The sequence below is a fragment of the Centruroides vittatus genome, unplaced genomic scaffold (genome assembly GCF_030686945.1).
Source record: "Centruroides vittatus isolate TY-2023 unplaced genomic scaffold, ASM3068694v2 scaffold_386, whole genome shotgun sequence".
In the NCBI taxonomy this organism is placed as follows: domain Eukaryota; kingdom Metazoa; phylum Arthropoda; class Arachnida; order Scorpiones; family Buthidae; genus Centruroides; species Centruroides vittatus.
In genome coordinates, this window is record NW_027122706.1 from 3,874,146 (window position 1) to 3,946,234 (window position 72,089).

At 30.4% G+C, this 72,089-nt stretch overlaps 2 protein-coding genes across 2 annotated transcripts; one reads left to right on the top strand and one right to left on the bottom strand.

The window, feature by feature from the left end:
- Positions 1 to 28,522: 28,522 nt before the first annotated feature.
- Positions 28,523 to 31,523, top strand: LOC136988765 (uncharacterized). Its single transcript, XM_067286729.1, has 4 exons — positions 28,523 to 28,579; positions 28,654 to 28,739; positions 29,708 to 29,783; positions 31,386 to 31,523. The coding sequence occupies exons 1-4, from the start codon at positions 28,574 to 28,576 to the stop codon at positions 31,521 to 31,523; spliced, it is 306 nt and encodes a 101-aa protein (XP_067142830.1). The 5' UTR covers positions 28,523 to 28,573.
- Positions 31,524 to 33,533: 2,010 nt separating this feature from the next.
- On the bottom strand, positions 33,534 to 47,047 carry LOC136988913 (cysteine dioxygenase type 1). The gene is made up of 5 exons (XM_067286925.1): positions 46,842 to 47,047; positions 40,482 to 40,599; positions 34,906 to 35,023; positions 34,658 to 34,827; positions 33,534 to 33,689 (listed from the first exon to the last, which is right to left on the bottom strand). Exons 1-5 carry the CDS (start codon positions 47,006 to 47,008, stop codon positions 33,630 to 33,632), a joined length of 633 nt encoding a protein of 210 aa, XP_067143026.1. The 5' UTR covers positions 47,009 to 47,047; the 3' UTR covers positions 33,534 to 33,629.
- Between the last annotated feature and the right edge of the window lie 25,042 nt (positions 47,048 to 72,089).

The window sequence follows — 72,089 nt, forward strand, 5'->3', positions numbered from 1 at the left end:
CCCGAATTGCTGCAATTAAATATTTATACATTTAAGCATCGTTTCCAGCTATTTCATTCCGCCTAACATGATTGACCTGAAGTTCCGTGTTCTAATCTGAAAGCTAAGAAGTCCGTTAATCACGTCTTTATCGTCAATTTTTTGATCAGTCCGGTTCTCTCTTTTGTGTTTCTCTTGACGGTAGTTGTTTTTACAGGAATGGGTTGTCCCCAATCCTTTTCCTTTATCTAGCCTTGGAACCGGCGCCAGGCCGTCATTACACCCCGGTGACAGAGTTGAGCTCGGCGTAATAACTTAATATATTTACCGATAATATTTAACATAAACACACATAAACGAATTCTCACCCAATCTGTATAAGTATTACTAGATTTAGAATAGTTTTAGATTTATTATGTTATTTTCAATGTATTGTACAATAAGATCTCAGACTAAATTCGATTTATTACACGAGACGTTATTTTGTAATATAAAACTGATGTTTGTTTTTTCGATCAGACTTTAGCCAACTCAGACGAGAGATGGGAAACAGAACTGAACTCAAATTATTAAGGAAAAGTATGAGAAAAAATATATATAAACCCAAAAAATCGATTTATACGCGGTCATCAGTAGTATTAGATTTAAAATTTCGGATTTATTTGTTCGAATAGTCATAATCAATTATGTAAATATAATAAATTTTGTAAGTGCCGCAGATTTTTACGATAAGTATAAATAATATTTTCGAGATTTAGTTCACAAATAGATTTCATCTACATTTTTTCAATATCGTTATACAGTTATTTATATAAAATAGTACAGTACACCCCCCTATAACACGGTAGATACGTTCTGTGTTATATGAATTCCGTGTTGTACGAGTCACTTAAATACATGAGCTAATCACAGCCCGGCACGTGTGCAGTTTAGGGGCTACGGCTTTCTGAAAGGTTTTCTTCCACAAAATTAACCGATTCTAGACTAATTTGACTCAACATTTCCAAAACACGTATAATTTTTTTGGGAATAATCCATATAAACTATGCTATGAACAAAAACTTATAGGATTACTTACCGAGTGTGCACCGTTCGACGACGCCATTGCTTAAGCTCGTTTTCGTCGCGGAGCGGCTCGTCGAACGGCGGGCGCATGTTTCCTGATAAGTTATTTTTCTGCGAAAAATTCGCTGAACTTTGGAGACATCATTAATAAAAATATAATTTTTATGGCCGTTGAATAATAAATGTTTTTTAGTAGGTCCAGTGCTCGTTTAAACTCAACGGTTTGTACAATATCCGCTATTGGTCCAGATTCGACCAATCCTGTCGCGACACGAGTCGGCGATGACGTTTTACCTTGTTATACGAGTCACTTTTAGCGTGATATAGGAACACGATCGCAATTTTTTCGCCGTGTTATTACGAATCTATGTTATATGAACCCGTGTTATAGGGGGCTCTACTGTAGTTTTAAAACATTAAAAAATATATATCATATCTTATTATCATAATCTAACGTTAAAAGAAAAATATTTTTGAACAGTGTTTGAACGTATGATGAGTATTGTTGTAAATCTGGAACCTGAACAGTATTCTAGGCCAGAAATTCAACCGGGTGTTCAAGTTGCAGTTTCATCTCAAGATGTTCGTTTAGATCCATTTTTAAGAGGTTTTACAGCAAAAGAAGGAATGAGATATATAGTTAGATTACAAGTAGTAAGTTTATATTATAATTTTTAAATTTATGATAGTTATTAAAATATATGCAAGTTTTAAAAATTCTGCTGTATAAATAATAGTTTCTAAAACGTATAGATCTATATAATAGCCAAATATTAATGTTTTAAATTTTGTAATTCACTTTTACCTTTACGCATTATAAAAAATTATAAATTATTCAATACAAATAATGATTTTAATTTTATCTTCATAAACGAAATATAGAAGCGAATTTGAACTTTGAAGTTAAAATACATTTTTAGTGAAACATAAATATGGTATAAAGTTATAAAATCACCAGTAAATTTACATTTTTGTCATATTAATATATAATTTTTAAGATTAGTAATATAATTTATGAGTATTTCTTTCCATTTTTTTTTATTACATTGTTGAAATGTAATCGTTCGTATCTTAGTTCTGTTTTTATTGTACGTTTCCATCTTCTAAATTAATTACATCTCTAAAAACTATAAACCGTAGCAATGAAAATGCAAATATGTTATATAAAAATGTCTTAAGATTACCAAACGATTTTAGACATAATTACGTCTCATAAGAAAAGTATTAATTTATTAAATAATAGCATTTTTAAAACTTTTTCTGAATAAAAGGAGGAGAAAGTTATAGTATTGTAATATGCAAAAATGATCACTTAAAACTAAGGATAACATTGCTTTATTATCAGTTTTTCTAATCAAAATTGAAATAAAAAATAAGTTTGTTTTCTTCGTGAATACAATTATTTTTGTACATAAATATAATTCCAATATACGCTGAAAATTACGTTATAAAATAACAAATAGCAAATAACGATATATTTATTAAATTTTTTGTTCTAGTATTACTGAAATTATTATTATTAATTTTCATTTTTTCTATACTTATTACTATTGCAGCTTTACAATTTACATCTAATGCAATAGAATTATCAGTAAGTCTAAGGATATAAAAGTAAACTTCTAATGTTAATATTTATAGACTTTTCGATAGCCTTCCGAGACCAGTAGCATCTCGAAGCAAGAGATGAAGGCCATATCATATATCAGAAATTGGCAAATGCGGCTCCGAGATCCGCATGAGGCTCTTTTTGAAAGTGTTAATTTCTGTTTTTTATTATTATTTTTACAATTTTATTTTTATAATTTTGTGAAAATATGTTTAATAAAAAAAATTCAATATTTGTTTTATATTATATTTATATTATATAATAAAATCGCGCGCCTTACCATACTATCCGTCACGGACAGTACAGAACTGCGGCTCCCATGCATGTTGCAAAACCTACATTTCGGCTCCCACTGAACTCTTGCTTGCCCACCCCTGGTATATAATATGTAATTCTTTCTTGTCCAGTTTTCAATACTAATTATGTCAAAAAATATTGCTGTTTCTTAGCAGTTTTACGAGGGCTATTTTTTAAATAAGGTCCGTTTGTGAATGAGAGTGAGAATAATGTACAATCACAGCAGTACGCATGTGCTTCTGTTCCAAGCAAGCTGTATGCTGAGCTGTAGAAGTTCAAAATGTTTAAGAAAGTTGAGTCTCCCGCCGACTGTGAGATATCATCTGTTATTCGATTCTTGAGTGCAAAAAACTTGGCAGCAGCGGAAATTCACTATCAGATTTGTGAAGTTTACGGTGATAATGCTATGAGTAACAGTAAAGTTCGAAAATGGATAAGAATGTTCAAGGATGGGCGAGTTAATATGCATGATGAGCCACGCCCTGGCCGACCTTCTCTGATTTCTGAAGAATCGGTTCGTGATGTGGCTAACAAAATCCGAGAGGACCGACGATTCGTAATTTCAACGTTATCAATTGAATTTCCACAGATTTCAAGATCAGTTTTGTATACCATTGTTTCGAAGAAACTGAATTATCGAAAATTGTGTTCTCGGTGGGTTCCAAGACTGCTTTCTGACGATCACAAAACAAAAAGATTGGACAATGCTTTATCATTTTTGACTCGATACGATCAGGAAAGAGATGAATTGTTGGACCACATCGTTACAGGAGATGAGACTTGGGTGTTTTACATCCTTTATTTTGATTGTCATCTCACATTTTATTTCTTGTTAAAATAGTATTTAAATTTAAAAAATGTTTTCATAAATAAAATAAAACGTAAAAACATAAATAATAAAGTAATACAGTATATACTGTATAAATTTATTACAGTTAGATATGATTTAAAAGTGGAATATTTCATTTTCTATAAAAAGATCATTTTTAAAATTATTTTTTTATATATTCGAAAAGGTGATATAGAATTATCAATGACAACGAATTTAAAACTAGTTCACTGCACTATATTGCAGTGCCTCTAGCCAGCAGCAGAATTCATGGCCAACCTTGGGCAAGATGTGGGGCAAGATTGGGTACCCCCATCTTGCCCCCAACATCTTGCCCCACAATCACTTTTCATACTGACTGCAAACACGGGTCAACTTTATTTCAAAACTAAACAATTTCCGTCTTAAAGGTTACTTCGAATACCCATAATATCTTCATCTAAAAGGTAACGTAAAAGTTCACAATAATACTTATTTTGTAGAAACTTTGTAGCGGGCGTAAAATTAGATGAAGTATTGCTGAAACATGGAAAACTGTCTTACTTCCAAACAAAGAGAACGATTCGGACGTTCTCTGGTCCCGTGATCTCTTTTGAGGTTGATATTTAGTTTCCCAAATAACAGCTAGATGAAAGCACGTTAACCACGAATAAACAGACTTCCCCGTCTTATCCCATGGCCCCATCTTGCACCACTTCCCCTGTATGGTAATACAATATGGTAGGATTCACTGTAAAAATATATATCGGGTTTAATATGAATAAATAGTTTCTTATCGATATTATCCAAAGTCAATTAGCATTCGAGTTTGCTCTTTAAAACTTTTATTTATGAATTTAATATAATTTAAAAATAAGATTGCATCTTTGTATTACTTTTTCTCTTATTTATTTCTTGTATTATAATTTACGATAATTTTTTAGTATTTTTATTAATACTATTTCAAAATGAAAATATTATTATTGGGAAGGAAAGAAGCGATCAATCATGGATTTATCCATCACGAAAGCGAATTTTCTTTGCAATCAATCAAATGGAAGATGCATTGTCTATGCATCTTCCATTTTATCTTCGATCGCTTCGTCTTCAGAAAAATTTTTGCCACCAAAAGTTTTCTTCGGTTTAGGGAAAAAGTGAATGGCAATTTGAAATGATTTCCTGAAATTTTGGAATATAATAATTTTAATTAGATACTATTCGATGCTATTGTGATAACATAAGAGATACAGTCTACGAATCTATAACACAAAAAATATTTATTATATTCCATGATATATCAAAAACATTTATGTCTTACATGTTACAAATAAAAAGTAAATTAAAAATGTAACAAATTCATAAGCAATTAAATTCGTGAGAAGGTTTCAAAATTAGTTATGTTCTATATTGTTTTAAGTGCATCTTGCCAATTTGAATAAGTAAATTTATTATTCTGTCAACATCACATTACTGTGGTGGTACAAAAATTCTTCTGAAATTAATTAAATTTGCATTACATTAGAATAATTTTTCACAGATGAACAATCATTTGTATTGCGTTTTATTTTTACGTATGTTTTTTTCTAATTTTATGTATTCACACTATGTTATGCTAGATTTGAAAATTCAAAGATAAATATTTGTCTTTTAAATTTTTTATTTTTATCATTCATGTAATATATTAAAATATGGAACTGTTATACATAAAAGTATTGTATTGTTCATTTAATAAACTTATTTTTACTTTCCTAGCTGTTATATACAACGGAGGAAAGTATGGCGATCGGTCAAAAAATGACCCCTAAAATTTAAAAATTTTTGGATTTGGGGTTTCCTGAAAGGTCGAAAAATGCAAAAAATTGGATTTTGTTCTTGTATGTATGGATATTCGTGTGTTTGAGGAAATCTATTTTTTTTTCACCTGGAGCTAATAACTCCTGTACCTTGTGTCGAAATTTTCCGAAATTTTGCAGGGAGGTCCATATTAGGTGTGATTGATGCTATCAAATTTATTGTGGTTAAAGGTCAAGGGGATAGGGAGATAGAGTAGGATCATGTGTCATATCGTGAGTTGGGAAGGACTTAATGATGATTTTATGCGTTATCAGCATTTACAAGTTTTCATGAACTCTTCTCTACTCTTAAAATTAAGCTTTTCGGTGTCCTGTAATAATTAATAATATAAAAACTGTTAAACTACAATCTCATAACAGGTAGCGTAGCAAATAATTTTTATACTTCATCTGCATATCCCCTTGGTCTCATTATATTCTACGAGTATTACCATAAACTTTATACTTTTACTAACAAAATCAATGACTTTATAATTTAATAAAGATGTTCAACTGGCTTAAATCTGAAGATAACGATTTAAAAATCGTCGAAAACGTTTTTTCTTCATTATTTTTAGTAAGTGTAATTTGTGCTGGATATTTCTGATATATCTAAATGCGTTGGGCTTAATTAATCCAGTTTTACGTAATACGTATTGAGGATCAGGAGGGCGACGGGGAACATCACCTGGTTATTTTTCCCATGAGAATATTATGATGATGAACAACGGTGGTATCGATGATATGCATGGCGATCCGGTCAGCAACCGGCGCCAAACTGACTCCGGGTCATTTGGTGTGAAATTGGCTACCGGGCATGTGGATGTAGGCAACCAGGCACCACAGGCGAAATATGCATCTGGAAGAAATTTAAAATTACATCTAAGGAGAAATTTATCCTTAGGTACTGTACTTGGAATGTAAGAAGACTTTTACAGACTGGAAAGCTCTACAATAGAAAGAGAACTTAATCGAGAGAGAATATATCGATTTGTGGCATCTCGAAACACATTGGAGAGAGAATGGTCATTTTGATACAATTGACCACACAATATATGCTTCAGGTACAACCAAAAATGGACGTAATGGAATGACCTTTGTTATCGATAAATGCCTAACAAAATTTGTGGAAGGCTATGAACCTATCAACGATGCGGATGTCTGGAGGAAGTATTCTGAGAAACCTTATAAAGATACTGGACAAACAAATGGTAATAATCAACTTCAAAATGGATGGACAGGGGAAGTTAAACCATCTATTCTTAAATCAGAAGTAGAAAAAGCCACTCATAAATACATTAAGAAATCACAAAGCTTCGGGACCTGACAATATAACCTCCGAAATTTTAAAAGCAGTGGGAGAACTGGGTGTTGATATATTTCATAAAATCTGCTCTTTAATTTTGAAATCTGAGAGATGGCCAGAGAAATGGTGTAAATCAATATTTATTCCAATTTATAAAAAAGTGCACCAACAGATTGTAGTAACTACAGAACTATCAGCCTAATTAACCATGGCAGTAATGCTCCAAATAATTAATAACCGTTTGAAACACTTCCTATTACCTAAAATAGCTGAAGAACAGTCGGAGTTTATCTCTGGTAAAGAAACTCGTAAACAAATCTTGAACGCTCGACAAATCATTGAAAAAGCCTATGAATTTAATGTCAAAGATTACCTTGGTTTCGTAGACTATACCAAAGCCTCTGATTGTGTAAATGGAACAAATTTTGGCCCGCTCTCCAGAACATGGGAGTCCCGCGCCATCTTATTTCGATGATCAGAAATTTATATGAGAACAACTCAAGAGTTAACAAAACTATGTCTAATACATTTACATCTGAAGCTGATGTAAGACAGGGGTGTCTTTCCAATTTACTCTTTAATGCTTATTAAAATAAATAATCATGAGAAGGGTATTAGATAACTGAGAGAGAGGCATTTCCATCGGAGGGCCGTAAAGTTAACAACCTGAGATACGCTGACGACACACTTATAGCATCCAGTGAATCAGAACTTGAAAATATTATGAAAAGTCTTGAAACTGAGAGCAGGGAATATGGATTGCTGATTAATGTAAGTAAAACGAAAGTTATGATAGTTTATTGTTCCTTGACACAGACTAAGAAAACTGCAGGCTATAAGGTGGTGAACGAATTTGTTTACCTTGGATCACTTTTTACGAATAAAGGAGGATGCGATTAATGAAATTAAACGCAGAATTTGCCTTGCTTGCAATGCAACCTCTAAACATGGTTAAATTAGAAGGATTAAATTGGGTTTTGGTCCAGATCTTTCATAGTAATAGGCTAACACCAATAATAAATGGTGGAAGAAGATGCCAGCCTTCCAATTTAGAGCAACCACTTCGAATTCGAGTCGATATATTGATAAAAATTTTCATGAATAAATTGGTCTGGATACGTTGGGCCTCCTCTCTTACCTCTCTCCACCTGTATCATGGCCTATCAGCAGGGAAAGAGCCACTTAGCATCTAAAAAGCTTACAAAATACTTGTACTGTTTACAAAGAGGTAATTCTATATAATTTTTAAAAGATAACATAAATTTTGCAAATATTTATTTTCAATATAACTCATTCAAAACAATAAATTAGTAATTGATAATGTATTTAAAAATTAACACAAAATTAATATACTTAAGAATTAATTAATAAATTATTTAAAAGTCAATTTTGTTATGGATTAGTCGCCTTTTCTCTGGATTTTCGTACAGGTCTAATTAAGTAAATTTTTCTTGTTTTACGAACAAAATTTCTTCCAGTATTTAAATTCTCGATTGCATCTGGTGCAATTTCTGTATTTTCTGTTCTTAGTTGACGATTCGGTCGATTATCCTTCGACAGCAAATCTTTGTTTCCATTTTGTGAATCCGTTTGCTTCTTTACGAAATCGTCTTCTTCATCGTCCCATTTTTCGCTCACTTTTTCCAAAATTGTGCAGAGATCCACTCTATATTTTTCGAGTTCCTCGCGAGTCGATGCTCTTAAAACAATGTGATTTCCTTTAAAATAATCTTTCGAATTTTTACCACGTTCCATGGACGATCTATTGTATGCATCTCCAGAATGAGTAACTCGGTTTGAGTTCCTGAAGCTTCCTTTATTCATTTGAATAGCTGGTGGTACGTTATGTTCGATGGTATGGACCGTGTAAAGATCGTGCGTTTGATTGCTTAATGAAATTTTGTTAACTGTGCTCTTTATTGACCCACAATCCTTCCTGAAATTATCATTTTCCTGTGTTTTTATGTTTTGCAATGCACCAGCATCATTACTCGTCTTCGAGAAATCACGAGAGATGCTTTCCTCTTCGAATGGCACATCGGAAGATTTTCGAAAGTCGCAAGTATCATCTTCGTTTATACGGTTTCTCTTTTGATATTTGTAGAATCTGGTTTCTTCCTCTTTCTCGGATGAGTCGCAGCCTTCAGGACTTTTAACTTTGATCATCGTCTGTACAGTTTCGATCCCATTCGACGAAGAAGAATGATTCTTGTCCTTTTCGGTTTTCGGTGACGTTGATGCCGAAAATAATAACGGAGTTGTTTCTTCAATATCTTCGTTTTCCAATGTTTCTTCCATTAGCAAAATAGTTTCTTTGCCTGCCTCTTCCGAACTGACGTGAAAAGATGATTCTAATAGATGTTTTTCGTGCTCATCATGCGGAAGCGAACCAATATCGACGGAGAGAAGATGGACTTTGGTTGTTGGGATACTTTGCATTTCTCTGGTTTAGACATTTTCTCGTGAAATATCTTAAAGAAGATGTACATGAGCACAGTAAGTAGAAATATCAAAGATATAAGGCAAGCCACCAATACGTTGGATATGGCACGGCCGAATTTTCTTATTATGATCTTCATTTCTTGTTCTGTGATCTTTCTGTTCACTTTCAAATCAGTTTTAAAACTGTCTGGAATTTTATTTTCATTATCTTCCTGCTTCGTTGGACCAACTAACGTTCTATTAATGCGATTTTTATCGTCGTTCTTCTCCGAAAATTCGACATTGTCATTCAATTTTCTCGTTTGTTCCGTTCCTTCTTTTTGCTCGATCTTTTTATTTGCGTATTTCCGCATAATATTAAACTTTTCGTATTTCTTGTAATTTTCTATAAAAGAAGGAAGCTTCGACACTTCACTTCTTGAATTTTTAATTATTTTTGATCCAGTTACACCTCGCTTTTGTTCAAAGTCATCATAATCTTGATTCTTGTCCATTGGCGATTCTTTAGTTTTTTGAATCAATGGTCCCACGAGCCAGTCCAATTTTCGAATTTTCGACTTTCTTCGTGGAACACGGACACCATTCTTCAAGTTTTCGTTGTAAGTAACGTCCTCCTCGGTTGGAGAACCGAGAGGTAACGAGCTTGAATCAGTCATGAATTTCTTTTTTAGCCATATCTTATATTTGCGCCACAGGAGCATAAATTAAAATAAATAATGGCAAAATAACCGTTAATATAATGCTTATATTCATCTTCTATCTTCGAAAACACTTGCAGAACTATTTAATTCTGTAAATATTGTTAGATAATACTAGCATTGTTTGCATTATTGAAAACGCAATAATGAAATCGTTTACGGAACTTCATGTATATTAATATTTTTGCAGGATTCATGTATACAAATTTTCCATAATCGTAAACACTAATGCCTGTTGGTATAATATTTCACCTAATATTGAAATTTTTATCGAAAAAGTCTTGTGATATAGACAGGTATATAAATTTGCTTGATGATGTAAAACTTGATTGTGTATAAAAAGTTTTTAATATAAGATTTTGTTTCGGACTCTTCGATATTCCTAACAGTAAAAATTCATTTGATAGGAACTTTAAGACACTTTTGCGAGTTTCAAATCAGCATTTGAAACATCCATGCTGATGGATTCCATTTTGGCCAGAATGGGCAAAATGGAAGATGGATTACAGCAGCTCTCATTTGAGAATGGACAGCTGATCACAAAGTCAGCACGACATAGATCATTGACAGGTTTTATTTGCCTAATCAAGGCTGTAAAAGCTATATTTGAAGAGTTAATAGCATCACCTTCATGTTGCAGATACGGTCATACCGCAAATCAGTGTCATAGTGAACGTAACTACTTCAAATGTTGCAGATACGGTCATACAGCAAATCAGTGTCATAGTGAACGTAACTACTTCAAATGTTGCAGATACGGTCATACAGCAAATCAGTGTCATAGTGAACGTAACTACTTCAAATGTTGCAGATACGGTCATACAGCAAATCAGTGTCATAGTGAACGTAACTACTGTACACACTGCGCAGGGAATCATAAATATCAAGAATGTATAAACAAGGAAAAAACCCCAACATGTACAAATTGAATCAAATTTAAACACATACACCACAAACATAAGGCGATTAGCGACGAATGCCCAGAAAGGCAAAGAGTATTAAAATATATAAAAGAAAGAACCGACTATGGAAACTAACCATTGTCGACAGAATGGGAATATAACAGGAAATAAAGGCTTAAAAATACTGCAAATTAATTTAGGAAGAGGAATTCAAGCAGTGTCCCAACTAGTAGGGAACAAACTCCAACATTTTGACATATTATTGATCCAAGAACCTTACTGTAAAGATAAGAGACCGATGGGCTGGCCACTTCCAACAAAAATTCTCTATCACTGTATTGAACAAACCCCTTCGACTATCATTGCCATCAACAACAAGAACATACAATGTATGTTACTCACAGAATACAGTGACAATAACATGACAACAATAGCAATCAACCACAAGAGCAAAAACTGGATAATTTGCACATTTTATATTCCAATGGACTCAAATATAACAGAATACCTAGAAAAACTAGACAGGCTCTGCGATAAATACCAACAAAGTCATGCAATGATCCTTGGAGGGGATAGTAACGCCCACTCGTACGTTTGGTTTGATGATAATTCTGATATTAGAGGTGAAGAGGTAGAGGAATTTGTCAATAGACGAAACCTATTTATATTGAATGAACCAGGTATGGTTAGTACATTTGAAAGTACAAATGGCACATCAAACATAGATCTTTCCATAGTAAACAGCCTAGCCCTAAATGAAATCAGTAACTGGATAGTAAATGACGAAATAAGCTTATCTGAACATCGATATATAGAATATGACATCACCCACGACCTAAGCACAGTAACGACTAAGAAATATAATCTACGAAAAGCACAATGGGAAAATATTATACAGGATATAAAACCAACACTAACACATCTGGGAACAGCAACAAACAAAGTTACAGCTGAGCGCGATATAAAGAAACTTATAGATAACCTAAATAAAGCACTACGTGCACATATCCCGATATGCAATGAAATGAAAAATAACACCGCAAAATGGTGGACATCTGACCTGACAATTCTTAAAAGTAAAGTACGGGCTAAACGAAGAAAATACAACAAATGTAGAGACCCACTTCAAAGGACATACCTTAAGGAAAAGTTTTTAGTAGAACAACGGAACTACAAACAACAAATAAAAGAGTCTAAACAGAGGAGTTGGGATAAATTGTGTCAAAAAAGTGAAAGTGATCCATGGGGGTTAATATATAAAATCGCTGCGGGGAAATTAAGACAACATTTTCAATTAACAGAAATGAAGAGCAAAAATGGTGATCTTATAAGTGATCAGGACGAATGTATAAAATTACTAATCAATGAATTTGTCAAAGAAGACAATCCCATATTGGACACCATAGAACAAAAGAGAATAAGAGAACAACTTAACTATAAAACAAATGGACCAGATATACCAGAATTTACAAAAGAAGAAATCTCATGGACCATATCTAATTTTAAGAAAGGAAAGGCTCCCGGTCACGATTTAATAACAATAGAAATGGTGAATATCATAAATAATAAGATTCCATCGCTATTACACACTCTATATAATAAATGCCTACAATACGCAATATTTCCATCAGAATGGAAACAAGCAAAAATCATACCAATATATAAACAGAAAAACAAAGACAAACGGGATCCGAGAAGTTATCGACCAATTTCCCTTCTACCGGTAATGGGGAAAATTCTAGACAAAATGATAGTCTATCGTCTTACAGCATGGCTAGGTTCAATGAAATGGATAAATAAAAATCAATACGGGTTTCGAGAAGGCTGTTCAGCCGAAGACGCCATATCAAAAGTTATAGACGAAATTGAAACAGACAAACAAAAATACAAATGGGTCATAGCTTTAAGCTTAGATATAGAGGGCGCATTTGATAATGCATGGTGGCCTCTCCTCCATACAAAACTAGAAGAACTAAATTGCCCACGTAATCTCTACGCACTCATATGTGACTACTTAACAAACAGGAAGGCCTTCATAGAATACTCAAATATTATAATAGAAAAAGACATGACTATGGGATGCCCGCAGGGTTCGTGTTCGGGCCCGCTATTCTGGTCTATAATATTAAACGATCTCTTAAATGATAATTCTCTAAAAGATAACAAAATTACAGCCTTCGCAGACGATATAATGGTAGTTTGTTCGGCAGGTAGCAGATTAAGAGTAGAGGAGGAATGCAATAGGACCTTAGAAAAAATAGTTAATTGGGGGAAAAGGAACAAATTAAAATTCAACCCGGACAAAACAAACGCCATTGCCTTTACAAAATGTCAAATTGAACGTAGACAACCAACCATAAAAATGAATGGAAAGGTAATCAGATGCACAACTCAAATAAAATATCTTGGAATAACAATAGATAATAAACTCCTCTGGACACCACAGATAGAACAAATAAAGAATAAAGTAGGTAACTTATTCCAAGAGATTGCCAAGGTAGCGAAAAGAGAATGGGGCAGGAGTGGGAAAGCATTAATACAAATTTATAAAGGTGTCATCATACCAATTGTCACGTATGGTGCACAAGTATGGGGGAAAAGAGTAAATCTAATACACACAAAAAGAAAAATAATTAGTCTCCAAAGAAAAATTTTACTAAGAATTACAGGTGCATATAGCACTACATCTAACGACGCTTTATGTGTAATGGCCGGACTGCTACCGTTGGATCTGGAAGTGAATAAAAGAAGAGACACCAGAAATATAATTAAACAGAATATAAATTCCCATGATATCCTCAGAAACGGAGACATAATAGAACAGAAACTAAAAGTGCATCAACATCTGAAAAGATTCGAATGGAAACATATCAAAATCATACAATACAATGAATCACACCCTCACAGAGTATATACGGACGGTTCAAGAAGTTCAACGGGAGTGGGTGCCGCCTTCATCTATTTTACAAGAACACGTGAGCAATATCACAAAAAATTTAAACTAGATAACAGATGTAATAATTACCAAGCAGAGTTGGTTGCAACCCACCAGGCAATAAAGTGGATCAATACAAACAAGAAGAATCTACAAATACTAGTATGCACGGATAGTGAATCAATACTAAAGGCACTTAATGACCCAAACAATACGCATGAACTTATAAACAGTATTAGACAAAACATCATAATTGGAATAAATAAGATACAACTTAGTTGGGTTAAAGCCCATATGGGAAACATTGGCAACGAGAAGGCGGATAACTTGGCAAAGGAGGCCAGTGATTTAACACTAAAGGAAATATACAGTAAGCTGTCAGAGCAATATATAAAAAGAGAAATAAAAAATAAATATTTAATCATTTGGCAAAGAAGGTGGGAAGAGTCAAGAACAGGCAGAGAACTATTTGAATATCTACCGGATATAAACCAAAGAGTTACGAATAGTTACTTTATTATACACCATAAAAATACAAGATTTCTGACAGGACACGGAGATTTTGCAGACTATCACAGAAGATTTAATCATGGGAGTGAAGGTCTTTGCGAAAACTGCGGAACTGAGGAAAACTCAACACACATACTAATGGACTGTATCAGATATGAATTACCAAGACATAATCTAATGCTGATATGCAATAAATAAGGATATCAATGGCCAGTACGAAAACGAATCTTGATCAATAATGAGCATATCTACTATCATTTTAATGAATTTATTAAAATAAGCTATAAAAATAGAATATAGAAAAAAATATAGAAAAAAAAATATATTCACATAAGTAAATAACAGTTAGCTAATTTATGCTGGGAAACCTCTATAATCGAAATTAGAAACAATCCTCATACCGGTAGATATGATATCCATTATACCTTCTTAAGCCTTTTTTCCGAATTTCCGGTACTAAGTACTAACATTAACGACCACTTAACTAACGTTTTCGATCGCCTCCGCGATCTTCCTCAGGTTTTATTCGACGGTTTTCGAGATAGAATGCAATAGAATTCTTTCAAAGTTCAAACGATCGAACCTCTCATCGCGTGCCATAATTGCGAACGATCCAACTTGTTTTTAATGCCTATAATATAATCATAAAAATGACTGCGTACATCCGTACATGAATAGTACACTACTCTGATATGCTACCATTGCGGGTGTACTTCGGAGACATATCTCCACGCATATGATAAAACGTTTCCATCTTTGAAATTAATGCATTTCCCTGATTTAGACGCCTTGTAAATCTCAAGGGTCTCCAAGGCCCTGATGCGGTCCGTGTCGAATGCTGTTTTAATTAGGCTGGTTTTATCAAAAACTGCCTTTATATCGGGGTCGGTTTCTCGGGGTGTCGGGTGTAACTCGGTTTCTAGCAACTTCGTAGGGGCTCTAGCTTTATCCAAAATAGGTTTGAGCGCAGGCGTTTGGATAAGGCTAGAGCCCCTACGAAGTTGCTAGAAACCGAGTTACACCACATATTAGCCAGTCATCTCCAAGATTACCCCCTAACAGTGAAGAACTTCAGGGAGTTGGTCGACGCGTTGAAGCGCACGCAGGTTACAGAGAACGCTCGCGTCACGGTATTGGACTTTCAAGCCCTATATCCATCCATAAAAATCGAATCTTGCTTTTGCGCCCTTAGAGACGTCCTATTAGCCAAATATAGCCTACCAGCACATCGCAAGCACGTGCTCGAGCTCGCACATCTAGTGTGCTACAATTCGCTGTTTAGATTCGACAACGCCACATATTTACAAAAAAGGGGGGTCCCCATGGGGAGCCCAATTTCGGGCGACCTATGTGAGTTGATTTTACGGCAGTTAGAGAGGGATGTCATTCCCAGGTTTACGCACGATATTATTTTATATCGTAGGTATGTAGATGACGTGATGATCATATGGAAGAACGGGCCGAACGTCCATGATTTTCTGCGCAGTGTTAATGACAACCCGTATGGGCTAACGCTTAAACTGGATCAAATATCGAGCACGGATGTGCACTTTTTAGACGTCACCATACAACTCAGAGGAAACAACTTTGAAACGCGGGTGTATTACAAGCCCGACTACATACCTATGTATGTACATACCTGCTGGGTATCCGAGTGACCCTTATCCGTATAAGATTGCGGCGTTCAGGGCGTTAGTTAGGAGGGCGTACACTCATAACTCTAAAAGGGAGGACACGCTCACAGAGCTGGCACACATAGAAGACATAGCCGCTAGCCATGGATACAGGCGTGGCCTAGTCCGTAAATTAGCGCGTAACTTCCGTAATACAAACGCGGCACATCACGCCGCAAGGGCACGGGATAGGTCCAAGTCGGGGCCGAACCAGCGCACGGTGGTCCAGTACAACAGAGGTATGCATGACATATACAAGGAAATAGCGCGGAAGAAGGGCACCGATTTGACGTTCTCAAGAACCCAATCGATCTATTCGCTACTCAGGAACGCCAAGGACAAGCCGGATTTTCTAAGAGCACCGGGGGTGTACAGTATCCCGATAAGGGATCACAGGTCCCAAACGGATTTAATATACATCGGATCTACTAAGAGATCCGTGAAAAAGAGGATCGCGGAACACAGGTATGACGTCAACAAGAAAAGACACACCACCGCCCTCTCGACCTATGCCACCGACCCCGATATAAAGGCAGATTTTGATAAAACCAGCCTAATTAAAACATCATTCGACACGGACCGCATCAGGGCCTTGGAGACCCTTGAGATTTACAAGGCGTCTAAATCAGGGAAATGCATTAATTTCAAAGATGGAAACGTTTTATCATATGCGTGGAGATATGTCTCCGAAGTACACCCGCAATGGTAGCATATCAGAGTAGTGTACTATTCATGTACGGATGTACGCAGTCATTTTTATGATTATATTATAGGCATTAAAAACAAGTTGGATCGTTCGCAATTATGGCACGCGGTGAGAGGTTCGATCGTTTGAACTTTGAAAGAATTCTATTGCATTCTATCTCGAAAACCGTCGAATAAAACCTGAGGAAGATCGCGGAGGCGATCGAAAACGTTAGTTAAGTGGTCGTTAATGTTAGTACTTAGTACCGGAAATTCGGAAAAAAGGCTTAAGAAGGTATAATGGAAATCGAAATTATCTCGATAAAAACTAGCTCTTCCTAAGGGATGAATACAGTCTGTGAATGTTTCTGTTGTAGCAGTTAGGGTAGTACAAATTGGTAACAGGTCTTTAGTGTTCATATTCAATGCTGAGTTTAAGACATTCCATTTCACCTCCATCCTCTTTATAAGTTAATTCTCATTGCTTTCCTTGGGATTGCTGAACTCTATATATAAAATAGGTCCAAAAGTTCGGTGAAATACATAAAATCTGCAATGGGACTTTCACCTCTCTACCGTAACACATAGGTGATTTCTACACTAATTCAAATTGCCTAGGATACTTTCCGCATATGTATATAACTAAATCATTTGAACGACATAAATGCCAAATTGTTCACCTCTTCAACATCAATAGTATGAGACGGTGCTAATATATTTCATAGCAGACTTTAGACTATAGTGATATACTCTGCACTGCTCACTTAAGTAAATTAAATCAACAAAACAACCTGCACCACATAGGTACCTTATCTAACATATTCCTATCAACTATTGGAATAGTTTGTGAAATAAACTTTCGTAGCCGACCATAGATTATAGTGATACACCCTCCACTGTATTATAAAGCAATTAATATTATTATTGTTTCTATAACCATAATAACCGACAACTAATATATAATGGAATACATGTAAGAACTCAACCAGTGCGTTCTGAGAAAACGCGCTGAAACAAGAAATGGTTTCATATGAAATACTAACTGCAAACACATTTACAAGATTAACAACGAAGGGAAAATACCAATAAAACTCCATGATAGAATACAATGTCAGCAGAAAGATATAACACAACAACTAGTAGGAATAATCACAGAATACTATGATAGCACACAACGATAAAGACGGGAAACCCCTATCCTCACCAAAGTAAGTATCGAGAACGTGCGACAGAATATGTCAATGGGAACGACAGAATAGTACGATGAGAAAGGATGGAATACAACGAAACGGAGGACAGGAAAACAGCGATAAAACACAACGGGGAGGAAGAAGAAATACACACTAATACCATAAAACAACACAATAAGACATAAGGATCCTCTTAATACCGAAGTGAGTATTGTGCAAAATATGTTAGGGGAGTTCATAGGAGCTTAGACAAGGAAAAGACAAACTGTCACTACTCAAAAACCTAACAAACATTCTAACATGAGTGAACTTTCGAACTCATCAACATTATCCGGATACAAATAAATTATAAATTAGATAACAATGTCGGGATAATAATATAGCGGCTACGTCCGCATGTATGTATTTAAACCCTTGCGAAGCAAGGTCGTGAATAAAGTTGGAGTACCAACCTCCTGACGAACTGTCAGGAAGGATGGACTGCTCCATTTAAGTAAGTTAAGTAAGCATCACCTTCATCTCTATTGGGTCCATCAGTGGCCAAGCGGTCTTCGTACCCTTTTTTTTTTTTTTTTTTTTTTTTTTTTTTTTTTTAACTCTTTCCGCCCTGTGGGCACTAAGAGGGCCTTTTTTAGTAGGCCCATTATAGGTTTGGCCAGGCCCACAATGGGGCGACCGGGTGGTGAGGGACGGGGCCCGACATATCCGAACGGACCACCCCCCGAAAAATTCCTGGGGATTATTCGACCCGTTCGGATTCGATCCCGGGTCCCCCAGAGCGGTAGGCTGCCACCTTTACCGCTCGGCCATCCGGCCGTCCGGTCTTCGTACCCTGAACAGTAGAAATTCGGTCGTGGGTTCGCGCCTCGCTCGGGCGGGCTGGTCACTTAGAGTTTTCAGGGTTTTCTCCACGTCTGTAACGCCTAAATAGCGGCCAGTTTCCCTTAAAAGACCTCCCGGAAGGCATCTCCACCTAGGCAGATCGTCCAAGTGTTGCTTTGCCACAACTTAACAAAATTTACCTGTACTGAAGTATGAAGCAGATATTCATTATGTTTCATTTACTATTACATAATTTTTGATCTGCATGTTTATTATTTTTTCAGTTACCTTCTTACATACAAATTGTCACAAGATCATATTAAATTGTTTTTTGATATGATCCGGGCAAAAGATGGATGGAACAACAACCCCACAACAATCCAGTTCACTACAGCATACAAGTATTTGCTTACCAAGGCGCTTAGAAAATGTGACGTAAATAACCAACCGAGTTTAAAATTCACTGTTATGACAGCCATAACAGCAGGGCTTAAAGTGACTCTCTTTTTTAGCTTTTTTAGCTTTTTTTCATAGCTCCTCTCTTTTTTAGCTTTTTCTGAGAAAAATGCACTTTTTTAGCTTTTTTCACTTCCCATGTGAAATTTTTTTTTCGTAAATGCGCTCAGGAGCGAAATAGTGACCAGCACGTTTCCATATGCCTTATGGACCGTGCGTGACATGATAAGGCACTGTCATATACACATGTAGTGTACTACATTTATATAGACTAACAAAACGAGGAGCTTCCCAAAGCTTGATAGTCTGCACATGCTGTAGGAATTTGCACGATACAAGCAAGGAGAACTCCTTGCTTGTATCCTTGTGAAATACCGATCTCCACAGCGCTTCGATATAATCACGCTGCATTAAGACATAAGTACACTTCTAGTTCGGCGTTAAGAGTGATTTTTATACAGCATTATTTTTAGCATTTGTATTTATTTAAGCGCAGTGAACAAAAGAAAGAAATAGATTTTATTTAATACTAACAGTAGAAACTCCTGTTTTAACAACAGAAAATCGTATATAACCCAATACTTTCTGAAATAAGTTGCTAAGCAAACTTCTTCCCAATCGCCTGCTATTCTTTAGCTTAAACGATGACATTACTTGTTTTTGACTACCGTAGAAAAACCGAAAATAATAATTGTTGAGCGATAATAAATTTGATTTTTACTGTTATTATTAAATAAAACGTTGTAGGGCACTCGGTTCAAAGCTTGTATCTTTCTAGCACTCTGTAAAATTAAAGATCGAGCGAATCTCGTGCCAGGAAATACAAGATTTTAAACTAATATCCTAAATATTAATAACTTCTGTAGAGACAATCTTTAGACAAAGACAAAAGTTTGGTTTTAAGTGGGTGCTTATATATTTGGCATGCACCATGGTTTTCTGCATTCTAACGGTGTCCTTCATTTTCCATTTTGACAGAAACTATAAAACTCGTCACGCGCGTGCGCATTCGAACAGCTGCGGTCAATCCGAAACGAAATTTAAAAAATTAATTTGTAAATATTTAGCGTCAAAAAACCGCTATTTTCACTTTAATCTAGCTTTTCGATATGCTTCTAGTCAAACTCAGTCAAAAAATTAATTTAATTATGATTTATTGAAGATTTTGAATTTTTTAATATTAGAAAGTAATTAGCATAAATTACATGGTGTCATGTCTCATCTTCGCTCCCGTTCAAGTTTATTGTCCTATACATGCGCCGATGTTCGTTTTTACTTCTGCTGGGGTTTTATTTTAACCTCAACCGTTTGGTTACGCAAAGTGGGGAGACGGGTGTCACGTGATTGCGTACCTGACTTTTTACAAGTTTTCTTACCTCGAAAGAAACTTATATTTTTTCTCGATTTTAATTATTATTAATTAACTTTTTGGATGGATTCTTATATCTTTGTATTATCTAAAGTTGCAGATATAAATGCGTAAAACTTTATTTAAAAAATTGTTTTTCTTATATTTTAAAATTCAAAAATAAATTAAATATCGGAAATGCTAAACTATAAGTACAGTGTGTTTTACATTATCATTGCAAACAGATACAGCCAATTATTTTATAAATTATTTAATTTGATGCAGCGTGATCAATTAATTACTGTGGCACGTTAACATAGGCATAGCCATGAAGGGCATGGGTGGGCACGCCCCCCAGTTAATCCTGGTGCCCCTCCCCAGAAAATTACAGCCTGGCCCCCACGCAGTTAACTTGGTGCCCCTTCCCCAGAAAATTACAGCCTCTACTAGGCCCCCCATAACAAACTCTGGCTACACCAATGCGCGTTAATTAATATGGAGGCGAGACTCGATTTAATTACTTTTTCATTTCAGACGTTAATTACAGTGTTATTTTAATGTAATTTTATACATAATGTATGTTTATTATGATTAATAAATCTATATAGGAATAATATCTGTGTCTAATAAAACAAAGCGATTATAAAAATAAAAAGCGTGCGTTCCATCTCGATCTTTTGTAAGCGAAATTTTATGATTTTAATTTTTAAAAAATGAGAGTTTTATTTATAATTTCTGTAATTTGATCTATAAGAGCAAAAAACTAAACTTATCAAATATCAACTCTCTGTAAATAATTTCATCATTTACTTATTAACATCAGATTTGTTAAATTTCATGGGATTGTATTATTTTTCAACTTGAGGGTAGTAGAAAGCTTTGTATATTTTCTCCCGTGAAAGTAATAGACTCTGCCGGTTCCCCACTGTAAAGGACAACAAACTGCTAAATGTTTAATTACATTGTTTTCATAAACTCTCTTCTCTGTCAGTTGTGGGTCGAATGACTAACAAATTGTTTTATTGTATTCAGCGGAATAGATTTGGAGACTAGTATTACCAGTAATGAATTCTGTAATTTTATTTTTAAAGTATTGATAAAATTACCAAATAAATGATTGGGTCACAATTACTAGTGGTATTGCTATATAACAGACATGGGCAAATGCGACTCCGAGAGCCGCATGCGGCTCTTTTTGAGTTTTATGTGGCTCTTGCCGAAAGTGTTAATTTCTGCTTTTTATTATTATTTTTACAGTTTTATTTCCACAATTTTGTGAAAACATGTTTATTAAAAAAATTCAATACTTGTTTTATATTATATAATAAAATTGAGGTACAGAACTGCAGTACAGAATAAAAAAGTACAGAACTGCAGCTCCCATGCATTTTGCAAAACCTACATTTCGGCTCCCACTGAACTTTTGCTTGCCCACTCCTGCTATATAATGAACATGCAACCCACTGATTCTGCCAGAAGTTGTTTTTTCTTCTTCTTTAATTACATTTTTTTTAATGAAGAAATCAAAAAATGTACCTTGAAATAAATGGCATTTGAAATTTGGCATGTTATATGGAAACACATTCTGGTAGTTATGTTACTATTCTATTTGCTTTGCTGTGTAACGGTGGGAATTCTGTACGGGGTACATGAAAACTTAATGCGGGCCTGTTCTGGCTTAATGCAGTCTTACTGGTCACTTTTCTGGAGTATAAACTCAGCCTAACTATTTTCATATTTAATCTTATCAGTCCACTTAATCAATCTAATATCATATGCAATGTTATTGATACAAAATATGTGTGCGTTTGTGTGTTTTTTAATAACGCCTATTTTCGTTCATTTTAACACTATTAGCTTTTTTAGCTTTTTTTCAGTGTGAACTCTCTTTTCTCACTTTTTTTTATTGCCATGATTGCTTTAAGCCCTGTAACAGTGAATTTTAAACGCGGTTGGTTATTTACGTCACATTTTCTAAACGCAGTTACCGGTAACACCGGTTACAATTTCCAAACGTGTCCCTTGTGTTTATAAACCTTGACTTTCATGTATATCACATTTTATTTTAAAATTCGTTTAAGTGCTCTTTTATTAATCTAAATTAAAATAATTTCTGTAAATTATTAATTATTAATATTTAATAGAATTATATTTTATTTATCCTATATTTTTAATTTTCTAATTCGGAATATCGAATTGTCTCAGCAGAGGTCCCTGTTTTATTTCAAAAAACGTGTAATTTAGCGGGTTCGAGTGTTAAAACGTGTTTGTTTTTAAGTAAATAAAATGAATTTTAATCGTATACTGAAACTGAAACAATCGGTTTTAAGTTATCTTGTAACTAAACGAACTTTTACGTTTCATCAGTACAATGAATTTACAGGCAAAGGGAAGAAACTATTCAAATTATCTTTAATGGATTCCACGAGTATGTGTAAAAGAAACCTTCAAGTTTGTTCCCTATTGGCAGCCAAATCAAAGATGTTTTTCTTCCAAAGTCCGTTTTGATGGTTGAGTGTTAGATTAGATTTATTTATTTTCAAGACTAAATGGGATCCGTCCTTCTCGCTCTCGGAATTTATTATTGGTGCTAAACAGGTAATAAATGGAAACAACAAAATTGAAATGATGCTTCCAGGGTTTATATTGTGTTTATTGTAAATGTTAATTATATGTGATTAAAAGTTTGATGTTATATGAATATTAAAAGATTAATTAATAAAGGAATAGTGCTTGATTAAGGTTACTTGGACCACACTGAAGCCATTTTTGGTAATTTTAATTAAGTAATTATTGCTGTTTTGGTTAACTTTCAACAGGTCTACATAATTATAAATATTTTAGAACAGATTATCATACATTTCTTTTATGTGTGATTTTGTATTTGATATTTAATAATATAATTCCATGAATCTTAAATATAAGCAGCAATTCAGTTTATAATAATTTGATATGATTTCCTGCATAATGCCATTGAGTGAGACACATGATTCTTTTCTATGAATGAAGAATGAAAATCTTATTAGTCATACAATTAGTTATTAACTAATATACATTGCTTAATATACTTGCTGTTAGAGAGAAAAATCTATGTAGATCGATTTAAGCATTAAATCAATCTGCATAGTTGTACAATCTCAACATTTTGCATAAAAGGTGTTCATCAGCAATCATTCTCAGTGCATAAAATTTGCTTCTGTAGGAATAACGTAATAAAGATTTGAAAGATGGTAACATGAAGTTTCAATGGAATATCTTCTTGTAAAGTTGAAATGGAATTTTTGTTTTTGTTATCCCTTTCCATAGTAAGGAATGTCTGTCATTTCATGTCAATAAAGACATCACAGTGTCTCTACTTATATTGTATATACCAGGCATGGACAAATGCGGCTTTTTTTGAGTTACATGCGGCTCTTCCTGAAAGTGTTAATTTCTGTTTTTTATTATTATTTTTACAATTTTATTTTTATAATTTGTGAAAATATGTTTATTAAAAAATTCAATATTTGTTTTATATTATATTTATATTATATGATAAAATCGCGCGCTTTACCATACTATCCGCCACGACAGTACAGAACTGCGGCTCCCATGCATGTTGCAAAACCTACATTTCGGCTCCCACTGAACTCTTGCTTGCCCACCCCTGTCATTTTTTATGAGAATTACTTAATGTTTGAATTATAATTGATCAATTATTGTTAATCACAAGAATTTAACAAACATCTAATTTAATTATTGACCGATTGGTTAACGAGAAACATTAGAATACAATTGGCCTATTCGGATGATCTCAATTATATATATAACAGGCAGCTAGAAAGAGGAACGACACGAATAAAATTACCGGCTGGATATGTTACGTGTATAAACGTAATGTATTTTTTATAGGATATATTTTATAATGTCTAGCATTGAGAACACGCATGAGAATCTAGCCGAATACACAATAGTCATGTTAAAAAGCTCTCCTTACTGTCTGCATACAAGAGTTAAATAAATAAAAAATATATCTTACATCGAGATTAACTGGCCGATTCTAAATTAAAAATATTTATAAAACATAATCAATCTAAACAAACTTCATCAGGTAACCGAATATACATTAAAGCAATACACCAACCAAAGCCAAATTATCGGGCTAGAAACGGCTATAATAATAATAATATATAAGATAATTTGGTTCTAGAGTTAAGCTTAGTTCACACTGAACGCAATTCGCTGGCGAAAGCGAAAAACAGAGCGAATAACACGTCAGACATGACGTCGTTTCCGGCGAATTTTACCATTTCGTGAATCGCTTCGAAGTTCGGAACCGTCGAGCTATTACGCTAACGAAAAAATTTCGGCACCAATCGTATTCCCGCTAGTTGTCACGTGGTTCTTGTTGTTTTCAAGATGGCTACAGAAACTTCCTACGCAATAGAGTAAATGTTGTAATTACGGATTTTTAATATTCCTCTCATCCAGTATCGTTTTCTTTTTGACATATCATTCACTCGCAATAAATAAACAAACGTGGTTAACAACGGAATATCGGAAGCGGCCATTTTGTTCTTCGAGATGACGTTTTCTCTTGCTTGGAAATGATTGGCTCCTTAAAATTCGCAATCGCTTTTCGCTTTTGGTTGTAGGGTCAACTTCGTTAAGCGAATAAAAATCGCTTTTCGCATTCGCTTTCGCTATTCGCTCAGTGTGAACTAAGCTTTAGGCGTTAGGCACCTTTTCTTGCTAAATTTAATAATTATAATTTTAATTAAATACAGTAGAGAATCGATTATCCGATTCAATTGGGGACTGAGGTTGGTCGGATAACTGAAAAAACGGATAACCGAAAAGTATGAAAAAAATACATTATTAGTATAGTATATTACTATATCCCATGTAATTAGTATATTAGTATATCGCTATTAACCTACTTCACGTTGAATTTTCATCGATGTTAAACCTAAAAAATTTTTTTAAAAATAATAATCGTCGCTGTTGTATCGTTAAAAATTTATTTCTTTATTTTGCACAAAATAAATACAAAAATAAAGAAAAATAGAAAATTAAGCCTGGTTTAAATACTGGCCTCCCTTTCATGGTCGAGTCAATGTTGCCAGCTAAAACATGCAAAAATTTAACAAAAATAATATTATAGTAGCCAAGACATAGCCAAATATTGTAGGGCCACATCACTAGCGAACATCTGAATTTGCCGACTAGAATGCGGTCGGTTAACCGATGTAACAGTTGATCGGGGTCGGATAATCGATGCTCTACTGTAATTTAAATAATTTAGAACTAACTGGAAGAAAATTAAAATGATAATTATTAAATTTAGCAAGAGATGGCGCCTAACGCCTAACTCTAGTACCAAATTATCTTATAAATTATTATTATTATTATTATTACAGCCATTTCTAGCCCGATAATTCGGCTTTGGTTGATGTATTGTCATAATCAATGTAGTTATTTAAAAATCGAATGTCTGCAATTATTGTAACGCAAAGTTGTCATTCAGAGTACAGTTCGACTTTTCTGTTTATCAAAATTAATTTCTAAATAATTATATTTATATAATTTATAAAATTTTATATTTATATGATTACAAAATATTTTGTATAATATATAACAAATATTTTAAATTATTTCTTTTATTACTTAAATTAATTTACAGAAAAAAGAGAAATTTTTGACGAGACAAAATTGTACAGAAACAAAACATTTACATGAAGATTACGATAGAGACGTATGCAATTTTATTTGATATTTTTATTTTATTTAAACTTACTAATAATAAATATTCTGATGGGCTATGTTTATATTATTCCAGTTTTGCGTGAAGTCTTGCATCAATAAGTTATCTCTCGAAATTTGCAACTGTACTTCGTATTATCTTTTTGCCACTACATTTTCACAATTTTGCTCTAAATATGGTAAATTCGTTCTTTCACTTTTGCAGAATGTTTATAGATTTCTGTATTTCAATATTTCCGCTATGATTATTTACTAGCTGATAAGTTATGCTTCCTTTTACTGGACGTTGATGAATGTTATAATATGTGTCCTACACCTTGCGAGTAAGTTGGTTTATGGATATTTATTTGACTACTTCATAATTAATATCAAATCACATCTACTATATATAAAATGGGTTGCAGTGATTACATATTGAAATAATTGTTTTTATAACAGTATAAATTACTGTTATAAAAACAATTATTTCAATATGTTTTATTTTTTTTAATTAATTAAAAAAAACAACTTTTACATTTGTAACTGTAAACTTTGCTTATAACTCTGTTTGTTTCCATAGTTTACAATTTATTCATTAAACAACATGTATAATTTCTGTTACTGTTTGTACTGTAAATAAAAAATGTCTGTAAAAAATCAATAATGAAGACATCCACATTTTGGCACTAAATAGAATGCACCATTTAATTATGTATAAATTGTACTTTTAAACTATTTTAATCATTAATCATTATTTAGTAACATAATACCGCTTGTATATTAGAGTCTTGCAAACTCACTAAATTGTAACAAACACGGTTGATGAGGGACGGATAGACTGTCTGAAATGCGTACCGTAGTTGTAATAAAACTCTGTTCGCCCGTTACTGTTTGATTACTCTGACGAACGTTAAAAGTATGTGATAAGTACTCCATAGAAACTCAATGCTCATATATCCAAAATCGTTAAGTAATAATAATAAGTTATAGATTTTTTATGATGTAGGACTCTTTTCATCTTTAATATGCAATTATTTATAGAGGTATTCCAGTTTGCTAATTCTATTCTGTTTTTTTCCTGTTCTGTCTTTTCTTCTATTTCCTTCTGTAAACATTAAAAATCAATAGTACAGTACAATTTCGTAAACTGACAAATAGTGGACTGGAACAGTATCATATTAAGGAGATTATCTGATTATTGGAAGTAAGGTAAATTTAATGGTTTAATCATTACGAAAGAGAAAATTTGTTCATCTGTACGATATTAGTACATGGTATTAATCAAAGACAGTTATAGATCACACGCTTCCATATTTTAAAGTTCTAAAATTAATCACCAATTCTTTTAAATTACTTTTCAATTGTCTTTTGTCGTTTTGTCATCCGAGCGCTCTGTCGTCGCCAGTAATTATGCTGCCAAGTTGGTGGATTCTTACTAAGTCTACTGGAAATTGAAGCAGCAGTAGAAAATTTATTAAGGAAATACAATGTTTTTTGTAGAAAATATCTGGAAATTAATTTTTATATCCATATTTATACAGTGTTGTGTTATAAAATATTGTATACCTGCTTTTGAGCAGCCTAAAATTTTGAGCCAGCATCTTTAAAATACAGCGCTCAAATGCGAATGTTTAATCTCGGGATCGATATTAGGTTACGTTTAGTGGGAATATCTTCAAATTTAATGGGAACTGGAGTTTAAACTACAGGGAATTGGAAGCTACAACTAGATATTAACCCGAAAGTCTAGTAGTGTCAGATTACTAGACGTATCGAGCTAGCAAACGTACGGATTACCAAGATTGTACTGTAATTCTTTTTCTAATTTATTTATTACATGCATGTTTAATACAGGCAGAAATAAAAAGTTTGTTTGCAAACTATTACTTCAGAAACTAGATAATTAAGGTTAAGTATTTGTTGATTCGTCCGTTTTGCTGAATGAAATATTAGAATTTCTCTTGCCATAAATTTAAAAGCATCACTTTTCTTTTTCTCGTTTCTATTCCCGCCAGTTTTCTCTTATCCTAAACTAGGTCCACATTATATTGAAAAAGTCATTTGCGTTTATGACCTTAATATTTGTTCAGGTAATACTTTATCTTTATTCTTGAAAATTAAAAATTACATTTTAAAAAATTAAATTATTTAGACGTTCAGATTAAACTATATATTATCATTTAATATATTTTATATTAGAAAAAATAAGATATTAAAATTTTTGAAAAAATGAATATAACTTTTTAACAGAAGAATAATATTTGATTATGTCGTGGAGAAAAGACCATTTGAACATACAATGAAGGTAATTAGTGTATTATTTATTATTAGTATCAAATGTCGACTATGTTTAAAAAAAAATAAATTTAAATGTTTTAGATTCTTAGTCCTGGCGAAAATGATAATAATACTGAATATAATGAAGTCCTGATCAAACTGATTAATGCATCATCTCATATAAATATGTAAGTTAAATAAGCATTAAAAAAATCTTATTATTAAAAACTATTTTACATTATAAACACATTGATTTTATTTATTATGCCTTTGTGTCCTTTTTAACTCTATTCAAAATTTATTTTGTATACTAGTACTTTCTATATATTAACAGGACTTATTATATATTATTATACTTAAGTCCTGTTAATATATAGAAAGTACTAGTATACAAAATAAATTTTAAATAAACATTGATTTTAGTTTATTTTTATGTTATGAAATACATACTCGAAAACTATTTAAATCAAATCTAGTTCAACTCATGATTTTTAATATTCTAGAATCTAAGAAATCTAGAACGAAATATATGTTTTAAAAATGTAAACATAAGCAACATTGATGACTTATGCAAAAGAAAAAAAGACTTTTCAAGTCTTCTAAACGTCCTTTCACTATCACAGGAACATAAACAAGATCAAGACTGTCGGAGTTGACCTTCTTGTATAGGCTCTACGTTGCCTATACACTATTTATATATTAACAAATTGTTTGAAAGTTCCATGTCGTCGAACACTTTCTTTTTTGTATAAGTTCTCAATGTTGTGTATTTTTACAATTTTTTTAAGTCTATATTCTAATAAATCTTCCACAATCTATTCTAGAATTTATATTTCGTCTGTGTCCTAACGGTGAAATTATCTTTAGAATATTTAATTAAAATAACAATTATATAACTTCAAAGATGATTTTGAATATTATGTTTAAAAAGAATAAATCTTTGCTTGTAGTTAAGCGATAATTTTTAAAACTTTCAAATATATATATGAGAAATACGGTGTATTGAATGTACTAATGTATTGAGATCGAGAGGATATGTTTTAAATTAAATAAATAAAAAATATGATTAAAAATTGCATTCTGGCATTGTGCAGATATCACAATAATTTTTTCTCCTTTTATGAATTAATTTCCATTTTTTTTTTTTTTCTTTCAGTAGTGGAAAAACAATAATATCTTTTATCTTTGAAGACAATACAATGGTAGAATACAATTATAAAGCAGTGGTTACTGTAAGTAAAATACATTAAAATTTAGTTTTAAACTATCTAATTTCCTTTTAAATTAATTTAATTATATTTAATTTGTAAATTAATTATTTAAAAGCTAAATTAAATTTAGGTTTTTTATATTTTGTTGCAGTATTTAGCAAAAAGATTTCACGAAACAAAATACGTATTTCAAAAATAAGATCTTTACGATTATTCTCACGATTGGCCATTATAACTTCACGAATTCGCAAACGACGTGTAATAACGAAAGAAATGTATTTGCTATTTAGTCAAAACTTTTTATGGAGGATAGAGGCGACAAATGTCACAAATGAAAGAAATCTTTTCCGTAAATCGAAGACAAACTATTATCGCAATTTCAATAAAATCATTTTAAATTTTAGTTTGAATGTTTCGTTTTCTATGACATAAGTTTCCTTTTATATACATTTTAACACTATGATGTATAAAAATGTACAATATAGATTCTTCATAAAGTAATATATGGCAAAAAGCGTATTTCATATACAATTTAAAGAATATGCTACAAATTAGTTGACATTGGATTGTTTGGCAATATATTTTGAATTGGTAGCATCATAACTCCCAATAAACTTAGGCATTTGCAATTTATGGTCTTTCAATTTCTTGTTGTCATACTTTTTACAGCGCAGTAAATTTAATTTTCTATGTTATAAGTTTTTTTTTCAATAAGTAGTTTTAACGAAACTGATCCATTTCACTCCTACTTAGTATATGTCACTTTGCAAGTTAAAATTCTATCATTGGTTTCTTCCATGTAAATTAAAATAAACCAAAAATGGAAACGTTTAATTAAAATACGAAATTAAAATTTTATCTAAAGAATTTCATACTTTTTAAAATTTAGAGATAACAAATTTATTAGTTATTGCATTTAGCAATTCTAGAAAAATCATTTCCTCTGCGCCATCCTTCCGCCTTTAATTTAAACAGAATGTCGTTGAAAATTATCCAAATTTATGTTGTATTATATTATAATATGATTATTTATTTACTTATTATGTTTAAATTTACTAAAATCACAAACAATTATTGTGATTAATATGCTCAAACGAAATCAATGAAAATATATCGTATTCAATACATTTTTGTCGATTTATTTGCATCGAGATAAATACCCAGAAAAAAAAATAAAGTAAAATATATAAACCTCAATTTTAAATTATATATTTTACACAATACAATATTAATTTTTTTAAAATAGATTGAATGATTCGATTGCAAAGAAATGAAAAGGATAAATATAAATGAAAATTATACTATAATATATATATATATATCCGCACACACGTAAATGTAGATGTATATAGGTTGTTATAGTTGTATGTAGATGTTGTTAGTTTAAAAATGTTTTTAAACGAATTAAAAGAAAGAATAAATACGTATGAATTCAAATTTTATAAGTTACGTGAATGCAATATAGATTAAAAATTGTATATTATAATATAGTAAATTACTTTATTACATATATATAAAACAATCATAATGAAAAAAAAAGCTATTTTAATGTATATATGTTAGAAATAAATTTATGAGCTTTTGAAATATTAAATCTAATAATAAATATTTAATATTTTTCAGCCAACAGAAATTAATGGATATATTGGTGGTTATAGCGGGATGTGGCTCGGGTTATCATTGATCGCATTGCTTGATTTCCTGGATCATATATTTGTATTTTTCTATTGCATTTTTTGTAGTAAAGAATTGCGATGCTAATTTCGATGTTCGCGATTTTATGCAATTATGTTAAATAACAATGTATAAAGCGTCTTTACTAATTTAATCTTTATAATATAAACTACGTGTACAGAATTTTAAATCGAATGTACGAGTAATGGCAACGAAATTGTTAAACATTAAACTAGAAAATTATGTTTTCAATCTTTATGTTTTCTAATATTGAAATATACAGAAAAATATGGTTCGAAATAGTTCAAATTATTTACTCTAAAATTAATTTAATGCGACCTATGGAATGATAAAAAGTCATCACTAAATTAAATTATAGAGAATGGAGTATATAAAAGTTTATGAATGATCCAGAAATGTTAAACTTTAAATTCATTTGCTGTTTCTAGCGGCGATTACAATCGAAACAATCACACAAGGCAAATCTGTAACGGTTTGCCACGACATTAAGAAAATTTCCTGTTTGTTAAACATTTGCGTTGTCGCTAAAATTCACCGCTTTCGTTAACTAATAAAGTGGTAGTATGTAACTGACGTCAGAACAATAAAATCTATTTCATGCACGAAAGTGTGACAGTACATCTAATTGGCTGATGTATTAGCGTTTTCAATTTTACGTGTTCGTATAGCTGCAACGAAGTTTTATATTTTTGCCACTGAACGATTGTCGCCATCGCTCCTAGGAAGAAAACTCTCTTGCAGCTGGAAATTTGCAAGTGAAATCGAGGCTTAAGGTGTCAGTTTACCATTCTAAGGCGGAAAACTCTCTCTAACTTTTTATGAGCGGTCGGTCTGTTCCGGATGTGTCAGGTTCCATGCCACTCAACCGCCGCCATTATGGGCCTGGCTGAAACTATGCGTATGAAAAAAAAATTGCTTTTAGTACCCAAAACAGGGATCATTCTGGCTTTTTTATAGCAATCGCCAATCTATTCGCCAGGTTACTTTTTCGCTTACTGTGACTTTTTGTACCAACCAGAGAATGAAAGGGCAACTCACTATTAAAAAAAAAAAAAAAAAACAGAGTTTTTATGACTGAGTTTTTCAAGCAACATTATTTTTATATATTACCAGTAAAACTCGTGTGAATAGCACATCCGATTACAACTGAATCCGTTCCAAATCAGTTTCATCAAGTGAGTTTTGTTTTGCGGACTGCTCTGCTGCTATTCTTCATGTCAATCGCCAGATGATAAAAATAATTTCCCGATGAATACAGTAATAGATCAAATTGTATAACTTGTATGAAAAATTGTATGATAAAAGTATTGTTCGCTATAGATACTGTACAAAACGAAGAAAAACACAAGTGAGACTCTCATACATGCTTCCGATAATATTGTCTCATTGAATCTCATTGAATCAATATAGCGTACAAAAAATGAGAGACTGTGTAACAGAAAACTGCATTATGTATAAAACAGATATTTTGTCATTTTGTCAATTAATTGCAAATTTATTGTATTTTCAATAATGACACTCCCCAAAGAGACCAACTGAAAACAAATTTTTATATTAATATTAGTAAAAAATAATGATAAATAGAAATTTGTCTTAGAAATTTAAAGCTTTGACCTCGAATAAGTTAATGAGATTAAATGTTTATGTTTGGTATAATTCTCAATGTATATTACAATTTAATTTTATTCTAAATAATAAAAAACTTTGTTACTTATTTTTGCACAGATATTTTTATCAAATTTGGCCAAGTCTGCATTAATAAGCATCCACAAAGCATTGTGTCATTTTCACATTGCCAGATCGCGTTTTGGTTGATTATTAAAAGAATCTCGACTCGAATTTTTCTTTGTGGTCGATTTTTTCGCTCAATAAGCATTTTCGGTTTTTGAACCTTACAAATATTTAAAATAAATCAGAATTTTTATTTTAGGACAGAAATTTTTAATCCGTTAAATCAAGGACCTAATATATATGCACGAATACATTAATAAAAGTCTCATATATTTTAATGAAAATAATATTTCTTATATATTAATAAAACGCGTATTATATATATAGACATAGAAAAAACAAAAGTCAGAAAGGAATACTTTATTTCTAAGTAAATCTCTATAAAAAAAGACGTACTGTAAAGTAAAAAATATGAATCAGTGCACAATATATATATTATATTCAGTTGTTTTCACAAACTTCAAGTTGATTATTTATTATGTTGTTTGATTTTGCCAATTCCTGTAATGAACAAAAAGAAAATGTATAAAAAACAATTAAAAAATATATAAATAATTTTACACTAAGTTTTTATATAGAGTAATCAAAGTTTCCTTGCGAGGAATATACTTAGCGAGGCAGATTATCTCTTAAATCTGTAATACGTAAATGTTTGAAATTTAAGGCTTTTCGTAGGGCAGTTCAAAAAAGATTAATTTATGACATCGCCAAGTACACTTTTCTCAAGTAAACTTTTCGCATCATAATCCGGAATGATTTTCTATAGATTAATAGATTTTATAAAAATGTTGTAAATCTTTTTATATTCAAATATACTAAACTCTTTTAAAATGATTAAGAAAAATTAGTTATTAAAAACATATTATCATTAATTAAAATATAAGATAAATTTATATTTCATATTTAAAGATATGATAAAATGTATTTTGAAGGACATTACTTTCAGTTATATAGTTGCTTTATCAAGATTTTTTTTTTTTACATTTATAATATAACTATAATACAGTATTAAACATTACAAAGATATTATCATCTGTGCAATTTTATAAAGTTGTTCACATGTTGAATTAATGATGCTTTTATTAAACTAAACTATGAATATTCTTCCCACACATCAAATCTAATCTTATAATTATTGCTTTTTACACTATACTATATTATCATTGTACTATAAAATTTTATAGCACAATGAATTATGTAACATGTAAAATGAAGCTATTTAAATTTTCTTTCCTAATTTAGCCTAAGTTATTAAATTCTTTAACGCAATAAAATGTTAATTTTATTTAAAATCGTTTCATTTATTTTGTCGACACGAAATTTTTCTTTAAAATTGATTATCTTAAACTTAGGCAGTTAAATAAGATTGAAAGAATGAGAATAGCGAATCTTTAAATATACAAATATTATTCGGCAATTTAATTTGACAATTTTGATGAATGATAAAAATAAAATCGAAGGATTCTTACGAAAGGTGTTCTTTCTCCATATTTAGACCAGAAAGTAACAGTGCATTGTGTTTTATGTCCAGTTCTAGGATCAAACATTTGACACTTATCAAAAGGAGGACAATATAAATGAAGACTAACTGCTACTTCTGAATGACTAGGATTTTCCACACGATGCAAACCGATGCTATCTGAAACATTAAAGGAAACAATGATTAAATGGATAATTATATTTACATTTTGATCAATCATTTCAAATATAAAATTACCATTGATGTAAGCAACCTCGTTTAGATTTAATATAGTTTCTCCCGAGCAAACCATTTCTGAATTCTCTGAATCCTGTGGCCATTGAAATTTACTTTCTAACAATTTTCCATCCAAAATCTATTTAAAATAATTAAAACTTGAAAAGTTAATAAATATTGCATTAAAAATTATAATATAAAAATAACTTTATATGATTGTATGAAATTTCTATTTTTATAAATACAGTAGAGAGTCGTTAATCGGAACCCCGGTAATCGGAATCGCCGGTAATCGGAACGATTTTTCAGTCGGACTGTGTCGTGCTGAATCGAACGTTTTTGATACTAGATTTACTTCTAAAGTATAATTTTAATGTTTTTATATTCTTCAATATATTTATTTTGTTTGTACAAAATGAAAAAATAATTTTTAACGATACGATACGATTATTATTATAAAAACTTTCGTTAGGCTTAAAATCGACGAAAATTTAATACGAAGCGACACACAACGGAGAAAAATTCAACACGAAGCGACACGCAACGGAGAAAAATTTGAACATCGGACAGGTTAATATATTTTTTCGTACATAATCGGTAATCGGAACAAATCACTAATCTGAACAGTTTCAGTCCCTAATTGATTCCGATTTTCGACTCTCTACTGTAGAAGATAAAACGGGTTCATAAAATTAAAGTAGAAAATATTATAAAGATAAAAATGTATAGTAAACCTACATATAATTTTAATTTAAACTTAAATTTAACATATTATGTTACTGAAACGTGCATATAAAGTAGCTACATATTAAACAAAACCAATTGATATCCAAACAAATTCATCTGAGATGTAAAGAAAGCTATGCCGAGTAAAAATGTATGACAATTTGAACAGTCAAAATTTTTTTTTGGTAAAGACAAGCTTGGGTCTTGGAAGTGGTACCCACAAGATTTTTATCTGTTTTATTGTTTTCTACATTTCGCATTTCTTGATTAATGCGATTAATGAATTTCTCTATGTTACCGCATATATCAAAATCGCATTAATTAAATACAGTGGTACCTCGGTACTCGACCGAACAATCACCATCCGCTGGTACTAATTTTCGGTTTATAACAAATATTTTTATTATAACTTTTTCTCATTCATCCGTAAAAAAGTTCTCTAAGATAAAAATGCCTACTTTCGCCAGAAAAAATTATATTCAATTCAGTTCGTTTTTTTCATAAATGAAAAAAAAACTGCGTGCGGAACACAATCATCAGCGCCATTTCAAGTGAATGTAATGTTTCAACAATACGTGTCTGTGACACACTAAGATTTGTTGCAAATTCATTCGTCAATCTTGAACAATTTTTTTTCGCAATTTCTCTTCGACAGTTTTTGGGGATCCGTACGTTTTGTATCCTTAGTTCAAAATTTCCCGAACGAAATTTTCAAAACCACATTTGACACATTCGGAGTTTAGAAGCATTTTCCTCATACAAGAGTATTTTTTACTGTTTGTATAGCGTGATATCCTTTACGAAACTTAATTAAAAAGCGTGCATAATATGCTTAATGTGCATTTTATCTGCAGATATTTTGACTTGATTTTATTGAAACGACATATGATGTAAAAAAAAGTTTAAAATAACCTACAAAAGAAAGAATGCAATCTCACATCAGGAATAATGTGTTAAATTTCATAACTAATAATTACATCACATATTTATGTTAAGTAAAGACAGCTGTTAATAAAAATACGCAAAAACTTTTCATTCAAACCCCAATAAAATTACTGTACTACGGTAGTAGAATTTTGCTATTCTTTATTGGGTATGTGTATTTTTTGACTTTTTTGATTGCTAGGCTTGTAAACTTCTTGTTAAATCGGATAAAGATACCGATTTTTCTGTTATAAGGCCCGATTTTCCCTCCAGTTTCCGTGTTAGACAGGTTCCACTATATACAGGTTAATTCACATTGCTTTTTGAGGAAAATTCAAGGGACCAAAAAAATTTTTCGTTAATGACAGGTTTTCGCTATATACAGATTCCGTTATAGACAGGTTTGACTACATTTTCTGTATAATAGTCTATATTTAACGCGATCAATTCAAATGAATCTGTAAGTTAATATTTTTTTACATAAATTTATGCTTTTACCATTAACTTTAAATTCATCTCCATACCTAATACGCTATTATACTTTTATGAAATTATAATACTGTATATCGATATTGAAAATTAAAAATAACTAGACCAATTCGAAGCAACTGTAGCAGAAATAAAATATTACTGTTGAGTTTATTTAAAAATTGAATAGTTTTTAACGGTTTATTTATTAAATATTTAAGCTATTTTAATGATTATTCTTCAAAAAATTTAAATTTTATTATAAACTTATACGCTGGAAATTAAAAATAATATTTTCCATAGTTCACATTAATTAATCTGATCTTCATAAAGAAGATTAACTTTACGACAATTTCTAATTTGAAATGTAAAAATTTTGAATTGAGTAGAATTATAGATAAATAATTTCAAAATTAAATTTTTTTTCTTTTGTAGTTTAAGCCGTTTAAGGCTTTACACAGAATGTATTTTCTCCCCTTTGTCTTTTATTTGTTCCGGTATAAGTTATGAAGCGTAATGATGTCTAAATCGTTTATAATTATCCATTAAAATTTTCAATACGTTGCATATTAACTCAACTACTTTATTTAATAGTCTCTATTTAAATAATGAAAAATATTTATTATTGTTGTTGTTTAAAATAAACTTATTACTTTAATATGATGTCCTTTTGTTTATATTTAATGTCTGATGGACGGGTGTATGTTGGAGAAACAGAGCATTTGCCCCCACTAGATCAGCTCTTCTAACCGAGGGTGAGGGGGTTTGGAAGTTGGAACGTTATAATTACTTCCCTAAGGAGTGTCGAAAAACTCTATTTTTTGTCTCACTCGGAAGTACAGGAAAATTAACTGATATAAGCTCGATCACCTTGATTTAAGCAATAATTATGATATAGGAAAAATATCTTTTTGCCCCTTTAAAAAGTTTCAGCGGATGTCCATGGTTTGAAGTAACGTAGTAAATTGCTATTGTATCTATAACGGGTGAATTAGTAAGATCATTATTATTTTATGATCAATATTTATATAAAATACTAAATATCCATAAAAAATATCGAAACATCTATAAGCTCTAAAATTATTGGGCTGCAATTTGAAAAAATTGTAGACCTATAAATTCGCACTGTCGCCTGTCTGTCCGCCTGTCTTTACTTAATCTCGAGAAAGACGTTAGATTGATAAAATATGAGACCAGGTATGAAAACCGTAGGGGCAGGAAGCCCCGATTATGTATTTGACCGTCTGATAAAAACCGGAAGTCACATTATTTCAATTCAAAACTTTTCCCATGAAAGGAGTTAGATGATTACCGGCACGACTCCATTGCTAAGAGAAAAGGATGATGTACAGGGGCAAATCACTACAGTACTAATTTGAGGTGGAGAGCAATTTGAGTAATACATTAAAAATATGATTAAAAATTGCAGCCCGGCATTGTGACGATGTCACAATAAACATTATTTCTCGTTAAATATAAATACTATAAATGCTCGTTACTCGTTATTGTGATATTTTTAACTCTTAAACATTTCGTTAAATGCTAAAGTACCTTTTCTTTTCTAATCTGTTTGTAAGAAAGATTTTTATAAATAAATTTTTTGAATTATTATTATTTTGTCAGTTTGAGTACGACTGAATTTTCTGAATTAAACAAAGATAAATATCACATCCGCTGTAATCAATTTTATCACTATTATATTTTGAAATATAATAAAATATTTAGATTAGATTAATAAATCTAATCTAAACATTTTTGATTCATTAATCTAAAAGTTTAGATTAAAGAATCAAAAAACTAGAATACTTTTCACAAATTGAGTATTTTAATGAGATCAAATTTTTATAATACACGATTTTAAATTTAATTTATTAAAGCAATAATGCAAAGTAATTAATTTCATATAAGTGGCCTTTACATGACAATCTTACTTAAGGTGAGAGAATAACATTTCATATTATGTTTATAATATACATTATTACTTATCAAATTTCATTTGCAAAGTCTAATATTTTAATAACTACGAACATTTTTTTCTGTAAAATATTTTAAAAAATATATTGCCTTGGTAACGATTAAAAGACTGATAGAATTTACATAAATAGATAACTTATATTCTATACTCGTTTGATATTTATTAGAATTAATCAAAAAATTAAGATTTTCATCTATAAACCCGATAAAACTGTGTAAATATTTATATTATTAATTTTACTTTTACTTTAACTGCCTATTTTCTTCATAATGTGCAATTCTTTACCTGACTTTATCAGTTAAGCACGGAATGGATAACAAATAAAAACATTGTATTCTTTTATGTACTGAATATCTTTAATTAATAACCCGCTATCATACCAATTGTTTGTCACTACTAAATCAATGGCAAACTCCAACTTGAATAATGAATTTAATGGATACATTAAAAACACAATATTCACTGGAGATGTCTTGTAACAGCAGTAATCTATAATCACAAATAAAATTAGAAATTTTTTGACTTATTTTCATGTATATTTTAAATTTCCGCATTGCTGATTCTTCAGTTCTATAAATTTCTGTTATAGTTCTTGAAAATTATCAAACTATTACGGTTAGGCCTATTAGTTACAGTTGTTTTTCAAAGCTACAACGAAGATTCAGTACTGCTGTATTTCAACATGCAGGCGTAATAATATATTACGAAGGCCTTTGAGCATATTATCTAATTAAAGTTTCATAATCATTAATTCATTCAGTTGTAAAGTTTAATTTAATCATATTACGTCGTCTCTAAACATAATGAAAACTAATCATTGATATATATATATGAACTTTTAATTATTCTCTAAATAAAGACTTATTCTAATGAAAATATTTAGCTACATTTATTATATTTTCAATGTAAAAATAGTAACATAATATAATGATATATAAACATGGAAATTTATGTTCTTTTACTTCAATTTTAATTTATTTTCTAAATTTATTTATAGTCATAAATTAACTTTTATTTAAAATCTTTAAACAATTTCGATAATTCATTTGAAAACATAATAGTATTTCTTTGAAACAAGTACGCCATTAAAAAAAGTTGTGAAATTATTTATTGTGTAGCCATTTTGCAAATTAAGTCACGTGAAAGATTAAATTAAGCAATAATACATGTACAGTACAAAGTTAAACTGCGCTTAGTAATTTCACGAAACAAAAAACAAATAAAAGTATTTAATAAAGAAAAACATTGATGAAATAAGAGACAGTAAACTTTCGTTTTAGTAGATTTTATCAACCGGATGCAAGAATCTATATCAATGAAAACAGTTTTATTTATATTTAATGAATGATTTAGCAATGAATCCATTATTCCAAAATGAAATTGATAGGTTAAACAATTTAGTATTCACTATATTACGCTTTCTTGCTTACATTCAATTTGATGAAGCAATCTGAATGACAATTTGCCTAGAACTATGTTTCAAAATATGTTATAGTATACATACCTTCATAAAACAGTGAGAATCAGAATGATCGTGAATACTACTGCCTTGTCCTTCAGCCCACGCTAAAATCATCAGATTGAATTTGCCATTTCCAGCATCTACTAAATTCCGAGTATACCTGAAACAATCAAAAGCTCAATTTAAATAACTATATTTTAACTAACGATACTGATATATTTAATATTTTAAATTTAGAATTATTAATTTAAAAATTAACTTATATATACGTTTTTAATTATCAAGAAAGGCCATAAATCTTATTTTATACATACATTTTTTATAATTACCCTCGAATTTTCACGGATTTATGTTAAATACTTTATTTAAAGCGAATAATAACTATTTCTAGATTATTCCATTTTAGGATTTTATATTTAGTAGATTATATATATTATTTGTACTGTCATATTTTTAGATTTCTCTTAAATATTATTTCCTGTAGAATTTCTATAGATTACTGATTCTTATTAAAAATCTTAAAATATTTCGGGGTACGATTATTCATATTATCAGCAATTAAATACGACAAACATTTTTATAATTAGAAAAGAAAGAAAGAAAGAAAGAAGCAAAAACTTGCAATAGGTCTATCAAACTGGCCGAATATTGTTAATTCTTTAAGGTGTACGTTTTTGTAAAGTTAATTATACTCCTACAATGAAAAATTTGTTTCCCTCTTTAATGAAAATAATTGAATATGTATGAAAATGGCATGACTTGCATTTTAATAAATTGCACTTATAACACCAATAACACTTATAAAAACAAGATTTTAAGTTTATAATCATTTATAAAACAATTGCTTGTGTGAAAGGCTAGTTCGAAAATTTTATGCGGAAATACATTTCGAAATTGCAATTTCTAAACATATTTCATAAAATTAAATAATTAAAATTACTTTAAAAATGATACTAATTTAATGGAAAAAAATAATAATAAATTTTAAAATAATCTATATTTAAATCTATTAAATAATAATTATTAAAATCAATGCTAATGCAAACAATGTTTTCGTGAAACCGGTTTCCTAAAGAAATTTTATTTACTTTTCACTTTGATCTTACCTAAAATTTTGTTACTATCAATTTAATTTTAAGGCTAAAGATGACAAATAATTTCATTATTCTTAGTTTGTATTTAGCGCTATTGTATTTTACATATTACAGAAATTACTTAATCGATTTCTAAATATTGCTATTATTATTATTATAATAAATAATATTATTCATTATAAAATTTTACATAAATTTCATAATATAGGCCTATATTTAAAAATAATTATTTGTTTTTCAGCTCTATTATAAAATATTCTTGTTTGTAAAATATATAAAATCAGATATATCTTTAACACTTGTCGATCATTTCCAAATGACATTTAATATACCGATACCTTTCTGTAATCATACAAAAATGTTATATGAAATATTATCGAGCATCAAACACAAGACCCGTGTGAAATATTAAACACTTGCACTTTTGCCAAGTGCCAAGTGTTTAATAAATAACACGGTCTTGTGTTTGATGCTCAACATATAAGAAAACACGGTTTCAAGAATACCTGAAATATTATCATTATATATTCTTATTTTTATTACATTTAAAAATAAAATAAGTTTATCCAATGTCACCTACTAATTCAAGACACCCAGATATATTGACTGAACCAATAAGTGTTATTTTGTTTTTTACTATTCTTCCCTGTTTTACCAAGAGCGCATTTACACCATACGTATTATAAGTATAATTAAAAGACCCTCTTAATGCTTTAATTTTCGTTTAGTTTCTAAATTTTGATCCCATAATGAGGGCAACCGAGTGCTGTAGGACGGGGCCTGACATGTCCGGGACAGACAGACAATCCCCGGAAAGTTCTTGGAGTTTTTTGACCTTCTGGTTACGCTCCTGGATCCCCAGAGAGGTAAGTTGACGTTTTAACCACCTCGACCATCCGACCGTCTCTTAAAGATCACTAGAGAACAGGTTGGAAACGTCTATACTAAATTATTCTCCAGTAATTCTGAAGATTGTTACAGATAATATTGAATCTGAGGAAATTAATCTAAAAGCAGTATTAAAGTAGATAAACATGTTATATGATTTTGAAAATAAACAATATTTATCCATAGTGTATTTTTAGATTTTGATAACTTGAATTAGGAATGATTTAGTTTATATAACAAATTAAAGTTTACTGAATAAAAATCAAATATTTGTAAACAGCGCGATATGTTACGAAAAATACTCCAAATTCTGTTTTAAGTGCAACATAAATGCAATTATTTTAATAATAAATACGAAAATATTATAAACAATTAAATTGATTTTGAATGTTCTTCGTCACGAATTAAATTGATTTTGAATGTTCTTCGTCACGAATTAAATTGATTTTGTTTAGTCATAGATTAAATAACATTACTAATTGCATTATTATTCATATAATTGAGAGATGTTAATTTAATAACAATTACATTTAAATTGATTCATATTCGTTTACATAACAGAAAGAGACCTTCCACGTTGTTTACAACATTCAATTTGCTTAATATAAATTTCTCGTTTAAACAAAATAAATAAGTTTTTATGCTATAGAAAAAGAAGCTTCAAATATTAATTATTCAAATCATTAGCACTCTGTTATTAATCACATTTTCATATTTTATGAAGTTAAATAATTGTTATTTGGTTAAAAAAACAAAATAACTATTTAATAAATTTTGATAAACAGAAATCTTTTTAAAAATATAAATCAGTAGTCTAAATAAATAAAATAATTTTTAAACAAAATATATTACCTATTAATTATTAAAAATAAAAATTTCAAATAAGTTATTTTCTGAATATCCTCCAGAATAAGTAACGTTCATTGCTACTTTAAAAATAAAATAATGTTTATAGTTTCATAGTATCTGATCTAATAGAATTGTAAATACATCGAAAATTATATTCTTTTAGATAAAATCAATTACAATAAAACTTCACTTATATGGCCACTTTCAGTGTTTATAATTTCTGGCCACGAGTGAGGTGGTCACTTATGAAAAAATTGATATACGGAATTGTAATTAGAGTACTGCAGTGAATCCCGTTAAATGTTTAATATAAATCTCGGCAAACTGTTTACAAATATAGAAACAAAGCTCAATTCTGTTTAAAGTGCTTTAAATCAGAGATAACAATGCGCGGTCAGCAGGCTGTTTGCGGTCTGTGAGATTCTAATATGCAACGTCATTTTATTGTTTTCTGTCTCATGCCATTACGCTACGCTAATTAAGATGATATTCGTGACGAAGAACATTCAAGTAAACTCGACGAGTGAAAAAATGAGAATAAACTAAATATTACTATATTTAATAATTATCTCAATTAACCAGTTGGTAGAGATGTTAGACTTATCAAACTGCGATGGATCCAAATAATCGATATCACATTGAGAAATTAAGACTTTTATTAGTGAAATGCCGATAGACCCTCCTCGAACATAACAATGTAAATACAGATACAGTAGAGCATCGATTATCCGACCCTCGATTAACCGATTTATCGGTTAACCGACCGCGTTCTAGTCGGCAAATTCAAATGTCCGCTAGTGATGTGGCGCTACAATATTTGGTTGTCTTAACTACTTTAATATTATTTTTGTTAAATTTTTGCATGTTTTAGCTGGCAGCACTGACTCGACCATGAAAGGGAGGCTAGTATTTAAACTAGGCCTAATACACTATACTAATAATGTATTTTTTCATACTTTTCGGTTATCCGACTTTTCTGTTATCCGACCAACCCCAGTCCCCAATTAAGTCGGATAATCGATGCTCTACTGTACTTACAACAGTTGTAAAAACCCATATTTAACACTTAGCTAAATATTTTTATTAAAAAACTATACAAAGGGAAAAAACAAACCAGCAAAATTCAACATAGTAGTAACAGGTCACATGGTTACACTGTAACTGTTCACAACTCCATCCTATTACAATTTCCATTCACAGTTCAAACAGGCAAGAAACTTACAACTATAAATATTACTACTTTCCATATCATCCTTATATATAATTTTAAAACCAAATGAACTGACGGTTACAGAGTATGTTGATACTCAGTAGACTTAAAGCCTGCAATTCTGTAAAAATAAATGAGTGCGTCCCGTTACAAGACTACAAAGTTCACTTGCGGCCAACATCCAGAAAAGGTTGTTTATCACTGCTTTAAACAATAGGTTGAATTTAGAAATGCGGAATTTTCCTGTTCTATTGGCCACGTAAACGGATATAAATGTCACTTTACAACGCTTCCATCTTGATCCACTTAAGCGAAATGTCATTTCGCTTAAGTGGATCAAGATGGATTTTGATTTAAATTAAAATTTCTGCAGTTTTACAGGAAAATTTGAGGGGGGTCATGTAAACCAGGTGGCCACAAAGCGAGGTTTTTATTATATATTAAATGTAGTTTTAACGTTTTAACATGCTTCGAATAATATTTTAAATAGATTATTTAAATTAAATTGAATTAAAATTTTCAGGGTTTTTTGGAATTACTTATTTTGTTTCGTATTATAATTAATATAAGAATAACTCATCAAATACGTTTTATTATGCAGTATATTTAGCTCGATTGTTTTATTTATAAAATTATTTATTCGGAATCTAAATGTTGCAGTATTTATTTAACATATTTATACGTCACCGTCTATATGTAAATTTAATATATCGATAGATTTACGTATACAATTTACATATAAGTCTAAAGGTGTAAAAAAAATATACAATAGATTTTGTATTGTCTAATTAAAATGTTTTAGTTTTGTGTAAGATGAGAAAAACTTGGCGAATACTTACTTAGGAGATAATATTCACATAAGATATATTATCAAGCATTATTTCTATTATAAAAATAAAAATAAAAATATTTATCACATTACTAAATAGGAGAAGTTCGTAAATTTTATTAAATTTCATTAAATATTATGAAATTTTCATTTTGATATCGGCGCAAAAGGGGAAAAAGTTCATAAACATAATCAGGAAACTCTAGTTACTTCCTTATTTATCGCAAAATAAATAATGAGAAAATTAATTAGGCTAGATTAACAAATTTTATTTGATATATATATTATATTAATTTTTAAAACTGATTGAAGTTTTATCTTATAATTTGATAATCATTAAAAGAATGCAAATGCTTACATCTTAAAACATTACTTGAAAGATAAAAACAAGAATTTTTGCAATTCTTGACTATCAATCTTTTAATCAATTTTAAGCGATAAATAATAAAATGTTTACGTGAAATCATAAAACTATTTTCTATTTTGTACCTTTTAATTCATGTGTACATTTGCAAATAAGAAAAAATATATATTTTTACTTGAAACATGTTTTGTCTTTACATTATTAAGAAAATAATATTTATCGAAAAACTATGCTGACGTTGTAAATTAATTAAATAGGAAAATATATTTTAAATATTTATTTAATTTTAGTTTATAAAAATTTATCTTTTATCATTCTCCTTGAAAGATCAATGATTTGTTTGTAATGTTAACGCTGATACTTTCGTTTTAATCTGATGATGAATTTGTTTTCCTAAATCCCCTATTAAACTTTGAACTGTAATCTAATTACATTAAGCAGATTAACAATTTACTTAATATCATTTATATTAAACAAATTCAAAATTAAGAAGTAATGCAGACGTACAGAATAAAATATCAATCATTGACACGAATATTAATCTAAGACAAAAGGTTTTTGTATTTTATTTTAAAATGTTATCTGGATAACATAACAATCAATTATTCAAAAACAATAGCGATAAGATTAAAGCTATTTAAACTACTTGGAAACAATATTTAATATTAGGCAATAAACAGTTCGTCCTCACATTCCCAAGGTCAGAGAATGTATCATCAACCCGTGTTATTGGAAAATGTACATTAATTTTTCATTGAACAGCCCATGTATAATAACAAAAACAAATTTAAAAATCTTCAAAAATTAAGATTTTAGCACGTATATCAGAATTTTCTTATTAATAATAATATTAAGTAGCATTCGATGTTTTACGAATACTTCTTTAATTAAATTTTTAAAATCATTTAATGATATTAAATTAATTGTTTAATATAGAAATATTCTATTATAATTAAATTTAACGCGAAATAAAATAACTATAATTAAGTTTAAAAAATATTTAAAAACAATTTTCAATTTAAAGTTCATTAGTGTTTTTGATAATGCTATTTCATGTTAGTTTACTGATATAAGTTTCAACGATGAATCAATAGAAAAATTTATTTTGAAACTCTATAAATTAGTAAAAATATTAAATTTTAAATAGAATATATAATATTAAACTAACCTGTGTCTATCGAATTTTGCGTATTTGATCCATTCCTTAGAATTACTCTTATAAGAAGTCATTATATCATGAACATACTCGATATTTACATTATCGCTTTCAAAAACTCGATGTAATTCATGTATTAGTTCATCTAATGTAGTAATTACTGGCACTTTTTTATCCATTATTACGTCTAGACTGCGGGGATATGTTATAAATTGTTTCGTCCGGTTTAAGCTCTTTTAAATGCTACATTGGTACACGTGGACTCACGTCATAGTCGTGCCTCCAACGTCAGCCAATGAAATAGCAAAAAATATTATTTTAAAAACAAATATGTTTAATTAAATTAACAAAACATATTGAAAAACGAACTGCTGTATCTATTTAACATAATTTCAGTTTAAATAAGAGAAATTTTGATTAAATATCCAACTAACTATTCCTGATCAATAAAGTATTTCAAAATAATTAGCTAAAAGAAAAATTTCACCCATTTAAATTATTGTTGGCCCCAAAAGAGGGAAAACCGGATTTAAGGGTAGAAAGTTCGACCTTTTTGATTTAAAAACATGCGCTTTTATATGTTTAAAATTCTGGATTGTGTGCATGTAATCTAATATACATATATTAGTTTGAAGCTTAAATACTCAAATAGTCAATCTAAATATCTATTTATGCTATAAAAAGTTTGATTTATTATAAAAACTATGTTAAAATTATTTCCCTATAATGATTGTTTTGTTATTTAGATCTGTAATTTTATTTAATTCGATCATTTAATATATGTTATAAGCACTCGAAATATAATAAACTCTGATAGTTTATTCGTAATTAAAATTATCTGCTATGTAATGGTTATTTTTAAATCACCATAAAATATACATTACATAGCTGTAAACTAAAAATTAATTTCCTTTCTTATGCAATTAACCTTTGATTCATGGAAAGCTCATCAAAAATACCAGCTTTTGTGTCATTTGGAAATTCAAAACTTTACAAAAACTATTTTTCATTTATAACATTATTCTATAAAATATTATATTTGTTTCGTAAACATATTTAACAAATATATAATAGAAAAATAAAGGAATGTTACGTCAAGCTACTCACCTTCGAAATTTCCAAGTTAGCTTATTGAATTTACAACTAAACACTTTTTACTTATTATAATACTTTTTCTATACATTCTAAGTAATAAATTGTTTTTAATTTCATACAATGAATAAAAACATCTTATTATAAATTAAAACTAGCGTTATTTAAATAATGCGTATGATTTTAGCAATTTTTTCGATTATTTTCGAAAAATTCGAACTATTTCTTGCAAAGGTTTTCGCTATTTCCGAAATCCTTCGCTCAAATAACGCAAAAACTATGATATAATATATAATAATAAGTTACATTTTTAATAATCAACTTAATTTATTAAATTAAATAACTAAAAAGTCAAAATTATTCTAAATATAAAAGGAAAAAATAGGCCCTATTATTTGATTTCATAACTGTAGGCATATATTATCAATTAGGGTTTATTGTAAAGTATAATTTAACACAGTTATTTAATTTAAAGTTTATATGTTATTTATTATATGAAACGAATTCTCATTATTAAACATCAATTTCATTAAACCTTTAATCATTATGATAACTGTAATAATATAGTTATTACAGTTATAATATTATAACTTTATTATTATTCAAATCAAAAAATCATAAATTTAAACTTATTGAATTATAGAAAAGTTATAGTTTTTGTTTAAATTATATCAAAACCTCTGAACATCGGCCACTGATTGGAACATAAAAGATATGTGATGTTCAGAGAGGGGCGTTGTTTGGTGGTAATTGTTTTGTGTATAATTTTCTTCAAAAACAAGTCCTGAAAAAATGGTCGCTATTTAGAGGAGAACGTAATTGGGGAGATCCGACTGTATTTTAAAATTATTTTACTACCTAAATATAGATCGTTTCTTAATTATTGTACCTTTTAAAGTAAGAAAAAATTATGACAATTTTCTTAACTAGCAGAAGCGTTTTAACAAATAAGATATTGTTTGAGATATAATAGGACACGCTTTGTAAACAAATAAAATAAAATTTTAGATATTGTTGACGGGATGTTAAAATTTTGTAATGTTATCTTTTCTATTTTAATTTTTTATTAGAAAAACACAACAATCAGCTCGAGAATTGCTTATAATTTTAACGCACTAACTCATACAAAACAGAAATAATAACGAGCAATTAATAATTGATCCTGCCTCTAAGATTTCCATATCTGGCCTCATCTTTCGTCTAACTCCATTCTCGAATTAAGGAAAGACAGACAGACACGAGACGAACAGACGGATGATAGTGGGAATTTATAAGTCTACAATTTTTCAAATTGCAGCCCAATAAGTTTGTCATGATCATTTCCGCGTTACGCGTTAAAACAAATTTGTAAAACTGTAATTGTAATTACATCTATTTATAAATAAATCACGTTTATGCAATTAAACAATTATAATCCATTCTCTATTACAGTATACTTACAGAACGTAACTGATTTTCGTTCTTTTACTTTAAACTGATCTATAGCCTCATGTCGATTAATACATTATTAGATACTAGACTTTTCATTACGTAAAATACGTTGCAGTTAAATCGTTGCGTATTTTCACAATGATGAAACTTTAAACCTAGCTAAAGTACAGTACATGAAATACCTCAAAATACGAAATAATTTATTATTTACCGTTATAATTTTCTAAATTGATATATAACTTTGCTGTAATTTTCAAAATAGTACAAAGTATACTTTCTTTTTCTGGAAAATTTCAGCAATCCTTTTGAAATTTTTTGAAATATGTATTCTATTTGTTTAATTTTTACTCTATTTAATAAATGTTTCCTCAAAATTGTGTAAAATTTAAAGTTTTAAATAAAAGTAATAATTAAAGTATGGATTTTAACCATTATTTTCATTTGATACTACGTTTTAAAAGATACGTGCAATTTTATACAGTATTACACAATAAAATTGCAATAAAATTCCAAAAGTTTATTCTTTCATTTTTTCATCGTCGTTCTTTCTAGATTTGATATTAGTTGCTTAATTTTGTTTGGTTATTTAGGAGTGTCATTTTAATCATCGAGTTTCTTTTCATTTGTAATTAAAGAAGTAGATGCGGAAGATCAAAGTACTGTATTATATTACAAAGTTACTAAGTAATACATATTACATGATGTTAATAGAAAATAATTCCAAGCGAAAATTTTAATAAAAATTTGTAAAATAATAATACGTATTTCTTTATATATATTATTTATGTACATGTATGTTTGTATATATATATATATATATATATATATGACATATAAGTATAAACAGACACATATCAAGGTGCGAATAACAGCAGATGATATTTTCAGGAACAAAAAAGAAAACAAAGGAAACTAAATTAATCAAAGAAACAAGTGAAAACTATTACAATAAACGAAAAGAACAAAAAAGTTCTAAATTTACTACCAGTAACCCCAATACATGAGGCTAAGCATAAACCAGTCGATGCCATCTCTTTCAATGTGACGTCATATGAGGTTTCTGTAGTCACATGACTATTTTCTTTCTACGATATTAAGACTTTACGACTTGTGATATCACTCGTGACGTACTGTACTTCTAAAAACAATAAATATTTCCTTTAACACTCTACGAACTATTGATGGGAAGAATTTAGAGATATTCCACAGACGTAAAATCCTCAATATAAAACTCTAACCGAAATTGTCAATTAATAGACATTCTACATAATTTCAGTTTTCTGTTTTTGAGGCAGAATTCCACAAGCGCAGTGTTCGTAGGCGTGAAACAGACACAGTGCTTCTGTTCTCTCTGGTGGAACAGAAGCAATTTGAAAAAATTCAAGATGGATGACACGTCAGCTACTGTTTACCTTTATTTAGAACAGTCGTTAAATGTAATTAAAATATTAGGGTTGATTGAAAGACGAAGACATCGATTTTGGATTTGTAAAATATTTCGTGAACACAAAAAATCGGGTTATAATAAACGCTTAATTTAGGGGTTGCGGTTATACGATCGCTAATATTATTTTGATTTTATGAAAATAACTCCGGAAATTTCCCACAAAATTTTACAATCAATAAAGCCTGTAATAAGATAAAAGGATATATAAACTGGAGAATAGCTATAACACGTAATGTAATGATAGAATATTTTCTTAGCTCCTCATTCGTTCCTGTAAAACTGAAACGCATAGTTACTCTGAAAAGTTAAAAGTTGCTCAACTCTCTTTTCTGCCGCGTTTCAGTAGAAGTCGACCGAAAATTTCTTCTTACTTTCGGTTGTAACTTCGGTTTCAGCTCTTATTTTACTGTCTATGAAGTCTCGCTTTTGCTTACAAAATGACGAAAATCAGTCATCACGACGTGTCTCTTATAGCTTCGTGCTGTCATTCTTTTGTTTTTCATTGGCGATAAATTAATAAGCGACAAATAAAATATCTTTAGTGGTATATATCGCTTTATACGTATTTTATAGCTTCAATAAATTAATTAAATAATTACGTGTTTCTATGTGTGATAATAAATCAAAAAATTTTGATTCGAATTCCCAGCTTTTAGCCGAACAAATGACACAAATATTTCATTATACATGAGTTTCTCACGATCGTCGCATAAAAATAGACATGTTGTATCAGAGAGTAGGCGAAGAGACCGCTTATTTTCTGTCGGAGAGTGTAAATGACAATAGTGCGAGATGTAGAATGATGTAGAATCGCACGATCAAAGATCGAATTTACCACGATCACACGAATTTAGTTCGACCTCGCATCCAACGAGTTTGCTGCAATAAAGACTAGTTTACGTTTAGGTTAAGTTCGAAGTTCGAAGTTCAAACTGTCGACCGAAAAACCAAAATCAACATCTGCACTTTGTATCTTCATTTGATTGGCTATTCAGATTTGGGCCTTGGTTGCGATCATTACTTTCTGTAAAATTTCTATAAATAATTTTGTGATTATTAAACCTAAAACAAAATATGTTCAGGCTACCATGTGACAGTCGTGGAAACACAAGCGTTGACAAATAAGCTAGTTACTGAACTATGTGAAGCACTCTTCATTAAAGCGGTTTCCATACAAGCAACAGTCCACGCATGCATAAATACAGTAATATTCCCTATCAATGATGGCATTTTCCAGTTCATCTATTTGAATCTGACAGGATCAACAGCAATTAATAGGGAAATAGTTAATTCCAATCTATCAGAGAATTCTAGCACTGACTTATCAAGATGAAAGCAGTTCAAGAGATCCCAGATCTGCAAGGCGATGTCTAACATGCCTCTGCTTAAGAAACTCCAGCTCAGAAAGCCTTATTACAAACATGTTCCACATCATCAAATCTCAAGAGAGATTTCAGTGTCCCCCAATTGATATTGCAAAACCGAGGGATAACCTGTTAAAAACTTTCAAGATAGAAAAAGTAGCTAAGAAACGCTAGAGTCTAGCGTTTCTCAAAATAGGCGATAACGCCCCCTTGTGGGCTGTGAGTAAATCTAGGGAGCGCTGGAGGCAGCGTACTGAACGGTGATCAGTACCCTGCCTCCAGGTAAAAGGAAGGTAAAAGTTCCCTTTTCTCTGTCAAACGGATAAGAGGAAACATTGCATTTAATGGTTTCCATATGTCGAGAACGATGTACGGTAAGGGCACAAAGTGTGAGATTAATAGAAATGTTTTCCTAAGAATATTTCCAATCCTTTCTCACACGGGGGGCGTTGGGTATAACTTTATGGAACAAAGGGGGCGGTGGATCGAAAAAGTTTGAGAATCACTGCGCTAGACGGTGCTACGGGACCTGCTATTTTAATCGCAGCTGTGGCCCACCAGTGGCCAAGTGGTTCCGTTCCCTGAAAACTGGAAGATCTGTCGTGGGTTTGCGCCTTCCCCTACAGGCTAGCCACGTGGAGTTTTCCGAGTTTTCTTCCACGTCTGTAACACCTGAATGGGGCCAGTTACCCTTAAAAAGACTTCCCGGAAGGCATTATTCCTCGCGTAACGACCATCATAAACGCATATAACTACTATTACATGATAATTACGTCACACCTGACCACAAAGCGATATAGCCTAGTAGCCCATGCCCAACTATCCGATACAAGATACAAATCGCAGGTGTGATCATCATCTCAAAAGCAAAATCAAGAAGATAGCTTTCATGACTGCAAGTAATGTGACCAATATGCCTTTCAGTTTGGCGGATCACGCTTTACTTTTAAAACTACCGGTATTCTACCTTACGTTAACAGCTCAAAGGAATGAGCAAAGTGCACTGAGAAGAATGGTAACAAAATTGAGGCGACTGGATCATTTACTGTAATAACAGAAGAAATTGCCAGTGCAATTGTCGAGTCATCAACGACTCCGAAAGCCTGTCTTAGTGCGCAGGCAGTTGCCCGAAACTTAGATATTCCATATTTTATCCTATCAGTTTGCACGTTAATTCTATCTTCTTGTATTATACGTTACATTTCAAACTTTACAACGCCCTCTAGCGACAATCTTTAGCTATTTTTTTCATTATTGTAAGGTTGCCGACAGGTGGGGATAAGTTAATCCCGTGTCAGGATGAACCTAAGGGATGTTTGCATGTGGGTGTGGCGGAAGAGGCAAATGATAACAAGTGTTTTACATAAGGAAACCCGTTTAATGGCTAACATATACGCTTACATCCACAATTGACAGTCCACTTCTCTACAGTCTTTCGGAGTGGCGAGGATTTCCCTTCTGTCGAAGCCCCGGAAAGGACGAGATGAGATCGCTGGACAGCTGCTTGCAGAGGTGCTGGGGCGTCCTACGTTGTTGGCGGCGACACAACACAACGCAGATCACGGCTCTTTGCGAGATGCGGAGGAGACTCCCTCTGACCTTGGAGATTCCGATTTTTATAGTTTTTCGCTCGCTATTAAAATTTCCGATTGGCCCCTCATCCCCTTTCCCGTTTTCCGATTGGTCTTTCCTTTGTTTCTAGGCGAAACTCGGGACGACACGGGTCATGGAAAAGGTCCGATTCGGGGTGTCCATCTGGCGCCTTTTTGACCATTGTGTTCGGAGATTGTTGATAAATTTACAAGACTCGAACTCATAATTTAGCCCGTTAATTGCGATTTCTGTCATCTAGGAACTTTTACGATTCAAACGCGATGTTTTTCTAGCTATTAAAACTGTCTCCCCTTCCGAAGTTGTCTTCTTAGATCGACTATTTATGAGCACTCGAATAAGAATTTCACCTATTTATGAGCTTTTGTGTCATAATTCTATTTATTTATGGACTTTCGTGTCAGAATTCTACCCTTCCGTTTGACATAGACAGATCGTTTTTAACACGTGTTTTGGCACGTGTTCCGGCACGTGTTCTGACACTCGTTTACAGTTTGCGTCGCAATGTCTAGATCAAGAGTTTTTTCTTTTTCTCTCTCTCTCTTTTCTATATAATCTATTGTTATGATTTAAATGCAAGAATTTCGTGATTTACGGACCTCGTCTGCAACCTCACATTATTCCATTCTTCTTCCCCCTTTTTAAATAGTAAGTGTACTAATTTTTTTCTCATTCTGGTTATTTCTTTTAAGTTACCGACAGCTCCAAACAGAGATACTTATTTTATAACCACCGGTACGTTTTAAAAACCCTGCTTCCAAATATGTAACACAACACAATTCTTGAATTACTATATTATCACCAGCGAATGGAACTTATTAAACCAGTGAGAAAAATAAGATAAAGAAATCATACATACACTTGAAATTTATACACAACTTCAATTTAACAATTAATAAGCTTATTATTATAAATAATTATTCACAAATACAGTATTAACGGGATTTATAAAGATCTGCACAAAATCTTGGCATAAAAAATAATTAAACTAGAATGTCATATGCAAATTCTTGATATGCTCTTTTCACTTCGCTATGTTTAATTTGTAATTATATTACAAGAATGCCAAAATATTCAAATCAAGAGATGACATTCAAACTTCATTTCCATTTCTCATCTTGCAGGCAGATAAAAGTCAGAACAACCTGTATTTGACGTGATTCAGCTACCTACGCAAATCATAAATTTTCTGGTGTCTCACATTACTTAATCGATTAATTATTCAAACTTTACTAGATTATTTAATTTAGGAATAATATTGTTTAAACTCAAAAAGTAATTTTAACTAACCCATTATTTTAATAAAAAATATTTTACTTTTTTTTATGGGAAATTCGATCTTGCATTACATTGTAACATTTTTCACACGAGGATATTTCTTATGCCTAATTATTCTAATTTTTTATTTCATTAACAATAGCCTAGGCTCCAGAGCGAGCATTAGTTCTAAATTATGCCACTATGGCGAATCGTAGATACAGTGCTTTTGGAGACAACGGCGGGTACTATCGATCGCCATTTTATTTTAAGCAAAATGTTAAAGTCTAAACCACGTGTGGGGCAGGATTGTCACTTTAGAATCTATTTTTTCTCATCTAAATCTACCAGTATATTGATTTGTTTGCCTCTAGAATTGGAATTTAGACAATTAGACAAGTGATATAAATCTAGATCGTTTCACCTCGAGTTTAGCTATTTTTTAGATTTTATTTTATTATTGTAAAGATGGTAAGATCAGAGTTTAAAGTGATAAGTGTAATACTTAACCCATATTTTTATAATGTAAGTACAAGCCAGGTCTTGAAAAGCTTTACTCTCAGTCATATGATTATTTATTTATAGTGTACTACGTCAGCCTGATCCGTATCATACTCAGTACGTTGTTTTTTTCGGACAGTTCTTTTTCCTGCAGAATATAAGTAGTGTTCTTGTATTTCTATTATAGTTTGTTTGTTTGTGAAAATTTTTGTCTAAACTTATGAAAATATTTACAATGAAAAACCACATTTTGTTCTTTGTCGTGTTATGAACCACAATATTGAAGTTAAAATCCTTCTAAGACGTAGTAAGGAGTTAATAATTGTGAGAAATTGTGTTGCATTTTCCCATTAAAAATAGACAAAGAAAACATGCCAGTAAGTGCAAGAGACTGATATGTAGAAACCGCACCATTAGGATGTGTACAAATTGTGCACTATATGCATTATTCTGGATAATAAAAGTATATTAACATAAAATAACTTTTTGTTCGTTATGTTGGAGAGTCCTTAGATACTGAAGCCGTGAGCCTGAAGAAGGATTGGAAAATTACCAATCCGAAATGCATTGTTAAATATGCGAAATAACGTGAACTGTTTTAATCTTTGTCTCTGTTAATTGCGGATAATTAAGAAACACGTGATAAATATTACTAGTCTCACTATTGGAAGACGAACCCTTTACTAGTGTCCAAAAAAGTTATATTTTGACTGTAGTTATGTTTTGAGTTCTAGTTATCGGTCGAGAGTGATTTTGTTCACCCAGTTTTAAGCTGAGTTACATCTGTGTCTTTTCTCGAAAATTTCTGAATTTTGCAGGGATGTTTGTGTATTAGAGAGATTGATGCTTTTAAATTTGATAGTTTAAAATCAAGAAAATGGGAAGATAAGGGAGGCCACTTGTCATATCTCTAGTGGGATCGGACTTAATTAATGAAGGTTTTACTCGTTATTAGCATTTATAATCTTTTTTCTACATAACTCATCTCTACCCTGAAAATTAAGCTTTTTGCCATTTTATAATAATTAATTATATAAAAATTTTTTAAAATAAAATATAACATATTGCGCCACAAACAATTTTAAATGTTTGCTGGGAAAGTTACGCAACTCGTTACTAGATTTTATTTTTATTGTAATAAACAATAAATTTTCAGCTTTTACATAAGAATGCATTGAGAATAACACTTGGAAATCGTTTTATAAAAGCAATCATATGCTAGAAGTAATTATTATGAAAGGATGTCAGCTGAGCCACTCCTATAATCCTTAATTTATTAGGATCTTTTTAAACTCTAATGTTTGTATCTATATATTTTCTCCTAAACAATATCGCTTAAATAAATGGACGATACAACAATATAATATTAGTTATTAATTATAAAGTATTTTCTACAGACAATCTAATTTCATTTTATTAGTTTATTATGAAATGTTAATAAATTATGTCAAAAGAGAAGAATTATAAAAACAAACGAGTATAACTTAGAATTATACATTATAATATTAGAATATTTATGAAACAAAACTTAAATTTTAAACAATAACATTTTATGCAATATAATTTGGGCGTTTTATTAATTACGACTACACGTTTCATTTGATATTAAATAATAATATTGTAATAATGAAAAATTCCAGTTATTATTCAGCAAAAATAAACAAAATACAATAAATTAAACAAAACTTATAACTTATATTCAATAAAACTTACGTAGTAGTTTCCATTGGAAGCCACACACAAGAAGTACTGTTTTGTATATGAATATGCATTTTAGGTCTTTATTGCCCAATTTCACTTAAAATCACATGCAATATAATATTTTTAAAACATTCAAATTCTTTTCGTAGTTTAAGGTTTATTATTTGTTTTCAATCTAACTTTGCAATCAATACATTTAATTAATACAACTTTCTATAAAACTTAAAATACACATTAAGTTAAAATTGACATTATAATAAAGCATAATGTACGAAAAGGATTTGAACGTTATAAAATATTATATTGAATTGGAATTGGAATTAAATGGAAATTTCTTAGAAAATTGAACTGAAGAGGAGCTAAAAATCCCCGAAAATTTTTATATGTCTGAAAGAATGCCTCTCGTTGATTGTGGCTGTTATTTTTTTATTTCTGAAATCAAATATATTACAAATTTTGATGAAATAAATCTAAATAGGAAATCAATTTTCTATAATTACTATAGACTTCAGTTAGAGAAAAATGCAGATAATCATTTATGTAAAATATGTTGAAACTTTAAGAGGCAGTTATAATACGCAGCAACAGCTTACACACAGCTCTTCTGGTTATTTTATTTTTATTTTTTTATTTTTTTAGGTATCTGGAACTGAAAAATGACAGTCAAGGTATTTAAATTAGTAATATTTTTCTAAAGTACAGTAGAGCGTCGATAAGTGGAACGTCGGTAAGTGGAATGGCCGGAAAGTGGAACGATTTTCAGTCGGACTGTGTCGTGCTGAATCGAATGTTTTTGATACTGAATTTACTTCTAAAGTATAATTTTCATGTTTTTTATATTCTTTAATATATTTATTTTGTTTGTACAAAATGCAGAAATAATTTTTAACGATACGATAGCCTGGATGATTATTATAAAAATTTTCGTTAGGCTTAAAATCGACGAAAATTCAACAGGAAGCGATACGCAACGGAGAAAAATTTGAACATCGGACAGGTTAATATATTTTTTTGTACAAAGTCGGAAACTGAAACAAATCATTAACTGGAAGGACCCCAATCGGTTCCACTTTTCGACGCTCTACTGTATTAGTAGTGGTGGTTTGGCCCACTTTGATCACAAAATTGTCAAGTAAATAATTTTTTAGATTATAATTTAATAATACTCACCTTTTATAATTATATAAGAACTGCGATTGGTTGGGTTTTGATATAAATTAAATTTTAAGATATGTTAGAATTTATTTTAACGCTAGGATCAGTCGTGGAAGCATACGGTTTTATTATTACCTACGATGGCGACAGAAATTATTCTGTTTCTCCTCGTTTGTACAAGTCACGCGATAGCTGCATTGCTGTGGTAAATAATTTTTCTTTCGATATTCCTGATAATTTTCCTATTGTTTTGCGTTATTCTAAAGTTAACAGAGAAATACGGAAAGGAGATCGTAAATTTGGTTTTGTAATTGTTGATGACGACAGAATTAACGAAGTTAGTAATAACTTATATTATTCGTTCGAGGAATGTTCGGATGTTATGAAGGAAGTTTATGTTGAAAAGGATAAAAATAATATATTAATATTTAAAGAGATAAATTGTGGATCTAGATATTATATATTTACTAAAGTTCATAAAATCGATTGATACGTATTTTAAACATTCAAGTAACTGTATAATTGCTGGACCGTCGCGATGTGGAAAGACCACACTAATAAGAAAAATTAATCATTGTAAAATTTATGATAAATCATTAAAGAAAATTTTATGGTGTTATTCTGTATATTTACCGTTTTTCGAGACAAAAAAGATATTACATTTATGTATTGCCTACCTGAATCTGTGCAAGGATTGGATTTGATAATAATTGATGATTTGATGCACAAACTTAGTTCAAAAACCGCATTCCTGTTTACAACAGAGTCTCACCATTATAATGTAAGTGTGATCTTGATAATGCAAAATCTGTTTCCAAAAAATAGAATTATGAGAGATATAACTTTAAATACGCATTATTTGATTTTGTTTAAAAATCATTGTGACAAAAGTCAACTAAGTTGTTTGGGGAGGCAAGCTTTCGCCGGTAAATGTAATTTTTTTATGTATGCATATAAAAAAGCAACAGAAAAGGATTTTGGTTATTTGTTATTGGATTTTCACCCTAAAACAGACAAGAAACTTTCGGCGCGAGATTCGTGTTTTCCGGATGAACAAGGTATTTTTTGGATATATTTACCGATAAAATGAAGAATGTAAAGAAAAATTATCATATGCTGGCACTTTTAGCCAAACTGTTCCTTCTCAACAAAGAGCAATATTGAAAAAAACTACTCCTGATCAAGTTAAAGTTTTGTGTGAAATATGTGATAATTTGCAGAGGGGAAATATACCGGCTAATGTTCATAAATTACGAAAATATAAAAAAATAATCAGGAAATTAAGTGAAAAACACGTTCTTTTAAATACCAAGAAAAAAATTTGGTTCATTAACCTCGCGGATTCTTTCCTCTTCTACTGGCACCGTTATTGTATATGGCAGGAGGACTAATTGGTAAACTAATAGGAAAAAGAATATACTGTAATGACAAAGCAAATGGCACTGGTTCCTCCAGAATTGTTAGCAGCGTATCAAATAAAACCTGAAATAAGAATTGGTAATAATATCGAAGAATTACTTGAGAGTACTGATTTATCTGACAATAGTAAAGTCAAATTATTAAGTCAGTTGATTTCGAGATATCAGAGAACCATCCATAAACCAAAAGAACCGGTCAGAGTATCTGTTGTACCCGATGAAAATCAAGAACCACTTGAAGAAAAACCCGATGGTGACAATAATGGTGGGAATGCGATTATTAAACAAATAACTATACCTGTACTGCAACTATATCAAAAATATATTTCTCATTTAATTGACAAATTGAGACAAAATCATTATGGATGGAATAAAAAGGTGAATTAACAGTTAGTGGCAACCCAGATGTAGGAAGTCATATGACGGATTTAATATCTCATTTAATGAGAAATCGAAAAAACGCCATTATCTCCAGTTGGCTTTAACGTTTTTTGGGAAGCTTTAAAGAAATTAAATTTCCCAAGAGGGTGGATAGGAAATAAAAATTTGGCAACTCTACCTGAAATCGGCGAAAAGCCAAGATATCAACCGACACACGTTAAAAGTCCCAAAGAAATTTTTTCTACAATTTCTCCAAGAGTATTTTACCAGTAGAAAAAGTCTTCAAAAAAGAGGAAGAAGAGTCCCGAATGGAAAAAGTATTGAAATCATTATATTATAACCCTAAATCTTCAGCATCATTTGGAGGAGTGGGTAAACTAGCTTCTAATTTACCGAGATCTACTGTCAAAAAATGGTTGTTTTCTCAACCTGTTTATTCGCTGCATAAACCTGTAAGAGTTAAATATTCGCGAAGAAAAACTAAAGCTTTTTATCCAAACGACTTACGGCAAGCTGATTTAATAGCGTCAATTTTCTGAAATTGACCGGTTCAATCCAGTCAGAAATACTTTATGACCTATCTGCTTAACGACCACTCGCACTTACGATCAATCGAGTTTTCGACCTGCAATTCAGGGAATCCCCTTTCTCAGCTTGAATGTCGGTCAGTAGCGAATAGTGACATGCATACTAAGCGTACTATAATAGACTTGCATGTACTATAATAGGCTAATAGCGTACTATAATAGTCTTTTTATAAATAAATTTGAAGTTTGTTGCATAATTTGTATAAATTTCAACGATCCTATATTTCTGGCGCAAGCTCCTCACTTATCGACCAATTCGCTTAACAACATAGTTGTCAGAATGGGACTCAGTTGTAAAGTGAGGAGTACCTGTAATTATTTTCCCAAGCTAAATTGGGTCAATTCTCACATGTCAGACCTCGAATGTTAGTATATAAGGCATGCGAATAGACTGGAAGGGGATGATATTATAGAATATCAAGATGTATATTTTTCTAGCCATGTTGAACATATTTTATCTTTGTATATGATTGATGAAAAATTAATGAATGCTTTTGATACAATTCTAAATTATATTGAGGAATTTATAAAATATGGATCAAGATGGATACTGAAAAAAATTATATTTATTAATATTAAAATAGGAATATATAAAAATGAAATTGGAAAATATGGTAATATTATTCTTCCAAAACATTTAGTTAATAAGCATTGTGTGTTAAATATAAAATGTAAGGATAATCAATGTTTTTATATTGCATAGTTGCACATTTGTATTCTCCAACTGGTAGTAACAAAAATTCTATATATTTATATAGGAAATATATAAAATATTTAAATATAAATCGTTTAAAATTTCCAGTAAATGTTAAAAATATTCCTATATTTGAAAAAAATAATTGCTTAAGAATTCATATGTATGGATACGAAAAGAAATTAATTTATCCCATCTATATAAGTAAATTTCAATTTGAAAAAGAAATAAATTTGTTATTGTATAAATCTCAATATTTTTTAATTAGAAATTTTAATAGACTAATGTCTGATAAATCTAATTCAGCGAGAAAATATTGCAAAAGATGTTTAAATGGTTTTAAAAGAGAATGTACTTTACATGACCATGTTAAATTTTGTTCTAATCATAAATATTAAAAAGTATCCACACCAAAAGAGGACAAGGCAATTATAAAATTTGATTCTTTTAATAAGTCTTTATTCCATCCTGTCTGTTGTTATGTTGATTTTGTATCAATTTTGGAAGAGGTTTTTCCTCTGATGAAATAGATCCCAAAGTAAGTTCTACCAAAATTATTGAAATTCACAAACCTATATGTTATTCCATTATAATTATTGAAAATGATGATAAAATACTAAATGCCAATTTTTATTGTAGCAATAATGTGATTAATAATTTTCTAATTGATATCCAAAAGCAGCTAAATAATTTGTTAGATAAAATAAATGGCAACGTTGAAATTAATTTAAATACTGTTTCTAATATTTTGAAACATTTATACCATATTTGTAAAGAAAAATTTAATGATGATGATCTGCATATAATGGATCACGATCACCAGACAGGTATTTTTCGCTGGTATGCCCATTATCACTGCAATTTAAATTACCGACTAAGAATGTTTATTCCAATTACAGTAATACCCTGAACTTATGCAATAGGTGGGACCGAGCGATAACCGCGTAAGTCGGGGAAAATTTAGCATATAAATACAAACAAATTATTTTTAATTGGGGCCAGAGTCTAAAGAAAACAATAATTTATATAAAAAATGTTTATTAAAATCTTAGATAATACATATGTATAACAAATTATATTATTAAAATCGTAAATCAAAGTTATTTTGATGTAGAAGGCTTCATAAAATCTAACAAATTCATCTGACGGCTCAAAGATTTTTTTCTCCTGCAAAAGTTCCACGTAGCATGCTAATAATTTTTTTATTTCTCGTTTTGTAGAAGAAATGAGCTCTTCGTTGGAGTCTATATTTTCTAAAATTTGTAAACCCTTTTCAATTGAATTGAGACCTTCTGTCAAGTTTTCACAGCTTTGAGAATTTTTTTACCTTTTATAGTTGTTCTGACTGTCGATTCCGGTAGATCAAACTTCTTTGCCAATTCACAAATTTTCATTTTTGTATCGAAGTCTTTAATAAAGTTAACTTTACATTCCAAAGATAAAGTTTTCTTTTCTTGTTTGATGCAGAAGAATCAGTTCTACTTCGTTTGAATGACATAGTGGAGTCTCTCGAGTCTCCGTAGATATAACAAACACAGAAATAAATAACACAAAATAAATTGTAGCTGTGCGTCGATTCCGCGTGACATGTCCGAACATGTAAGCTGAACAATAGTGTGGGTGGGGAGTGAGTAATCAAGAGTTGCGTGGCGCTCAAACAAAAGACGAATTGACGAGATTTGAAAATCGCGTAACTTCAGGTTCGCGTAAGTCGAGGTATTACTGTATATTGCACAACTTTTCAGATTGTGATTCGCATTTAATTTTTAAAAATACTCCTTCTAAATTATTTTCGAAAAAATTAAAATTATCCCCATAAATTCTGAAAAATTTACAACATTTTCATTACATTATTTTAAATTTATTGACAGTTTTCAGTTTTTAAATTCTTCTCTTTTAACATTGACAGAGAATTTTAAAAATGCAAATTATAATTTTCCTATTTTTAGTCTTTTTTTTGCCTCAACAAATATAGAGAATTATTAAAAAGAAAAGGAATTTTTTCCATATTCCTATTTTAAAAATAAGCAAATATTAGGTTAAATACAGTTACCTCCTAAAAAATGTTTTTATAATGAATTAATGGGAGAAAGTATTACGGAGAAAGATTATAATCACGCTCAGTTAGTATGGAAAAAATTTCACTGTAAAACTTTCAAAGATTATTTAAAATTATACCAATATATCGATAACATATCATTAGCAGATATATTCCAAAATTTTAGGAAATTAAATTTAACATTATAAGTTAGATCCTGTATATTTTATAACTACACCTGATTTAACATGGAATTGTAGTTTAAAAATGACAAAAATTCAATTAGAATTATTTAACGATCTTGACGATAGAGAATGAAATTAGGGGTGAAATAAGCCTTGCAGGAAAAAGATATGCGAAAGCTAATAATCCATTAATGCCCGAAACATATGCTAAAAATCAACCTTATAATTATATTCTGTCAATAGATGCAAATAATCTTTGTGGGTTCGAAATGAGCGCATACTTACCTGTAAATAATTTTAGATGACTGCACGAAGATGAAATAGATGCTTTAAGAAAATTATATTAGGTATATATAATATCTCTGATAAAAACAGAATAGGATAAATCTTAGAAGTTGATTTAAAATATCCTGAATATATTCATGACTGGCACGATAATTTGTTGCTAGCCGCTGGACATGCTGCCATTCCGTATGATTTATTATCTAATTATCAAAAAACAGTATTAAATAAATTAAATTTTAAATATACTAATAGTAAAAAATTAATTCCTACACTTTTTGATAAAACAAACTATGTGATTCATTATAGAAATTTAAAATTTTATCTAGAAGAAGGCCTGATAATAACTAAAATTCATAGAGTATTGGTATTTTGTGCGTGGCTTAAAAAATAAATATTTTAATAATAAAAAAGACAAGAATCAGCTGATGATTTTGAAAAATCATTTTTAAATTAATGAATAAATTTTTTGGCAAAACGTGTCAAAATGTAAGGAAGCGTATTAACTTAAAAACAGCTACAACATTAAATCAATATCATAGATATCTATCTAAGCTGTCTGTAGAAAAATTTCAAATTATAAATGATAATCTTACAATTTTTAAAATAAAAAAAACCTAATGTAATTTTAGACAAACCTATTTATATAGGTTTTGGCATATTAGAATTAAGCGAATTACAAATTTACGAACAATTTTATAAAATTTTTGAAAATAGATATGGTGAAAACGTACATTTATTATATGCTGACACAGACTCTCTGACACTTCAAATTAATACAAATGATGTTTATGAAGATTTTAAATCATTTCCTGATATTTTTGATTTTAGTAATTATCCCAAAACTCACAAATTATATAACAAAACAAACAAAAATAAACTAGGATATTTTAAAAACAAAACTCAATCGAAACCAATAATTGAATTTTGTTCCCTAAAACTGAAAATGTATTCTTATATTTTTGATAAACAAAATTAAAAAACTGCTAAGGAAATTAAAAAATCGAGTGCAACACATTTAATCATGACAAATATAAAGAAGTTTTATTCAATACACAGCTGTTAAGACATCAGCAATATGGAATTAAAAGCAAAAATCATGTAGTAACAACATATGTACAAAATAAAATTTCTCTTTCTCCATTTTAAGATAAAAATTCATTTTAGATAATGGAATAGATACTATCATTTGGCCACTACAGTTTCCACTTTTAATTTGCAGATATATCATCATCATCTTCACAATATGCTTTTTAATAGTATACAAAAGAAAATATACTTATGTAATACATAGTATTTGTAGTAAAACTTACCCGTGTTTAAAACAAACATGTAATAAAGCAGATCATTAAAATTGCCAAATAATAAAATATATGACTGTAAATTTTTCATAATAAATGATAAAATAACATTATAGACATTCAACAAATATTTTATAAAATGTGATTGTATGAAATGTAATAATAATTAAATATTTTATTTTTTAGAATTTGTATATTTTAAAAAACTATCTGAAACCGCTAAGATCCAGAAAAAGGCATCTACGGGGGCAGCTGGTTATGATACTTTTTGTGTTAAGTGCTTTGAACTTGAACCCAATGAACTAAAAGTAATATTTGTAGATCTAGCCATCGAAATGCCAAATAATAATTATTATGCTAGAATAGCTCCAAAATCTTCTTTATCCTTAAATAATATAATAATAAATGCACGAGTTATTGACTCTGATTATTGTGGAAATATTGAAGTCATGATGTACAATTTCAGATCAGAGACAGTTATTTTTGCACCAGGATCTGCAATAGCACAAATAATTTTTGAAAGAATAATGCATCGCACTTTTTTAGGAAAAGATTCATTAAGTAGCACTGACAGGGGTGAAAACGACTTCGGTGACTATACCTTTTCTCAAAAAGAGGGGTTTTGCAACTGTAACGAAAATTCTCTTTTCTGAAGAGTTAGCCAAAAAAGAAGATTCCGAAACCTCCACCTTATCCAATTTTGGAGACTGTGACAAAAAATAATTTTTCCCTAAATATTATTCTTTATCTCGAAAAAGAAGGTTTTGGTGACTGTAACTCCAAATATTATTTTGTAATGGTTTAGGTAAGAGATGGCGAACCTTTTTGAGTCCATGTGCCATATTGTAAGCATACTTAGCTTTAAAGATGTTAATGCGTGCCAATGTCTTAGACTTCGAATATTTAAATTCGATATTTAAAGAAATTAAATGAATACGCTTTAATTCGAATAAATGTAAAAAATCTGATTTAAAAAAATGATCAGGTGATGAACAGAAAGGATGATTGAAAAGGACAGAAATCATATGATACATTACGTGCCAGATGATTTCTCTTACGTGCCACTTTGAGCCCACGTGCCATAGGTTCGCCATCCCTGGTTTAGGTGATTGTAATGTACTGAATTATTTTGTTCTCAATTACTATATGTACTCAAATAATATAATGTACCCAATTCTTATTTTGTACTCAATATATACTCAACTTTTATTCCAAATGAATACACTTATAGGTTTTTATTTTATAATGTCCTCAAATATTATTTAGTATATACTCAAATAAAACAGCAAATAATATAAAAAATGTTTATTTCTTTGTAGACACTGCACCACCCCCAATCGACTGGGAAAGTTTCTCATCTTCGCCCGTGAATGAGCAAACAATACGTCAATTTCATAACTCCGTCCACTGGGAAACAATTAGTCAACAACGCTATTTATCGTACAAGTTTATTTTGAATTACGTGGATAAATTAAATTGGGAACACATATGGAAAAATTACAAATTTCCAACCACATTTATTACGTCCCATGTTGATTACACAAAATGGGATTTCATTTGTCAATACAGTAAGTCCTCTTCTTACGAACTTAATCCGTTCATAGCGGTCGTTCGCAAGTCGAAAAGTTCGTAACTCGAAAAGACGATATTTGGCGCAAAAACTCAAATACAACGTTGTTTTTACAATTATGTAATGTTTAGGCTACTTGAATAACGTTGAATTAAGATTGTTAAAGAAAAGTATAAATTCAAATCAATCACATGTACTGTACAGTACATTATTTATTAAAATTACTCATTTAAAACAACTACAAATGTACATATGTATCTACTGTAAATGTTTTAACGTAAAACATCAAAAATAAACTTGACTATACATACAAAATAACCAGCAGTAAATTAACTAGACAAAGCGGGTTTTGTCTAGTTAATTTACTGCTGTACAAGTTTTGATTTTAGATAAAACTAGTTTTAACTTCTAACATTAGTTAAAACTAATTTTAGCTACATAAATATGTTTAGGGGAAATAAATAAAGTTATGTGTAGTGATTCGGGGAAAGATGCCTAACATTTTGCTTATGAAGGAAATTATAGCGATAATTTGAGTTTTGGAGGCCTCTAACCAAAATATCATATTCTTGATCATGTTTTTCAAATAAAACTTTGGAGTATATCAAAAATAATTATGTATTGTGTTTGTAATAACGACTTTTTCACTGTCTGGCATTTTAGGCATTTAGGTGAGATGCCTAAAATGCCATTGGGGTAAAATAAATATAATTGATAAAATTAAATAAAACGTGCCCAGCAAAAATTATATAAACAAAATCTAACACCTTATCTTCGCTGAGAAAGTTTAATTTTAAACAAACGTTTTCAGCCTATTCTATAGGCCATCATCAGGCTACAAAAATCGAATAGTATTGTTCCATAAGAACGAATACAAATATTTAAACTTTAAATTAACAACGGATTAATACAAATATTTAAATTTAAAAATCAACAACGGATTAAAAGATGATACATAATAAACTAATAACGTATAGAATTAAAAACAAAATAAAAAACAAAATAAAAAACAAAATAAAAATCAAAAATAGCATTAGGAATGACAAGGATAGCATTAGGAAGGAAGAAAAAGCGGGTGTGTATAGGATACCATACGAAAACGCACAGCTAGGAATTAAGAAAGATTATATCGGCGTTACGACAAGGAGTTTGAGTGTAAGACTCAAGGAGCACAAGTATAACATCAGAAAAAGCTCCAACGCCACGGTACTATCCCAAATGGCTCAGACCGAAAGCTCGATAGTTAAATGGGATGAAGCGGACATTATAAAACCCGTAAGCTCTCCAACGTTGGCGAGGACCGCTGAGAAAATAGATTTACAAGAGCAAGCTGGAAGGGGCGTGTATAAATGCGAGGGACGCTGAGAGCCTTCCATCCGCCTGGAAGTATATGGTTAAGAACTCTGCAAGGAACTCTTAATTTACATGTTTATTTTATGGTTCTATGCTTGTGTTTAGAAGTTTTTATGAGTTTATTTTTGATTTTTATTTTGTTTTTTATTTTGTTTTTAATTCTATACGTTATTAGTTTATTATGTATCATCTTTTAATCCGTTGTTGATTTTTAAATTTAAATATTTGTATTAATCCGTTGTTAATTTAAAGTTTAAATATTTGTATTCGTTCTTATGGAACAATACTATTCGATTTTTGTAGCCTGATGATGGCCTATAGAATAGGCTGAAAACGTTTGTTTAAAATTAAACTTTCTCAGCGAAGATAAGGTGTTAGATTTTGTTTATATAATTGATAAAATTAATTTCCGAATATCTTAACCAAATTTAATTTATTGCATATGTAGTACAAAGTACTTTACAGTAAGTATAATAGCACAGTACGTATATAAATATTGGTAAGTTCCCGCCCGTTCTAACGTGCTCTATAGCTAGCTGAAAGCTTTTTTTCAGTTCAAAAATCTTTTTGAAAAATCCTTATATAATTTCTATGCATATCCTACAATAAAACAAGAAAACAAATTTTATTTAAAATAGCCATATTGGAATTCAATTAACAAAAAATAGGCATGTTACCCCAAGAAAAATGTGGCATCTTTCCCATTTGCCGAGGTAAGATGCCTAGTGGAGTCACGTGTTCTAACATGTCTGATCGGGATCGGCGGTAGCTCACAATGGAAACTTTAGAACCTTAACTACATCACACATTAATTGTTTTTTGCAATTTTTAATAAATTCTATTTTAACGTTTAGTTTTAAAATGATTCTAGAAACATTTCACAACAAAAACTTCACTCTTATCTTGCTTTTATTCTTCTCAGATGTAGAAAATGAGGTAACGGTAGCCAACTACAGCTTTCCGCACTCACTATTGGCCCAACGATTCATCATACAAACACATGACAATATCTGACATCACCGTTTGAAAATATCAAAAAGTAGGCATCTTCCCCTGCTTACCCCGAATCACTCTATATGTTGCAGTCAAAACCAGTTTTTAGTTAGGACGCGTTTTAACTGGTTGTAACTAGTTTATACTGGATATCTTTGTTAAAACCCGTTTTGTCTAGTTAAAACTAGTTTTAACTCAAATTCATTTTTGACTAGCAGTAAATTCTAGTTTTAACTAGACAAAACGGGTTTTAACAAAGACATCCAGCATAAACTAATTTCAACTAGTTAAAACGCGTTCTAACTAAAAACGGGTTTTGACTGTAACATATATATACATAATCAGAATAAAGAGGTTTAACTTAAACTTTCATTAAATATAGGATTAGTATAAATTTTATTTTCCGACAAAAAATCGTTAAGGTTAATAAGAGGTACACATGAAGCAAACAGATGATTATTCCTATCTGCATTTTCAGATCACAATAAGAACATTCAGTCGTATCTACCGTATATCTCGGCGGATAAGACGATAGTTGAATCAAAAAAAGGCTCCGAAAATCCGAGGTCGTCTTATAGGATAGATACAAAAATTAGATTCAAATTTATATAAATTATGATAAAACCATTATAAAAAAACGTACAAACCGTAATTATTTACTAATAGAGAGGAGGGTATGTGCACAAAATAGAATAGCCCATACGACGATTTCGTGAATAGTCAAGGTCATTACCCGGATGCCGAATCAGTGCGAATGCTTGCAACAATCGCAAGGCAGTGCTGCCAGATGCAAGAAAATAAATTTGTTCATTTGAAAAATTACAAATAGGATATAATTCCGTATACGTTATACAGTATTATTATTATTCAGATGACGATCGCTGATCTAAACTAAATTTATAGGCCGTTGATAGTTTGGGGTCATCTTATAGGACAGATATAAGCTAAAACTATAAAACTTCGACGAAAATTTATACCTCGTCTTATCTGCCGAGATATACGGTAATAGATTAATTCTTTTTCCATTCAAAAAAGAGTAAGTTACTTATTTAGACGTAACACTATCAAGAAATGTTGGCTCTTATAAGAAATCGACAGAAGCTAGTTTAGCATTCCCCGGAACACGGGTTTCAGACCACTATTACTCCATGGTCAAAATAAGCAATATTCTCTGTCCAATATCGATCATTTGGTGCTTGAGATAATTCGCTCAAAAGTAAAATCCTGTCGGGACATTGAGTGAAATAGTTATAAGAATCACCCAATTGATTTAGATGAGTGTATTGAATAAACGCAATCAACTCTCTTATAACACAAATTAATAATTGTTAATAATTTATTATAGACAAATTTCCATAAGTCAGTATCAGCTGAATCAAATATTTTTGACCAAAACAGCACAGCTAAAGTTGTCTACCAAGTTTTATTCTTAACAATGGTCTTTGTATAGAATGAGTTAAATGGAACACTCTTTTCAAATACCATAGTTGTATTTTTTGTACTTTGACTAAGAAATAACCTCCCTAAATAGGGAACATATAGCCAATTGAATATTTAATTAACGAATCAAATAAACCTAATGTAATTGTCTAATGAAAAAATTCTCATTTTTGCCAATAATCGAATAATAAATTTGTTATTAGGATTTATTTATAACTGATATTTTATCTAAATATAAATTAAAGCATCTTTGTAGAGTAAAATAAACACCAAAATAGTTAAACTTCGTTGCTTTATCTAATAAATCACAACAAAAGTTTATCTAATTTCCTATATCTAACTTCCTCTCTGGTATACCATAACCTTTGTTTCATTTCATTGATCATTTAACGGACAACATCATATTCCACTACTAAATTTAGCTTTTTCTGACACCATAGAATTAACTATTAATATAAAATGTGATCTGCTTATAAAAAAGACAATCGATTTCAATGTGTGGAGTAAATGGACTAAAGCAACTAACCTTTTTCTTTGAGATATAGTGGGAGATTTTTAAGTAAATATTAAAAAATGTGAAGCTTAAAGGCTTTCCCTAAAGTAGCTCTTTATTACATACTATACTTTCTATACGAATTAATTTGTTTTCAATTAAATAGCCTGTATTCAGAAACAAATGTCTCAAAATATCTATAAAAAAGTAGAAATTGCCAAATTATAAAGCTTTGACCATAAAGTGCCTTAATCAACTAAATCAAATGCATTTTTCAAATCAATAAAAATGTCATGTACAGTGATACCTCGGTTTTCGTCAATAATCTGTCCGAAAACATTCGGCGAAATCCGAAACCCACAAAAACCGAGGCATATGAATCAATGTAAATCCAATTAATTCGTTCTAGACACTTCAAAATATATACCAAAAACACATTTTATAGAGAATAAATATAGTGTTTAATACTAAAAACAATAAGAAATGAATATAAAATGAATATAAAAGACTAATATAAAGAATAAATGAACATTTGACATGGCATTTCCCATGATGCAGCTAAAAGGAAAGCAATAGTATTGGGGGTATTCAAAATCTCAGCGTCAATCCAGTGAGACGCAATTTAGGGCTTTTTCTAGAGAACAATACTGACTGCTGGGAATTTTGGGAGAGAAAAACAATAAAATGGCGAACGTTGTGGTCTTCCACGTTACGTTAAATTTATTTGTGAACTTATTTAATGAAAACAGCTTAATGAAACATGAATATTTCGAAAAGAGAAGTAGGGATAAAGATCTTTTAAAATTCCCGTAGAAGTTTTAAATAATTAAATCAATTCCAAGATTACACTTTAACAACAAAAAATTATGTGATGTCTTACGTAAATATACTAGTGTATTATATTATTAAAATATTCTATTAATGTACTAACCGAATATTAATTTATTCATCAACAAATAAATAACA

Bases quoted from the DNA above. Each gene is read 5' to 3' on its own strand.
- LOC136988765 (XM_067286729.1), top strand. The intron at 28,740-29,707 runs GTAAGTTAAATA...TTTTTCTTTCAG, and splicing joins GCATCATCTCATATAAATAT to TAGTGGAAAAACAATAATAT. The intron at 29,784-31,385 runs GTAAGTAAAATA...AATATTTTTCAG, and splicing joins ATTATAAAGCAGTGGTTACT to CCAACAGAAATTAATGGATA.
- LOC136988913 (XM_067286925.1), bottom strand. From the start codon at position 47,008: ATGGATAAAAAAGTGCCAGTAATTACTACATTAGATGAACTAATACAT. The intron at 35,024-40,481 runs GTATGTATACTA...TATTTTAAATAG, and splicing joins ATTCTCACTGTTTTATGAAG to ATTTTGGATGGAAAATTGTT. The intron at 34,828-34,905 runs GTAATTTTATAT...TTAATGTTTCAG, and splicing joins CGAGGTTGCTTACATCAATG to ATAGCATCGGTTTGCATCGT.